We start from the raw sequence: 72,089 nt of genomic DNA on the forward strand, positions 1-72,089 counted from the left end.
CAGGTGGAGAGGGCAGAGAATACACATGGAGAGGCAGAGAGCAGGTGGAGAGGGCAGAGAATACACATGGAGAGGAAGAGAACAGGGGGAGAGGGCAGAGAATACACATGGAGAGGCAGAGAACAGGTGGAGAGGGCAGGGAATACACATGGAGAGGGCAGAGAACAGGTGGAGAGGGCAGAGAATACACATGGAGAGGCAGAAAGCAGGTGGAGAGGGCAGAGAACAGGTGGAGAGGGCAGAGAATACACATGGTGAGGCAGAGAACAGGTGGAGAGGGCAGAGAATACACATGGAGAGGAAGAGAACAGGTGGAGAGGGCAGAGAATACACATGGAGAGGCAGAGAACAGGTGGAGAGGGCAGAGAATACACATGGAGAGGCAGAGAACAGGTGGAGAGGGCAGAGAATACACATGGAGAGGCAGAGAACAGGTGGAGAGGGCAGAGAATACAAATAGAGAGGCAGAGAGCAGGTGGAGAGGGCAGAGAATAAACATGGAGAGGCAGAGAACAGGTGGAGAGGGCAGAGAATACACATGGAGAGGAAGAGAACAGGTGGAGAGGGCAGAGAATACACATGGAGAGGGCAGAGAACAGGTGGAGAGGGCAGAGAATACACATGGAGAGGCAGAGAACAGGGGGAGAGGGCAGAGAATACACATGGAGAGGAAGAGAACAGGTGGAGAGGGCAGAGAATACACATGGAGAGGCAGAGAAGAGGTGGAGAGGGCAGAGAATACACATGGAGAAGCAGAGAACAGGTGGAGAGGGCAGAGAATACACATGGAGAGGAAGAGAACAGGTGGAGAGGGCAGAGAATACACATGGAGAGGCAGAGAACAGGTGGAGAGGGCAGAGAATACACATGGAGAGGAAGAGAACAGGTGGAGAGGGCAGAGAATACACATGGAGAGGGCAGAGAACAGGTGGAGAGGGCAGAGAATACACATGGAGAGGCAGAGAACAGGGGGAGAGGGCAGAGAATACACATGGAGAGGCAGAGAACAGGTGGAGAGGGCAGAGAATACACATGGAGAGGCAGAGAAGAGGTGGAGAGGGCAGAGAATACACATGGAGAAGCAGAGAACAGGTGGAGAGGGCAGAGAATACACATGGAGAGGGCAGAGAACAGGTGGAGAGGGCAGAGAATACACATGGAGAGGCAGAGAACAGGTGGAGAGGGCAGAGAATACACATGGAGAGGCAGAGAACAGGTGGAGAGGGCAGAGAATACACATGGAGAGGCAGAGAACAGGGGGAGAGGGCAGAGAATACACATGGAGAGGCAGAGAACAGGTGGAGAGGGCAGAGAATACACATGGAGAGGGCAGAGAACAGGTGGAGAGGGCAGAGAATACACATGGAGAGGGCAGAGAGCAGGTGGAGAGGGCAGAGAATACACATGGTGAGGCGGAGAACAGGTGGAGAGGGCAGAGAATACACATGGTGAGGCAGAGAACAGGTGGAGAGGGCAGAGAATACACATGGAGAGGGCAGAGAACAGGTGGAGAGGGCAGAGAATACACATGGAGAGGGCAGAGAACAGGTGGAGAGGGCAGAGAATACACATGGAGAGGGCAGAGAACAGGTGGAGAGGGCAGAGAATACACATGGAGAGGCAGAGAAGAGGTGGAGAGGGCAGAGAATACACATGGAGAAGCAGAGAACAGGTGGAGAGGGCAGAGAATACACATGGAGAGGGCAGAGAAGAGGTGGAGAGGGCAGAGAATACACATGGAGAGGCAGAGAACAGGTGGAGAGGGCAGAGAATACACATGGAGAGGCAGAGAACAGGTGGAGAGGGCAGAGAATACACATGGAGAGGGCAGAGAACAGGTGGAGAGGGCAGAGAATACACATGGAGAGGGCAGAGAACAGGTGGAGAGGGCAGAGAATACACATGGAGAGGGCAGAGAACAGGTGGAGAGGGCAGAGAATACACATGGAGAGGCAGAGAACAGGTGGAGAGGGCAGAGAATACACATGGAGAGGGCAGAGAACAGGTGGAGAGGGCAGAGAATACACATGGAGAGGGCAGAGAGCAGGTGGAGAGGGCAGAGAATACACATGGAGAGGGCAGAGAACAGGTGGAGAGGGCAGAGAATACACATGGTGAGGCGGAGAACAGGTGGAGAGGGCAGAGAATACACATGGTGAGGCAGAGAACAGGTGGAGAGGGCAGAGAATACACATGGAGAGGGCAGAGAACAGGTGGAGAGGGCAGAGAATACACATGGAGAGGGCAGAGAACAGGTGGAGAGGGCAGAGAATACACATGGAGAGGGCAGAGAACAGGTGGAGAGGGCAGAGAATACACATGGAGAGGCAGAGAACAGGTGGAGAGGGCAGAGAATACACATGGAGAGGGCAGAGAACAGGTGGAGAGGGCAGAGAATACACATGGAGAGGGCAGAGAGCAGGTGGAGAGGGCAGAGAATACACATGGAGAGGGCAGAGAACAGGTGGAGAGGGCAGAGAATACGCATGGTGAGGCGGAGAACAGGTGGAGAGGGCAGAGAATACACATGGAGAGGCAGCGAACAGGTGGAGAGGGCAGAGAATACACATGGAGAGGCAGAGAACAGGTGGAGAGGGCAGAGAATACACATGGAGAGGGCAGAGAACAGGTGGAGAGGGCAGAGAATACACATGGAGAGGCAGAGAACAGGTGGAGAGGGCAGAGAACAGGTGGAGAGGGCAGAGAATAAACATGGAGAGGCAGAGAACAGGGGGAGAGGGCAGAGAATACACATGGAGAGGGCAGAGAACAGGTGGAGAGGGCAGAGAATACACATGGAGAGGCAGAGAACAGGTGGAGAGGGCAGAGAATACACATGGAGAGGCAGAGAACAGGTGGAGAGGGCAGAGAATACACATGGAGAGGGCAGAGAACAGGTGGAGAGGGCAGAGAATACACATGGAGAGGCAGAGAACAGGTGGAGAGGGCAGAGAATACACATGGAGAGGGCAGAGAACAGGTGGAGAGGGCAGAGAATACACATGAAGAGGCAGAGAACAGGTGGAGAGGGCAGAGAATACACATGGAGAGGCGGAGAACAGGTGGAGAGGGCAGAGAATACACATGGAGAGGCAGAAAACAGGTGGAGAGGGCAGAGAATACACATGGAGAGGTAGAGAACAGGTGGAGAGGGCAGAGAATACACATGGAGAGGCAGAGAACAGGTGGAGAGGGCAGAGAATACACATGGAGAGGCAGAGAACAGGTGGAGAGGGCAGAGAATACACATGAAGAGGCAGAGAACAGGTGGAGAGGGCAGAGAATACACATGGAGAGGCGGAGAACAGGTGGAGAGGGCAGAGAATACACATGGAGAGGCGGAGAACAGGTGGAGAGGGCAGAGAATACACATGGAGAGGCGGAGAACAGGTGGAGAGGGCAGAGAATACACATGGAGAGGCGGAGAACAGGTGGAGAGGGCAGAGAATACACATGGAGAGGCAGAGAACAGGTGGAGAGGGCAGAGAATACACATGGAGAGGCAGAGAACAGGGGGAGAGGGCAGAGAATACACATGGAGAGGCAGAGAACAGGTGGAGAGGGCAGAGAATACACATGGAGAGGGCAGAGAACAGGTGGAGAGGGCAGAGAATACACATGGAGAGGCGGAGAACAGGTGGAGAGGGCAGAGAATACACATGGAGAGGCGGAGAACAGGTGGAGAGGGCAGAGAATACACATGGAGAGGCAGAGAACAGGTGGAGAGGGCAGAGAATACACATGGAGAGGCAGAGAACAGGTGGAGAGGGCAGAGAATACACATGGAGAGGCAGAGAACAGGTGGAGAGGGCAGAGAATACACATGGAGAGGCAGAGAACAGGTGGAGAGGGCAGAGAATACACATGGAGAGGCAGAGAACAGGTGGAGAGGGCAGAGAATACACATGGAGAGGCAGAGAACAGGTGGAGAGGGCAGAGAATACACATGGAGAGGCGGAGAACAGGTGGAGAGGGCAGAGAATACACATGGAGAGGCGGAGAACAGGTGGAGAGGGCAGAGAATACACATGGAGAGGCAGAGAACAGGTGGAGAGGGCAGAGAATACACATGGAGAGGCAGAGAACAGGTGGAGAGGGCAGAGAATACACATGGAGAGGCAGAGAACAGGTGGAGAGGGCAGAGAATACACATGGAGAGGCAGAGAACAGGGGGAGAGGGCAGAGAATACACATGGAGAGGCAGAGAACAGGTGGAGAGGGCAGAGAATACACATGGAGAGGCAGAGAACAGGTGGAGAGGGCAGAGAATACACATGGAGAGGCGGAGAACAGGTGGAGAGGGCAGAGAATACACATGGAGAGGCGGAGAACAGGTGGAGAGGGCAGAGAATACACATGGAGAGGCAGAGAACAGGTGGAGAGGGCAGAGAATACACATGGAGAGGCAGAGAACAGGGGGAGAGGGCAGAGAATACACATGGAGAGGAAGAGAACAGGTGGAGAGGGCAGAGAATACACATGGAGAGGCAGAGAACAGGGGGAGAGGGCAGAGAATACACATGGTGAGGCGGAGAACAGGTGGAGAGGGCAGAGAATACAAATAGAGAGGCAGAGAGCAGGTGGAGAGGGCAGAGAATAAACATGGAGAGGCAGAGAACAGGTGGAGAGGGCAGAGAATACACATGGAGAGGCAGAGAACAGGTGGAGAGGGCAGAGAATACACATGGAGAGGCAGAGAACAGGTGGAGAGGGCAGAGAATACACATGGAGGGGCAGAGAACAGGTGGAGAGGGCAGAGAACAGGTGGAGAGGGCAGAGAATAAACATGGAGAGGCAGAGAACAGGTGGAGAGGGCAGAGAATACACATGGAGAGGGCAGAGAACAGGTGGAGAGGGCAGAGAATACAAATGGAGAGGAAGAGAACAGGTGGAGAGGGCAGAGAATACACATGAAGAGGCAGAGAACAGGTGGAGAGGGCAGAGAATACACATGGAGGGGCTGAGAACAGGTGGAGAGGGCAGAGAATACACATGGAGGGGCAGAGAACAGGTGGAGAGGGCAGAGAATACACATGGAGAGGGCAGAGAACAGGTGGAGAGGGCAGAGAATACACATGGAGAGGGCGGAGAACAGGTGGAGAGGGCAGAGAATACACATGGTGAGGCAGAGAACAGGTGGAGAGGGCAGAGAATACACATGGAGAGGCAGAGAACAGGTGGAGAGGGCAGAGAATACACATGGAGAGGCAGAGAACAGGTGGAGAGGGCAGAGAATACACATGGAGAGGCAGAGAACAGGTGGAGAGGGCAGAGAATACAAATAGAGAGGCAGAGAGCAGGTGGAGAGGGCAGAGAATACACATGGAGAGGCAGAGAACAGGTGGAGAGGGCAGAGAATACAAATAGAGAGGCAGAGAGCAGGTGGAGAGGGCAGAGAATACACATGGAGAGGCAGAGAGCAGGTGGAGAGGGCAGAGAATACACATGGAGAGGCAGAGAGCAGGTGGAGAGGGCAGAGAATACACATGGAGAGGCAGAGAACAGGTGGAGAGGGCAGAGAATACACATGGAGAGGGCAGAGAACAGGTGGAGAGGGCAGAGAATACACATGGAGAGGGCAGAGAACAGGTGGAGAGGGCAGAGAATACACATGGAGAGGGCAGAGAACAGGTGGAGAGGGCAGAGAATACACATGGAGGGGCAGAGAACAGGTGGAGAGGGCAGAGAATACAAATAGAGAGGCAGAGAGCAGGTGGAGAGGGCAGAGAATACACATGGAGAGGCAGAGAACAGGTGGAGAGGCAGAGAATACACATGGAGAGGCAGAGAACAGGTGGAGAGGGCAGAGAATACAAATAGAGAGGCAGAGAACAGGTGGAGAGGGCAGAGAATACACATGGAGAGGCGGAGAACAGGTGGAGAGGGCAGAGAATACACATGGAGAGGCGGAGAACAGGTGGAGAGGGCAGAGAATACACATGGAGAGGCAGAGAACAGGTGGAGAGGGCAGAGAATACACATGGAGAGGCGGAGAACAGGTGGAGAGGGCAGAGAATACACATGGAGAGGTCAGAGAACAGGTGGAGAGGGCAGAGAATACACATGGAGAGGAAGAGAACAGGTGGAGAGGGCAGAGAATACACATGGAGAGGCAGAGAGCAGGTGGAGAGGGCAGAGAATACACATGGAGAGGGCAGAGAACAGGTGGAGAGGGCAGAGAATACACATGGAGAGGCAGAGAACAGGTGGAGAGGCAGAGAACAGGTGGAGAGGGCAGAGAATACACATGGAGAGGGCAGAGAACAGGTGGAGAGGGCAGAGAATACACATGGAGAGGTAGAGAACAGGTGGAGAGGGCAGAGAATACACATGGAGAGGCAGAGAACAGGTGAAGAGGGCAGAGAATACACATGGAGAGGGCAGAGAACAGGTGGAGAGGGCAGAGAATACACATGGAGAGGCAGAGAACAGGTGGAGAGGGCAGAGAATACAAATAGAGAGGCAGAGAGCAGGTGGAGAGGGCAGAGAATACACATGGAGAGGCAGAGAACAGGTGGAGAGGGCAGAGAATACAAATAGAGAGGCAGAGAGCAGGTGGAGAGGGCAGAGAATACACATGGAGAGGCAGAGAGCAGGTGGAGAGGGCAGAGAATACACATGGAGAGGCAGAGAGCAGGTGGAGAGGGCAGAGAATACACATGGAGAGGGCAGAGAACAGGTGGAGAGGGCAGAGAATACACATGGAGAGGGCAGAGAACAGGTGGAGAGGGCAGAGAATACACATGGAGAGGGCAGAGAACAGGTGGAGAGGGCAGAGAATACACATGGAGGGGCAGAGAACAGGTGGAGAGGGCAGAGAATACAAATAGAGAGGCAGAGAGCAGGTGGAGAGGGCATAGAATACACATGGAGAGGCAGAGAACAGGTGGAGAGGCAGAGAATACACATGGAGAGGCAGAGAACAGGTGGAGAGGGCAGAGAATACAAATAGAGAGGCAGAGAGCAGGTGGAGAGGGCAGAGAATACACATGGAGAGGCAGAGAGCAGGTGGAGAGGGCAGAGAATACACATGGAGAGGCAGAGAGCAGGTGGAGAGGGCAGAGAATACACATGGAGAGGCAGAGAACAGGTGGAGAGGGCAGAGAATACACATGGAGAGGGCAGAGAACAGGTGGAGAGGGCAGAGAATACACATGGAGAGGGCAGAGAACAGGTGGAGAGGGCAGAGAATACACATGGAGAGGGCAGAGAACAGGTGGAGAGGGCAGAGAATACACATGGAGGGGCAGAGAACAGGTGGAGAGGGCAGAGAATACAAATAGAGAGGCAGAGAGCAGGTGGAGAGGGCAGAGAATACACATGGAGAGGCAGAGAACAGGTGGAGAGGCAGAGAATACACATGGAGAGGAAGAGAACAGGTGGAGAGGGCAGAGAATACACATGGAGAGGCAGAGAACAGGTGGAGAGGGCAGAGAATACAAATAGAGAGGCAGAGAACAGGTGGAGAGGGCAGAGAATACACATGGAGAGGCGGAGAACAGGTGGAGAGGGCAGAGAATACACATGGAGAGGCAGAGAGCAGGTGGAGAGGGCAGAGAATACACATGGAGAGGCAGAGAACAGGTGGAGAGGGCAGAGAATACACATGGAGAGGCAGAGAACAGGTGGAGAGGGCAGAGAATACACATGGAGAGGCAGAGAGCAGGTGGAGAGGGCAGAGAACAGGTGGAGAGGGCAGAGAATACACATGGAGAGGTAGAGAACAGGTGAAGAGGGCAGAGAATACACATGGAGAGGGCAGAGAACAGGTGGAGAGGGCAGAGAATACACATGGAGAGGCAGAGAACAGGTGGAGAGGGCAGAGAATACACATGGAGAGGCAGAGAACAGGTGAAGAGGGCAGAGAATACACATGGAGAGGGCAGAGAACAGGTGGAGAGGGCAGAGAATACACATGGAGAGGGCAGAGAATACACATGGAGAGGGCAGAGAATACACATGGAGAGGCAGAGAACAGGTGGAGAGGGCAGAGAATACACATGGAGAGGCAGAGAACAGGTGGAGAGGGCAGAGAATACACATGGAGAGGCAGAGAACAGGTGGAGAGGGCAGAGAATACACATGGAGAGGCAGAGAACAGGTGGAGAGGGCAGAGAATACACATGGAGAGGAAGAGAACAGGTGGAGAGGGCAGAGAATACACATGGAGAGGAAGAGAACAGGTGGAGAGGGCAGAGAATACACATGGAGAGGCAGAGAACAGGGGGAGAGGGCAGAGAATACACATGGAGAGGCAGAGAACAGGTGGAGAGGGCAGAGAATACACATGGAGAGGCAGAGAACAGGTGGAGAGGGCAGAGAATACACATGGAGAGGCAGAGAACAGGGGGAGAGGGCAGAGAATACACATGGAGAGGAAGAGAATAGGTGGAGAGGGCAGAGAATACACATGGAGAGGCAGAGAACAGGGGGAGAGGGCAGAGAATACACATGGAGAGGGCAGAGAACAGGTGGAGAGGGCAGAGAATACACATGGAGAGGCAGAGAACAGGTGGAGAGGGCAGAGAATACACATGGAGAGGCAGAGAACAGGGGGAGAGGGCAGAGAATACACATGGAGAGGCAGAGAACAGGTGGAGAGGGCAGAGAATACACATGGAGAGGCAGAGAACAGGTGGAGAGGGCAGAGAATACAAATAGAGAGGCAGAGAGCAGGTGGAGAGGGCAGAGAATAAACATGGAGAGGCAGAGAACAGGTGGAGAGGGCAGAGAATACACATGGAGAGGCAGAGAACAGGTGGAGAGGGCAGAGAATACACATGGAGAGGCAGAGAGCAGGTGGAGAGGGCAGAGAATACACATGGAGAGGCAGAGAACAGGGGGAGAGGGCAGAGAATACACATGGAGAGGCAGAGAACAGGTGGAGAGGGCAGAGAATACACATGGAGAGGCAGAGAACAGGTGGAGAGGGCAGAGAATACAAATAGAGAGGCAGAGAGCAGGTGGAGAGGGCAGAGAATAAACATGGAGAGGCAGAGAACAGGTGGAGAGGGCAGAGAATACACATGGAGAGGCAGAGAACAGGTGGAGAGGGCAGAGAATACACATGGAGAGGCAGAGAACAGGTGGAGAGGGCAGAGAATACACATGGAGAGGCAGAGAACAGGTGGAGAGGGCAGAGAATACACATGGAGAGGAAGAGAACAGGTGGAGAGGGCAGAGAATACACATGGAGAGGGCAGAGAACAGGTGGAGAGGGCAGGGAATACACATGGTGAGGCGGAGAACAGGTGGAGAGGGCAGAGAATACACATGGAGAGGCAGAGAACAGGTGGAGAGGGCAGAGAATACACATGGAGAGGGCAGAGAACAGGTGGAGAGGGCAGAAAATACACATGGAGAGGGCAGAGAACAGGTGGAGAGGGCAGAGAATAAACATGGAGAGGGCAGAGAACAGGTGGAGAGGGCAGAGAATACACATGGAGAGGCAGAGAACAGGTGGAGGGGGCAGAGAATACACATGGAGAGGCGGAGAACAGGTGGAGAGGGCAGAGAATACACATGGAGAGGGCAGAGAATACACATGGAGAGGCAGAGAACAGGTGGAGAGGGCAGAGAATACACATGGAGAGGAAGAGAACAGGTGGAGAGGGCAGAGAACAGGTGGAGAGGGCAGAGAATAAACATGGAGAGGCAGAGAACAGGTGGAGAGGGCAGAGAATACACATGGAGAGGGCAGAGAACAGGTGGAGAGGGCAGAGAATACACATGAAGAGGCAGAGAACAGGTGGAGAGGGCAGAGAATACACATGGAGGGGCTGAGAACAGGTGGAGAGGGCAGAGAATACACATGGAGAGGGCAGAGAACAGGTGGAGAGGGCAGAGAATACAAATGGAGAGGAAGAGAACAGGTGGAGAGGGCAGAGAATACACATGAAGAGGCAGAGAACAGGTGGAGAGGGCAGAGAATACACATGGAGGGGCTGAGAACAGGTGGAGAGGGCAGAGAATACACATGGAGAGGGCAGAGAACAGGTGGAGAGGGCAGAGAATACACATGGAGAGGGCGGAGAACAGGTGGAGAGGGCAGAGAATACACATGGTGAGGCAGAGAACAGGTGGAGAGGGCAGAGAATACACATGGAGAGGAAGGGAACAGGTGGAGAGGGCAGAGAATACACATGGAGAGGCAGAGAACAGGTGGAGAGGGCAGAGAATAAACATGGAGAGGCAGAGAACAGGTGGAGAGGGCAGAGAACAGGTGGAGAGGGCAGAGAATACACATGGAGAGGCAGAGAACAGGTGGAGAGGGCAGAGAATACACATGGAGAGGCAGAGAACAGGTGGAGAGGGCAGAGAATACACATGGAGAGGCAGAGAACAGGTGGAGAGGGCAGAGAATACAAATAGAGAGGCAGAGAGCAGGTGGAGAGGGCAGAGAATAAACATGGAGAGGCAGAGAACAGGTGGAGAGGGCAGAGAATACAAATAGAGAGGCAGAGAACAGGTGGAGAGGGCAGAGAATACACATGGAGAGGGCAGAGAACAGGTGGAGAGGGCAGAGAACAGGTGGAGAGGCAGAGAACAGGTGGAGAGGGCAGAGAATACAAATAGAGAGGCAGAGAACAGGTGGAGAGGGCAGAGAATACACATGGAGAGGCAGAGAACAGGTGGAGAGGGCAGAGAATACAAATAGAGAGGCAGAGAACAGGTGGAGAGGGCAGAGAATACACATGGAGAGGGCAGAGAACAGGTGGAGAGGGCAGAGAATACACATGGAGAGGGCAGAGAACAGGTGGAGAGGGCAGAGAATAAACATGGAGAGGCAGAGAACAGGTGGAGAGGGCAGAGAATACACATGGAGAGGCAGAGAACAGGTGGAGAGGGCAGAGAATACACATGGAGAGGGCAGAGAACAGGTGGAGAGGGCAGAGAATACACATGGAGAGGGCAGAGAACAGGTGGAGAGGGCAGAGAATACAAATAGAGAGGCAGAGAACAGGTGGAGAGGGCAGAGAATACACATGGAGAGGGCAGAGAACAGGTGGAGAGGGCAGAGAATACACATGGAGAGGAAGAGAACAGGTGGAGAGGGCAGAGAATACACATGGAGAGGGCAGAGAACAGGTGGAGAGGGCAGAGAATACACATGGAGAGGGCAGAGAACAGGTGGAGAGGGCAGAGAATACACATGGGGAGGCAGAGAACAGGTGGAGAGGGCAGAGAATACACATGGAGAGGGCAGAGAACAGGTGGAGAGGGCAGAGAATACACATGGAGAGGGCAGAGAACAGGTGGAGAGGGCAGAGAATACACATGGAGAGGCAGAGAACAGGTGGAGAGGGCAGAAAATACACATGGAGAGGCAGAGAACAGGTGGAGAGGGCAGAGAATAAACATGGAGAGGCAGAGAACAGGTGGAGAGGGCAGAGAATAAACATGGAGAGGAAGAGAACAGGTGGAGAGGGCAGAGAATACACATGGAGAGGCAGAGAACAGGTGGAGAGGGCAGAGAATACACATGGAGAGGGCAGAGAACAGGTGGAGAGGGCAGAGAATACACATGGAGAGGGCAGAGAACAGGTGGAGAGGGCAGAGAATAAACATGGAGAGGAAGAGAACAGGGGGAGAGGGCAGAGAATACACATGGAGAGGAAGAGAACAGGTGGAGAGGGCAGAGAATACACATGGAGAGGGCAGAGAACAGGTGGAGAGGGCAGAGAATACACATGGAGAGGGCAGAGAACAGGTGGAGAGGGCAGAGAATACACATGGAGAGGCAGAGAACAGGTGGAGAGGGCAGAGAATACACATGGAGAGGGCAGAGAACAGGTGGAGAGGGCAGAGAATAAACATGGAGAGGCAGAGAACAGGTGGAGAGGGCAGAGAATACACATGGAGAGGAAGAGAACAGGTGGAGAGGGCAGAGAATACACATGGAGAGGGCAGAGAACAGGTGGAGAGGGCAGAGAATACACATGGAGAGGCAGAGAACAGGTGGAGAGGGCAGAGAATACACATGGAGAGGCAGAGAACAGGTGGAGAGGGCAGAGAATAAACATGGAGAGGCAGAGAACAGGTGGAGAGGGCAGAGAATACACATGGAGAGGCAGAGAACAGGTGGAGAGGGCAGAGAATAAACATGGAGAGGCAGAGAACAGGTGGAGAGGGCAGAGAATAAACATGGAGAGGCAGAGAACAGGTGGAGAGGGCAGAGAATACACATGGAGAGGGCAGAGAACAGGTGGAGAGGGCAGAGAATACACATGGAGAGGGCAGAGGACAGGTGGAGAGGGCAGAGAATACACATGGAGAGGGCAGAGAACAGGTGGAGAGGGCAGAGAATACACATGGAGAGGGCAGAGAACAGGTGGAGAGGGCAGAGAATACACATGGAGAGGAAGAGAACAGGGGGAGAGGGCAGAGAATACACATGGAGAGGCAGAGAACAGGTGGAGAGGGCAGAGAATACACATGGAGAGGCAGAGAACAGGTGGAGAGGGCAGAGAATACACATGGAGAGGCAGAGAACAGGTGGAGAGGGCAGAGAATACACATGGAGAGGGCAGAGAACAGGTGGAGAGGGCAGAGAATACACATGGAGAGGGCAGAGAACAGGTGGAGAGGGCAGAGAATACACATGGAGAGGGCAGAGAACAGGTGGAGAGGGCAGAGAATACACATGGAGAGGGCAGAGAACAGGTGGAGAGGGCAGAGAATACACATGGAGAGGGCAGAGAACAGGTGGAGAGGGCAGAGAATACACATGGAGAGGGCAGAGAACAGGTGGAGAGGGCAGAGAACAGGTGGAGAGGGCAGAGAATACACATGGAGAGGGCAGAAAACAGGTGGAGAGGGCAGAGAATACACATGGAGAGGGCAGAGAACAGGTGGAGAGGGCAGAGAATACACATGGAGAGGGCAGAGAACAGGTGGAGAGGGCAGAGAATACACATGGAGAGGGCAGAGAACAGGTGGAGAGGGCAGAGAATACACATGGAGAGGAAGAGAACAGGGGGAGAGGGCAGAGAATACACATGGAGAGGCAGAGAACAGGTGGAGAGGGCAGAGAATACACATGGAGAGGCAGAGAACAGGTGGAGAGGGCAGAGAATACACATGGAGAGGGCAGAGAACAGGTGGAGAGGGCAGAGAATACACATGGAGAGGGCAGAGAACAGGTGGAGAGGGCAGAGAATACACATGGAGAGGGCAGAGAACAGGTGGAGAGGGCAGAGAATACACATGGAGAGGGCAGAGAACAGGTGGAGAGGGCAGAGAATACACATGGAGAGGAAGAGAACAGGTGGAGAGGGCAGAGAACAGGTGGAGAGGGCAGAGAATACACATGGAGAGGCAGAGAACAGGTGGAGAGGGCAGAGAATACACATGGAGAGGAAGAGAACAGGGGGAGAGGGCAGAGAATACACATGGAGAGGGCAGAGAACAGGTGGAGAGGGCAGAGAATACACATGGAGAGGCAGAGAACAGGTGGAGAGGGCAGAGAATACACATGGAGAGGAAGAGAACAGGTGGAGAGGGCAGAGAATACACATGGAGAGGGCAGAGAACAGGTGGAGAGGGCAGAGAATACACATGGAGAGGGCAGAGAACAGGTGGAGAGGGCAGAGAATACACATGGAGAGGGCAGAGAACAGGTGGAGAGGGCAGAGAATACACATGGAGAGGAAGAGAACAGGTGGAGAGGGCAGAGAACAGGTGGAGAGGGCAGAGAATACACATGGAGAGGCAGAGAACAGGTGGAGAGGGCAGAGAATACACATGGAGAGGAAGAGAACAGGTGGAGAGGGCAGAGAATACACATGGAGAGGGCAGAGAACAGGTGGAGAGGCAGAGAACAGGTGGAGAGGGCAGAGAATAAACATGGAGAGGCAGAGAACAGGTGGAGAGGGCAGAGAATACACATGGAGAGGGCAGAGAACAGGTGGAGAGGGCAGAGAATACACATGGAGAGGGCAGAGAACAGGTGGAGAGGGCAGAGAATACACATGGAGAGGCAGAGAACAGGTGGAGAGGGCAGAGAATACACATGGAGAGGGCAGAGGACAGGTGGAGAGGGCAGAGAATACACATGGAGAGGGCATAGAACAGGTGTAGAGGCAGAGAACAGGTGGAGAGGGCAGAGAATACACATGGAGAGGGCAGAGAACAGGTGGAGAGGGCAGAGAATACACATGGAGAGGCAGAGAACAGGTGGAGAGGGCAGAGAATAAACATGGAGAGGCAGAGAACAGGTGGAGAGGGCAGAGAATACACATGGAGAGGCAGAGAACAGGTGGAGAGGGCAGAGAATAAACATGGAGAGGCAGAGAACAGGTGGAGAGGGCAGAGAATAAACATGGAGAGGCAGAGAACAGGTGGAGAGGGCAGAGAATACACATGGAGAGGCAGAGAACAGGTGGAGAGGGCAGAGAATACACATGGAGAGGCGGAGAACAGGTGGAGAGGGCATAGAACAGGTGGAGAGGGCAGAGAATACACATGGAGAGGGCAGAGGACAGGTGGGGAGGGCAGAGAATAAACATGGAGAGGCAGAGAACAGGTGGAGAGGGCAGAGAATACACATGGAGAGGGCAGAGGACAGGTGGAGAGGGCAGAGAATACACATGGAGAGGGCATAGAACAGGTGGAGAGGGCAGAGAATACACATGGAGAGGGCAGAGGACAGGTGGAGAGGGCAGAGAATACACATGGAGAGGCAGAGAACAGGTGGAGAGGGCAGAGAATACACATGGAGAGGGCAGAGGACAGGTGGAGAGGGCAGAGAATACACATGGAGAGGGCATAGAACAGGTGGAGAGGGCAGAGAATACACATGGAGAGGGCAGAGGACAGGTGGAGAGGGCAGAGAACAGGTGGAGAGGGCAGAGAATACACATGGAGAGGCAGAGAACAGGTGGAGAGGGCAGAGAATACACATGGAGAGGGCATAGAACAGGTGGAGAGGGCAGAGAATACACATGGAGAGGGCAGAGAACAGGTGGAGAGGGCAGAGAATAAACATGGAGAGGCAGAGAACAGGTGGAGAGGGCAGAGAATACACATGGAGAGGCAGAGAACAGGTGGAGAGGGCAGAGAATACACATGGAGAGGGCAGAGAACAGGTGGAGAGGGCAGAGAATACACATGGAGAGGGCAGAGAACAGGTGGAGAGGGCAGAGAATACACATGGAGAGGCAGAGAACAGGTGGAGAGGGCAGAGAATACACATGGAGAGGGCAGAGAACAGGTGGAGAGGGCAGAGAATACACATGGAGAGGCAGAGAACAGGTGGAGAGGGCAGAGAATAAACATGGAGAGGCAGAGAACAGGTGGAGAGGGCAGAGAATAAACATGGAGAGGCAGAGAACAGGTGGAGAGGGCAGAGAATAAACATGGAGAGGCAGAGAACAGGTGGAGAGGGCAGAGAATAAACATGGAGAGGCAGAGAACAGGTGGAGAGGGCAGAGAATACACATGGAGAGGCAGAGAACAGGTGGAGAGGGCAGAGAATACACATGGAGAGGGCAGAGAACAGGTGGAGAGGGAAGAGAATACAAATAGAGAGGCAGAGAACAGGTGGAGAGGGCAGAGAATAAACATGGAGAGGGCAGGGAATACACATGGAGAGGGCAGAGAATACAAATAGAGAGGCAGAGAACAGGTGGAGAGGGCAGAGAATAAACATGGAGAGGGCAGAGAACAGGTGGAGAGGGCAGAGAATACACATGGAGAGGAAGAGAACAGGGGGAGAGGGCAGAGAATACACATGGAGAGGCAGAGAACAGGTGGAGAGGGCAGAGAACAGGTGGAGAGGGCAGAGAACAGGTGGAGAGGGCAGAGAATACACATGGAGAGGCAGAGAACAGGTGGAGAGGGCAGAGAATACACATGGAGAGGCAGAGAACAGGTGGAGAGGGCAGAGAATACACATGGAGAGGCAGAGAACAGGTGGAGAGGGCAGAAAATACACATGGAGAGGCAGAGAACAGGTGGAGAGGGCAGAGAACAGGTGGAGAGGGCAGAGAATACACATGGAGAGGGCAGAGAGCAGGTGGAGAGGGCAGAGAATACACATGGAGAGGCGGAGAACAGGTGGAGAGGGCAGAGAATACACATGGAGAGGCAGAGAACAGGTGGAGAGGGCAGAGAATACACATGGAGAGGCGGAGAACAGGTGGAGAGGGCAGAGAATACACATGGAGAGGCAGAGAACAGGTGGAGAGGGCAGAGAATACACATGGAGAGGCAGAGAACAGGTGGAGAGGGCAGAGAATACACATGAAGAGGCAGAGAACAGGTGGAGAGGGCAGAGAATACACATGGAGAGGCGGAGAACAGGTGGAGAGGGCAGAGAATACACATGAAGAGGCAGAGAACAGGTGGAGAGGGCAGAGAATACACATGGAGAGGCAGAGAACAGGTGGAGAGGGCAGAGAATACACATGGAGAGGGCAGAGAACAGGTGGAGAGGGCAGAGAATACACATGGAGAGGCGGAGAACAGGTGGAGAGGGCAGAGAATACACATGAAGAGGCAGAGAACAGGTGGAGAGGGCAGAGAACAGGTGGAGAGGGCAGAGAATACACATGGAGAGGGCAGAGAACAGGTGGAGAGGGCAGAGAATACACATGGAGAGGAAGAGAACAGGTGGAGAGGGCAGAGAATACACATGGAGAGGGCAGAGAACAGGTGGAGAGGGCAGAGAATACACATGGAGAGGGCAGAGAACAGGTGGAGAGGGCAGAGAATACACATGGAGAGGCAGAGAACAGGTGGAGAGGGCAGAGAATACACATGGAGAGACAGAGAATAGGTGGAGAGGGCAGAGAATACACATGGAGAGGCAGAGAACAGGTGGAGAGGGCAGAGAATACACATGGAGAGGGCAGAGAACAGGTGGAGAGGGCAGAGAATACACATGGAGAGGGCAGAGAACAGGTGGAGAGGGCAGAGAATACACATGGAGAGGGCAGAGAACAGGTGGAGAGGGCAGAGAATACACATGGAGAGGGCAGAGAACAGGTGGAGAGGGCAGAGAATAAACATGGAGAGGAAGAGAACAGGGGGAGAGGGCAGAGAATACACATGGAGAGGGCAGAGAACAGGTGGAGAGGGCAGAGAATACACATGGAGAGGAAGAGAACAGGTGGAGAGGGCAGAGAATACACATGGAGAGGCAGAGAACAGGTGGAGAGGGCAGAGAATACACATGGAGAGGCAGAGAACAGGTGGAGAGGGCAGAGAATACACATGGAGAGGCAGAGAACAGGTGGAGAGGGCAGAGAATACACATGGAGAGGCAGAGAACAGGTGGAGAGGGCAGAGAATACACATGGAGAGGCAGAGAGCAGGTGGAGAGGGCAGAGAATACACATGGAGAGGGCAGAGAACAGGTGGAGAGGGCAGAGAATACACATGGAGAGGGCAGAAAACAGGTGGAGAGGGCAGAGAATACACATGGAGAGGGCAGAGAACAGGTGGAGAGGGCAGAGAATACACATGGAGAGGCAGAGAACAGGTGGAGAGGGCAGAGAACAGGTGGAGAGGGCAGAGAATACACATGGAGAGGGCAGAGAACAGGTGGAGAGGGCAGAGAATACACATGGAGAGGCAGAGAACAGGTGGAGAGGGCAGAGAATACACATGGAGAGGAAGAGAACAGGTGGAGAGGGCAGAGAATACACATGGAGAGGGCAGAGAACAGGTGGAGAGGGCAGAGAATACACATGGAGAGGAAGAGAACAGGGGGAGAGGCAGAGAACAGGTGGAGAGGGCAGAGAATAAACATGGAGAGGCAGAGAACAGGTGGAGAGGGCAGAGAATACACATGGAGAGGGCAGAGAACAGGTGGAGAGGGCAGAGAATACACATGGAGAGGGCAGAGAACAGGTGGAGAGGGCAGAGAATACACATGGGGAGGCAGAGAACAGGTGGAGAGGGCAGAGAATACACATGGAGAGGGCAGAGGACAGGTGGAGAGGGCAGAGAATACACATGGAGAGGGCATAGAACAGGTGTAGAGGCAGAGAACAGGTGGAGAGGGCAGAGAATACACATGGAGAGGGCAGAGAACAGGTGGAGAGGGCAGAGAATACACATGGAGAGGCAGAGAACAGGTGGAGAGGGCAGAGAATACACATGGAGAGGCAGAGAACAGGTGGAGAGGGCAGAGAATAAACATGGAGAGGCAGAGAACAGGTGGAGAGGGCAGAGAATAAACATGGAGAGGAAGAGAACAGGTGGAGAGGGCAGAGAATACACATGGAGAGGCAGAGAACAGGTGGAGAGGGCAGAGAATACACATGGAGAGGGCAGAGGACAGGTGGAGAGGGCAGAGAATACACATGGAGAGGGCATAGAACAGGTGGAGAGGGCAGAGAATACACATGGAGAGGCAGAGAACAGGTGGAGAGGGCAGAGAATACACATGGAGAGGGCAGAGGACAGGTGGAGAGGGCAGAGAATACACATGGAGAGGGCATAGAACAGGTGTAGAGGCAGAGAACAGGTGGAGAGGGCAGAGAATACACATGGAGAGGGCAGAGAACAGGTGGAGAGGGCAGAGAATACACATGGAGAGGCAGAGAACAGGTGGAGAGGGCAGAGAATACACATGGAGAGGCAGAGAACAGGTGGAGAGGGCAGAGAATAAACATGGAGAGGCAGAGAACAGGTGGAGAGGGCAGAGAATAAACATGGAGAGGCAGAGAACAGGTGGAGAGGGCAGAGAATACACATGGAGAGGCAGAGAACAGGTGGAGAGGGCAGAGAATACACATGGAGAGGGCAGAGGACAGGTGGAGAGGGCAGAGAATACACATGGAGAGGGCATAGAACAGGTGGAGAGGGCAGAGAATACACATGGAGAGGGCAGAGGACAGGTGGAGAGGGCAGAGAATACACATGGAGAGGGCAGAGAACAGGTGGATAGGGCAGAGAATACACATGGAGAGGCAGAGAACAGGTGGAGAGGGCAGAGAATACACATGGAGAGGGCAGAGAACAGGTGGAGAGGGCAGAGAATACACATGGAGAGGGCAGAGAACAGGTGGAGAGGGCAGAGAATACACATGGAGAGGGCAGAGAACAGGTGGAGAGGGCAGAGAATACACATGGAGAGGGCAGAGAACAGGTGGAGAGGGCAGAGAATACACATGGAGAGGCAGAGAACAGGTGGAGAGGGCAGAGAATACACATGGAGGGGCTGAGAACAGGTGGAGAGGGCAGAGAATACACATGGAGAGGGCAGAGAACAGGTGGAGAGGGCAGAGAATACACATGGAGAGGGCAGAGGACAGGTGGAGAGGGCAGAGAATAAACATGGAGAGGCAGAGAACAGGTGGAGAGGGCAGAGAATAAACATGGAGAGGCAGAGAACAGGTGGAGAGGGCAGAGAATACACATGGAGAGGCAGAGAACAGGTGGAGAGGGCAGAGAATACACATGGAGAGGGCAGAGAACAGGTGGAGAGGGCAGAGAATACACATGGAGAGGGCAGAGAACAGGTGGAGAGGGCAGAGAATACACATGGAGAGGCAGAGAACAGGTGGAGAGGGCAGAGAATACACATGGAGGGGCTGAGAACAGGTGGAGAGGGCAGAGAATACACATGGAGAGGCAGAGAACAGGTGGAGAGGGCAGAGAATAAACATGGAGAGGCAGAGAACAGGTGGAGAGGGCAGAGAATAAACATGGAGAGGCAGAGAACAGGTGGAGAGGGCAGAGAATAAACATGGAGAGGCAGAGAACAGGTGGAGAGGGCAGAGAATAAACATGGAGAGGCAGAGAACAGGTGGAGAGGGCAGAGAATACACATGGAGAGGCAGAGAACAGGTGGAGAGGGCAGAGAATACACATGGAGAGGCAGAGAACAGGTGGAGAGGGCAGAGAATACACATGGAGAGGGCAGAGAACAGGTGGAGAGGGCAGAGAATACACATGGAGAGGAAGAGAACAGGGGGAGAGGGCAGAGAATACACATGGAGAGGGCAGAGAACAGGTGGAGAGGGCAGAGAATACACATGGAGAGGGCAGAGAACAGGTGGAGAGGGCAGAGAATTCACATGGAGAGGCAGAGAACAGGTGAAGAGGGCAGAGAATAAACATGGAGAGGGCAGAGAACAGGTGGAGAGGGCAGAGAATACACATGGAGAGGCAGAGAACAGTTGAAGAGGGCAGAGAATACACATGGAGAGGGCAGAGAACAGGTGGAGAGGGCAGAGAATACACATGGAGAGGCAGAGAACAGGTGGAGAGGGCAGAGAATACACATGGAGAGGCAGAGAACAGGTGGAGAGGGCAGAGAACAGGTGGAGAGGGCAGAGAACAGGTGGAGAGGGCAGAGAATACACATGGAGAGGCAGAGAACAGGTGGAGAGGGCAGAGAATACACATGGAGAGGCAGAGAACAGGTGGAGAGGGCAGAGAATACACATGGAGAGGCAGAGAACAGGTGGAGAGGGCAGAGAATACACATGGAGAGGGCAGAGAACAGGTGGAGAGGGCAGAGAATACACATGGAGAGGAAGAGAACAGGTGGAGAGGGCAGAGAATACACATGGAGAGGCAGAGAACAGGTGGAGAGGGCAGAGAATACACATGGAGAGACAGAGAACAGGTGGAGAGGGCAGAAAATACACATGGAGAGGCAGAGAACAGGTGGAGAGGGCAGAGAACAGGTGGAGAGGGCAGAGAACAGGTGGAGAGGGCAGAGAATACACATGGAGAGGCAGAGAACAGGTGGAGAGGGCAGAGAATACACATGGAGAGGGCAGAGAGCAGGTGGAGAGGGCAGAGAATACACATGGAGAGGCAGAGAACAGGTGGAGAGGGCAGAGAATACACATGGAGAGGCGGAGAACAGGTGGAGAGGGCAGAGAATACACATGGAGAGGCAGAGAACAGGTGGAGAGGGCAGAGAATACACATGGAGAGGCAGAGAACAGGTGGAGAGGGCAGAGAACAGGTGGAGAGGGCAGAGAATACACATGGAGAGGCGGAGAACAGGTGGAGAGGGCAGAAAATACACATGGAGAGGGCAGAGAGCAGGTGGAGAGGGCAGAGAATACACATGAAGAGGCAGAGAACAGGTGGAGAGGGCAGAGAATACACATGGAGAGGCAGAGAACAGGTGGAGAGGGCAGAGAATACACATGGAGAGGCAGAGAACAGGTGGAGAGGGCAGAGAACAGGTGGAGAGGGCAGAGAATACACATGGAGAGGCAGAGAACAGGTGGAGAGGGCAGAGAATACACATGGAGAGGCAGAGAACAGGTGGAGAGGGCAGAGAACAGGTGGAGAGGGCAGAGAATACACATGGAGAGGCGGAGAACAGGTGGAGAGGGCAGAAAATACACATGGAGAGGGCAGAGAGCAGGTGGAGAGGGCAGAGAATACACATGGAGAGGCGGAGAACAGGTGGAGAGGGCAGAGAATACACATGAAGAGGCAGAGAACAGGTGGAGAGGGCAGAGAATACACATGGAGAGGGCAGAGAACAGGTGGAGAGGGCAGAGAATACACATGAAGAGGCAGAGAACAGGTGGAGAGGGCAGAGAATACACATGGGGAGGCAGAGAACAGGTGGAGAGGGCAGAGAATACACATGGAGAGGGCAGAGAACAGGTGGAGAGGGCAGAGAATACACATGGAGAGGAAGAGAACAGGTGGAGAGGGCAGAGAATACACATGGAGAGGCGGAGAACAGGTGGAGAGGGCAGAGAACAGGTGGAGAGGGCAGAGAATACACATGGAGAGGGCAGAGAACAGGTGGAGAGGGCAGAGAATACACATGGAGAGGCAGAGAACAGGTGGAGAGGGCAGAGAATACAAATAGAGAGGCAGAGAACAGGTGGAGAGGGCAGAGAATACACATGGAGGGGCTGAGAACAGGTGGAGAGGGCAGAGAATACACATGGAGAGGCAGAGAACAGGTGGAGTGGGCAGAGAATACACATGGAGAGGAAGAGAACAGGTGGAGAGGGCAGAGAATATACATGGAGAGGGCAGAGAACAGGTGGAGAGGGCAGAGAATACACATGGAGAGGCAGAGAATACACATGGAGAGGAGAGAACAGGTGGAGAGGGCAGAGAATACACATGGAGAGGGCAGAGAACAGGTGGAGAGGGCAGAGAATACACATGGAGAGGCAGAGAACAGGTGGAGAGGGCAGAGAATACACATGGAGAGGAAGAGAACAGGTGGAGAGGGCAGAGAATACACATGGAGAGGCAGAGAACAGGTGGAGAGGGCAGAGAATACACATGGAGAGGCAGAAAACAGGTGGAGAGGGCAGAGAATACACATGGAGAGGGCAGAGAACAGGTGGAGAGGGCAGAGAATACACATGGAGAGGAAGAGAACAGGGGGAGAGGGCAGAGAATACACATGGAGAGGGCAGAGAACAGGTGGAGAGGGCAGAGAATACACATGGAGAGGCAGAGAACAGGGGGAGAGGGCAGAGAATACACATGGAGAGGGCAGAGAACAGGTGGAGAGGGCAGAGAATACACATGGAGAGGCAGAGAACAGGGGGAGAGGGCAGAGAATACACATGGAGAGGGCAGAGAACAGGTGGAGAGGGCAGAGAATACACATGGAGAGGGCAGAGAACAGGTGGAGAGGGCAGAGAATACACATGGAGAGGCAGAGAACAGGGGGAGAGGGCAGAGAATACACATGGAGAGGGCAGAGAACAGGTGGAGAGGGCAGAGAATACACATGGAGAGGAAGAGAACAGGTGGAGAGGGCAGAGAATACACATGGAGAGGGCAGAGAACAGGTGGAGAGGGCAGAGAATACACATGGAGAGGAAGAGAACAGGGGGAAAGGGCAGAGAATACACATGGAGAGGCGGAGAACAGGTGGAGAGGGCAGGGAATACACATGGAGAGGCAGAGAACAGGTGGAGAGGGCAGAGAATACACATGGAGAGGAAGAGAACAGGGGGAAAGGGCAGAGAATACACATGGAGAGACAGAGAACAGGTGGAGAGGGCAGAGAATACACATAGAGAGGGCAGAGAACAGGTGGAGAGGGCAGAAAATACACATGGAGAGGAAGAGAACAGGTGGAGAGGGCAGAGAATACACATGGAGAGGGCAGAGAACAGGTGGAGAGTGCAGAGAATACACATGGAGAGGAAGAGAACAGGGGGAAAGGGCAGAGAATACACATGGAGAGGGCAGAGAACAGGTGGAGAGTGCAGAGAATACACATGGAGAGGCAGAGAACAGGTGGAGAGGGCAGAGAATACACATGGAGAGGGCAGAGAACAGGTGGAGAGGGCAGAGAATACACATGGAGAGGCAGAGAACAGGTGGAGAGGGCAGAGAATACACATGGAGAGGGCAGAGAACAGGTGGAGAGGGCAGAGAATACACATGGAGAGGGCAGAGAACAGGTGGAGAGGGCAGAGAATACACATGGAGAGGCAGAGAACAGGTGGAGAGGGCAGAGAATACACATGGAGAGGGCAGAGAACAGGTGGAGAGGGCAGAGAATACACATGGAGGGGCTGAGAACAGGTGGAGAGGGCAGAGAATACACATGGAGAGGGCAGAAAACAGGTGGAGAGGGCAGAGAATACACATGGAGGGGGCAGAAAACAGGTGGAGAGGGCAGAGAATACACATGGAGAGGCAGAGAACAGGTGGAGAGGGCAGAGAACAGGTGGAGAGGGCAGAGAATACACATGGAGAGGGCAGAAAACAGGTGGAGAGGGCAGAGAATACACATGGAGAGGCAGAGAACAGGTGGAGAGGGCAGAGAACAGGTGGAGAGGGCAGAGAATACACATGGAGAGGCAGAGAACAGGTGGATAGGGCAGAGAATACACATGGAGAGGGCAGAGAACAGGTGGAGAGGGCAGAGAATACACATGGAGGGGCTGAGAACAGGTGGAGAGGGCAGAGAATACACATGGAGAGGCAGAGAACAGGTGGAGAGGGCAGAGAATACACATGGAGAGGGCAGAGAACAGGTGGAGAGGGCAGAGAATACACATGGAGAGGAAGAGAACAGGTGGAGAGGGCAGAGAATACACATGGAGAGGCGGAGAACAGGTGGAGAGGGCAGGGAATACACATGGAGAGGGCAGAGAACAGGTGGAGAGGGCAGGGAATACACATGGTGAGGCGGAGAACAGGTGGAGAGGGCAGAGAATACACATGGAGAGGCAGAGAACAGGTGGAGAGGGCAGAGAATACACATGGAGAGGGCAGAGAACAGGTGGAGAGGGCAGAGAATACACATGGAGAGGCAGAGAACAGGTGGAGAGGGCAGAGAATACACATGGAGAGGGCAGAGAACAGGTGGAGAGGGCAGAGAATACACATGGAGAGGGCAGAGAATAAGTGGAGAGGGCAGAGAATACACATGGAGAGGCAGAGAACAGGTGGAGAGGGCAGAGAACAGGTGGAGAGGGCAGAGAACAGGTGGAGAGGGCAGAGAACAGGTGGAGAGGGCAGAGAATACACATGGAGAGGAAGAGAACAGGTGGAGAGGGCAGAGAACAGGTGGAGAGGGCAGAGAATACACATGGAGAGGCAGAGAACAGGTGGAGAGGGCAGAGAATACACATGGAGAGGCAGAGAATACACATGGAGAGGGCAGAGAATACACATGGAGAGGGCAGAGAACAGGTGGAGAGGGCAGAGAATACACATGGAGAGGGCAGAGAACAGGTGGAGAGGGCAGAGAATACACATGGAGAGGCAGAGAACAGGTGGAGAGGGCAGAGAATACACATGGAGAGGGCAGAGAACAGGTGGAGAGGGCAGAGAATACACATGAAGAGGCAGAGAACAGGTGGAGAGGGCAGAGAATACACATGGAGAGGGCAGAGAACAGGTGGAGAGGGCAGAGAATACACATGGAGAGGCAGAGAACAGGTGGAGAGGGCAGAGAATACACATGGAGAGGGCAGAGAACAGGTGGAGAGGGCAGAGAATACACATGGAGAGGCAGAGAACAGGTGGAGACGGCAGAGAATACACATGGAGAGGGCAGAGAACAGGTGGAGAGGGCAGAGAATACACATGGAGAGGGCAGAGAACAGGTGGAGAGGGCAGAGAATAAACATGGAGAGGCAGAGAACAGGTGGAGAGGGCAGAGAATACACATGGAGAGGCAGAGAACAGGGGGAGAGGGCAGAGAATACACATGGAGAGGCAGAGAACAGGTGGAGAGGGCAGAGAATACACATGGTGAGGCAGAGAACAGGTGGAGAGGGCAGAGAACAGGTGGAGAGGGCAGAGAATACACATGGAGAGGCAGAGAACAGGTGGAGAGGGCTGAGAACAGGTGGAGAGGGCAGAGAATACACATGGAGAGGCAGAGAACAGGTGGAGAGGGCAGAGAACAGGTGGAGAGGGCAGAGAATACACATGGAGAGGCAGAGAACAGGTGGATAGGGCAGAGAATACACATGGAGAGGCAGAGAACAGGTGGAGAGGGCAGAGAATACACATGGAGAGGGCAGAGAACAGGTGGGGAGGGCAGAGAATACACATGGAGAGGGCAGAGAACAGGTGGAGAGGGCAGAGAATACACATGGAGGGGCTGAGAACAGGTGGAGAGGGCAGAGAATACACATGGAGAGGCAGAGAACAGGTGGAGAGGGCAGAGAACAGGTGGAGAGGGCAGAGAATACACATGGAGAGGGCAGAGAACAGGTGGAGAGGGCAGAGAATACACATGGAGGGGCTGAGAACAGGTGGAGAGGGCAGAGAATACACATGGAGAGGAAGAGAACAGGTGGAGAGGGCAGAGAATACACATGAAGAGGCAGAGAATACACATGGAGAGGGCAGAGAACAGGTGGAGAGGGCAGAGAATACACATGGAGAGGGCAGAGAACAGGTGGAGAGGGCAGAGAATACACATGGAGAGGCAGAGAACAGGTGGAGAGGGCAGAGAATACACATGGAGAGGCAGAGACCAGGTGGAGAGGGCAGAGAATACACATGGAGAGGGCAGAGAACAGGTGGAGAGTGCAGAGAATACACATGGAGAGGGCAGAGAACAGGTGGAGAGGGCAGAGAATACACATGGAGAGGGCAGAGAACAGGTGGAGAGGGCAGAGAATACACATGGAGAGGCAGAGAACAGGTGGAGAGGGCAGAGAATACACATGGAGAGGCAGAGAGCAGGTGGAGAGGGCAGAGAATACACATGGAGAGGCAGAGAACAGGAGGAGAGGGCAGAGAATACACATGGAGAGGGCAGAGAATACACATGGAGAGGCAGAGAATACACATGGAGAGGGCAGAGAACAGGTGGAGAGGGCAGAGAATACAAATAGAGAGGCAGAGAGCAGGTGGAGAGGGCAGAGAATACACATGGAGAGGCAGAGAACAGGAGGAGAGGGCAGAGAATACACATGGAGAGGGCAGAGAATACACATGGAGAGGGCAGAGAACAGGTGGAGAGGGCAGAGAATACAAATAGAGAGGCAGAGAGCAGGTGGAGAGGGCAGAGAATACACATGGAGAGGCAGAGAACAGGTGGAGAGGCAGAGAATACACATGGAGAGGGCAGAGAACAGGTGGAGAGGGCAGAGAATACACATGGAGAGGCAGAGAACAGGTGGAGAGGGCAGAGAATACACATGGAGAGGCAGAGAACAGGTGGAGAGGGCAGAGAATACACATGGAGAGGGCAGAGAACAGGTGGAGAGTGCAGAGAATACACATGGAGAGGGCAGAGAACAGGTGGAGAGGGCAGAGAATACACATGGAGAGGGCAGAGAACAGGTGGAGAGGGCAGAGAATACACATGGAGAGGCAGAGAACAGGTGGAGAGGGCAGAGAATACAAATAGAGAGGCAGAGAGCAGGTGGAGAGGGCAGAGAATACACATGGAGAGGCAGAGAACAGGTGGAGAGGGCAGAGAATACACATGGATAGGCAGAGAGCAGGTGGAGAGGGCAGAGAATACACATGGAGAGGAAGAGAACAGGTGGAGAGGGCAGAGAATACACATGGAGAGGCAGAGAACAGGTGGAGAGGGCAGAGAATACACATGGAGAGGCAGAGAACAGGTGGAGAGGGCAGAGAACAGGTGGAGAGGGCAGAGAACAGGTGGAGAGGGCAGAGAATACACATGGAGAGGGCAGAGAACAGGTGGAGAGGGCAGAGAATACACATGGAGAGGCAGAGAACAGGTGGAGAGGGCAGAGAATACACATGGAGGGGCAGAGAACAGGTGGAGAGGGCAGAGAATACACATGGAGAGGCAGAGAACAGGTGGAGAGGGCAGAGAATACACATGGAGAGGCAGAGAACAGGTGGAGAGGGCAGAGAATACACATGGAGAGGGCAGAGAACAGGTGGAGAGGGCAGAGAATACACATGGAGAGGCAGAGAGCAGGTGGAGAGGGCAGAAAATACACATGGAGAGGGCAGAGAACAGGTGGAGAGGGCAGAGAATACACATGGAGAGGGCAGAGAACAGGTGGAGAGGGCAGAGAATACACATGGAGAGGGCAGAGAACAGGTGGAGAGGGCAGAGAATACACATGGAGAGGCAGAGAGCAGGTGGAGAGGGCAGAAAATACACATGGAGAGGGCAGAGAGCAGGTGTAGAGGGCAGAGAATACACATGGAGAGACAGAGAACAGGTGGAGAGGGCAGAAAATACACATGGAGAGGAAGAGAACAGGTGGAGAGGGCAGAGAATACACATGGAGAGGCGGAGAACAGGTGGAGAGGGCAGAGAATACACATGGAGAGGCAGAGAACAGGTGGAGAGGGCAGAGAATACACATGGAGAGGCAGAGAACAGGTGGAGAGGGCAGAGAATACACATGGGGAGGCAGAGAACAGGTGGAGAGGGCAGAGAATACACATGGGGAGGCGGAGAACAGGTGGAGAGGGCAGAGAATACACATGGAGAGACAGAGAACAGGTGGAGAGGGCAGAGAATACACATGGAGAGGCAGAGAACAGGTGGAGAGGGCAGAGAATACACATGGAGAGGCGGAGAACAGGTGGAGAGGGCAGAGAATACACATGGAGAGGCGGAGAACAGGTGGAGAGGGCAGAGAATACACATGGAGAGGCAGAGAACAGGTGGAGAGGGCAGAGAATACACAGGAAGAGGCAGAGAACAGGTGGAGAGGGCAAAGAATACACATGGGGAGGCAGAGAACAGGTGGAGAGGGCAGAGAATACACATGGAGAGGCAGAGAACAGGTGGAGAGGGCAGAGAATACACATGGGGAGGCAGAGAACAGGTGGAGAGGGCAGAGAATACACAGGAAGAGGCAGAGAACAGGTGGAGAGGGCAGAGAATACACATGGAGAGGGCAGAGAACAGGTGGAGAGGGCAGAGAATACACATGGAGAGGGCAGAGAACAGGTGGAGAGGGCAGAGAATACACATGGAGAGGGCAGAGAACAGGTGGAGAGGGCAGAGAATACACATGGAGAGGCAGAGAACAGGTGGAGAGGGCAAAGAATACACATGGAGAGGCAGAGAACAGGTGGAGAGGGCAGAGAATACACATGAAGAGGCAGAGAACAGGTGGAGAGGGCAGAGAATACACATGGAGAGGCAGAGAACAGGTGGAGAGGGCAGAGAATACACATGGAGAGGGCAGAGAACAGGTGGAGAGGGCAGAGAATACACATGGAGAGGCAGAGAACAGGTGGAGAGGGCAAAGAATACACATGGAGAGGCAGAGAACAGGTGGAGAGGGCAGAGAATACACATGGAGAGGGCAGAGAACAGGTGGAGAGGGCAGAGAATACACATGGAGAGGCAGAGAACAGGTGGAGAGGGCAGAGAATACACATGGAGAGGCAGAGAACAGGTGGAGAGGGCAGAGAATACACATGAAGAGGCAGAGAACAGGTGGAGAGGGCAGAGAATACACATGGAGAGGCAGAGAACAGGTGGAGAGGGCAGAGAATACACATGGAGAGGGCAGAGAACAGGTGGAGAGGGCAGAGAATACACATGGAGAGGCAGAGAACAGGTGGAGAGGGCAAAGAATACACATGGAGAGGCAGAGAACAGGTGGAGAGGGCAGAGAATACACATGGAGAGGCAGAGAACAGGTGGAGAGGGCAGAGAATACACATGGAGAGGGCAGAGAACAGGTGGAGAGGGCAGAGAATACACATGGAGAGGCAGAGAACAGGTGGAGAGGGCAGAGAATACACATGGAGAGGCAGAGAACAGGTGGAGAGGGCAGAGAATACACATGGAGAGGGCAGAGAACAGGTGGAGAGGGCAGAGAATACACATGGAGAGGGCAGAGAACAGGTGGAGAGGGCAGAGAATACACATGGAGAGGAAGAGAACAGGGGGAGAGGGCAGAGAATACACATGGAGAGGCAGAGAGCAGGTGGAGAGGGCAGAGAATACACATGGAGAGGAAGAGAACAGGTGGAGAGGGCAGAGAATACACATGGAGAGGCAGAGAACAGGTGGAGAGGGCAGAGAATACACATGGAGAGGGCAGAGAACAGGTGGAGAGGGCAGAGAATACACATGGAGAGGGCAGAGAACAGGTGGAGAGGGCAGAGAATACACATGGAGAGGGCAGAGAACAGGTGGAGAGGGCAGAGAATACACATGGAGAGGCAGAGAGCAGGTGGAGAGGGCAGAGAATACAAATAGAGAGGCAGAGAGCAGGTGGAGAGGGCAGAGAATAAACATGGAGAGGCAGAGAACAGGTGGAGTGGGCAGAGAATACACATGGAGAGGAAGAGAACAGGTGGAGAGGGCAGAGAATACACATGGAGAGGGCAGAGAACAGGTGGAGAGGCAGAGAATACACATGGAGAGGAAGAGAACAGGTGGAGAGGGCAGAGAATACACATGGAGAGGGCAGAGAACAGGTGGAGTGGGCAGAGAATACACATGGAGAGGGCAGAGAACAGGTGGAGAGGGCAGAGAATACACATGGAGAGGCAGAGAACAGGTGGAGAGGGCAGAGAATACACATGGAGAGGCAGAGAACAGGTGGAGAGGGCAGAGAATACACATGGAGAGGCAGAGAACAGGTGGAGAGGGCAGAGAATACACATGGAGAGGCAGAGAACAGGTGGAGAGGGCAGAGAATACACATGGAGAGGCAGAGAACAGGTGGAGAGGGCAGAGAATACACATGGAGAGGCAGAGAGCAGGTGGAGAGGGCAGAGAATACACATGGAGAGGAAGAGAACAGGTGGAGAGGGCAGAGAATACACATGGAGAGGGCAGAGAACAGGTGGAGAGGGCAGAGAATACACATGGTGAGGCAGAGAACAGGTGGAGAGGGCAGAAAACAGGTGGAGAGGGCAGAGAATACACATGGAGAGGGCAGAGAACAGGTGGAGAGGGCAGAGAATACACATGGAGAGGGCAGAGAACAGGTGGAGAGGGCAGAGAATACACATGGAGAGGCAGAGAACAGGTGGAGAGGGCAGAGAATACACATGGAGAGGCAGAGAACAGGTGGAGAGGGCAGAGAATACACATGGAGAGGCAGAGAACAGGTGGAGAGGGCAGAGAATACACATGGAGAGGGCAGAGAGCAGGTGGACAGGGCAGAGAATACACATGGAGAGGCAGAGAACAGGTGGAGAGGGCAGAGAATACAAATAGAGAGGCAGAGAGCAGGTGGAGAGGGCAGAGAATACACATGGAGAGGCAGAAAACAGGTGGAGAGGGCAGAGAATACACATGGAGAGGGCAGAGAACAGGTGGAGAGGGCAGAGAATACACATGGAGAGGCAGAGAACAGGTGGAGAGGGCAGAGAATACACATGGTGAGGCAGAGAACAGGTGGAGAGGGCAGAGAATACACATGGAGAGGAAGAGAACAGGGGGAGAGGGCAGAGAATACACATGGAGGGGGCAGAGAACAGGTGGAGAGGGCAGAGAATACACATGGAGAGGCAGAGAACAGGTGGAGAGGGCAGAGAATACACATGGAGAGGCAGAGAACAGGTGGAGAGGGCAGAGAATACACATGGAGAGGGCAGAGAGCAGGTGGACGGCAGAGAATACACATGGAGAGGCAGAGAACAGGTGGAGAGGGCAGAGAATACTACACATGGAGAGGCAGAGAACAGGTGGAGAGGGCAGAGAATAAACATGGAGAGGCAGAGAACAGGTGGAGAGGGCAGAGAATACACATGGAGAGGCAGAGAACAGGTGGAGAGGGCAGAGAATACACATGGAGAGGGCAGAGAACAGGTGGAGAGGGCAGAGAATACACATGGAGAGGCAGAGAACAGGTGGAGAGGGCAGAGAATACACATGGAGAGGCAGAGAACAGGTGGAGAGGGCAGAGAACAGGTGGAGAGGGCAGAGAATAAACATGGAGAGGCAGAGAACAGGTGGAGAGGGCAGAGAATACACATGGAGAGGGCAGAGAACAGGTGGAGAGGGCAGAGAATACACATGGAGAGGCGGAGAACAGGTGGAGAGGGCAGAGAATACACATGGAGAGGGCAGAGAACAGGTGGAGAGGGCAGAGAATACACATGGAGAGGCAGAGAACAGGTGGAGAGGGCAGAGAATACACATGGAGAGGCAGAGAACAGGTGGAGAGGGCAGAGAATACACATGGAGAGGGCAGAGAACAGGTGGAGAGGGCAGAGAATACACATGGAGAGGGCAGAGAACAGGTGGAGAGGGCAGAGAATAAACATGGAGAGGCAGAGAACAGGTGGAGAGGGCAGAGAATACACATGGAGAGGCGGAGAACAGGTGGAGAGGGCAGAGAATACACATGGAGAGGCAGAGAACAGGTGGAGAGGGCAGAGAATACACATGGAGAGGGCAGAGAACAGGTGGAGAGGGCAGAGAATACACATGGAGAGGGCAGAGAACAGGTGGAGAGGGCAGAGAATACACATGGAGGGGCTGAGAACAGGGGGAGAGGGCAGAGAACAGGTGGAGAGGGCAGAGAATACACATGAAGAGGCAGAGAACAGGTGGAGAGGGCAGAGAATACACATGGAGAGGGCAGAGAACAGGTGGAGAGGGCAGAGAATACACATGGAGGGGCAGAGAACAGGTGGAGAGGGCAGAGAATACACATGGAGAGGCGGAGAACAGGTGGAGAGGGCAGAGAATACACATGGAGAGGCAGAGAACAGGTGGAGAGGGCAGAGAATACACATGGAGAGGGCAGAGAACAGGTGGAGAGGGCAGAGAATACACATGGAGGGGCTGAAAACAGGGGGAGAGGGCAGAGAACAGGTGGAGAGGGCAGAGAACAGGTGGAGAGGGCAGAGAATACACATGGAGAGGCAGAAAACAGGTGGAGAGGGCAGAGAATACACATGGAGAGGGCAGAGAACAGGTGGAGAGGGCAGAGAATACACATGGAGAGGGCAGAGAACAGGTGGAGAGGGCAGAGAATACACATGGAGAGGGCAGAGAACAGGTGGAGAGGGCAGAGAATACACAAGGAGAGGCAGAGAACAGGTGGAGAGGGCAGAGAATACACATGGAGAGGGCAGAGAACAGGTGGAGAGGGCAGAGAATACACATGGAGAGGCGGAGAACAGGTGGAGAGGGCAGGGAATACACATGGTGAGGCGGAGAACAGGTGGAGAGGGCAGAGAATACACATGGAGAGGCAGAGACTAGGTGGAGAGGGCAGAGAATACACATGGAGAGGCAGAGAGCAGGTGGAGAGGGCAGAGAATACACATGGAGGGGCAGAGAGCAGGTGGAGAGGGCAGAGAATACACATGGAGAGGGCAGAGAACAGGTGGAGAGGGCAGAGAATACACATGGAGAGGCAGAGAACAGGTGGAGAGGGCAGGGAATACACATGGAGAGGCAGAGAACAGGTGGAGAGGGCAGAGAATACACATGGAGAGGGCAGAGAACAGGTGGAGAGGGCAGAGAATACACATGGAGAGGGCAGAGAACAGGTGGAGATGGCAGAGAATACACATGGAGAGGGCAGAGAACAGGTGGAGAGGGCAGAGAATACACATGGAGAGGCAGAGAACAGGTGGAGAGGGCAGAGAATACACATGGAGAGGGCAGAGAACAGGTGGAGAGGGCAGAGAATACACATGGAGAGGGCAGAGAACAGGTGGAGAGGGCAGAGAATACACATGGAGAGGCAGAGAACAGGTGGAGAGGGCAGAGAATACACATGGAGAGGGCAGAGAACAGGTGGAGAGGGCAGAGAATACACATGGAGAGGCAGAGAACAGGTGGAGAGGGCAGAGAATACACATGGAGAGGGCAGAGAACAGGTGGAGAGGGCAGAGAATACACATGGAGAGGCGGAGAACAGGTGGAGAGGGCAGAGAATACACATGGAGAGGGCAGAGAACAGGTGGAGAGGGCAGAGAATACACATGGAGAGGCAGAGAACAGGTGGAGAGGGCAGAAAATACACATGGAGAGGGCAGAGAACAGGTGGAGAGGGCAGAGAATACACATGGAGAGGAAGAGAACAGGTGGAGAGGGCAGAGAACAGGTGGAGAGGGCAGAGAATAAACATGGAGAGGCAGAGAACAGGTGGAGAGGGCAGAGAATACACATGGAGAGGCAGAGAACAGGTGGAGGGGGCAGAGAATACACATGGAGAGGCAGAGAACAGGAGGAGAGGGCAGAGAATACACATGGAAAGGGCAGAGAACAGGTGGAGAGGGCAGAGAATACACATGGAGAGGCAGAGAACAGGTGGAGAGGGCAGAAAATACACATGGAGAGGAAGAGAACAGGTGGAGAGGGCAGAGAACAGGTGGAGAGGGCAGAGAATAAACATGGAGAGGCAGAGAACAGGTGGAGAGGGCAGAGAATACACATGGAGAGGCAGAGAACAGGTGGAGAGGGCAGAGAATACACATGGAGAGGAAGAGAACAGGTGGAGAGGGCAGAGAACAGGTGGAGAGGGCAGAGAATAAACATGGAGAGGCAGAGAACAGGTGGAGAGGGCAGAGAATACACATGGAGAGGAAGAGAACAGGTGGAGAGGGCAGAGAACAGGTGGAGAGGCAGAGAACAGGTGGAGAGGGCAGAGAACAGGTGGAGAGGGCAGAAAATACACATGGAGAGGAAGAGAACAGGTGGAGAGGGCAGAGAATACACATGGAGAGGCAGAGAACAGGTGGAGAGGGCAGAGAATACACATGGAGAGGTAGAGAACAGGTGGAGAGGGCAGAGAACAGGTGGAGAGGGCAGAGAATACACATGGAGAGGCAGAGAACAGGTGGAGAGGGCAGAGAATACACATGGAGAGGCAGAGAACAGGTGGAGAGGGCAGAGAATAAACATGGAGAGGCGGAGAACAGGTGGAGAGGGCAGAGAATACACATGGAGAGGTAGAGAACAGGTGGAGAGGGCAGAGAATACACATGGAGAGGCAGAGAACAGGTGGAGAGGGCAGAGAATACACATGGAGAGGAAGAGAACAGGTGGAGAGGACAGAGAACAGGTGGAGAGGGCAGAGAATACACATGGAGGGGCAGAGAACAGGTGGAGAGGGCAGAGAACAGGTGGAGAGGGCAGAGAATACACATGGGGAGGCGGAGAACAGGTGGAGAGGGCAGAGAATACACATGGAGAGGGCAGAGAACAGGTGGAGAGGGCAGAGAATACACATGGAGAGGCAGAGAACAGGTGGAGAGGGCAGAGAATACACAGGAAGAGGCAGAGAACAGGTGGAGAGGGCAAAGAATACACATGGGGAGGCAGAGAACAGGTGGAGAGGGCAGAGAATACACATGGAGAGGCAGAGAACAGGTGGAGAGGGCAGAGAATACACATGGGGAGGCAGAGAACAGGTGGAGAGGGCAGAGAATACACAGGAAGAGGCAGAGAACAGGTGGAGAGGGCAGAGAATACACATGGAGAGGCAGAGAACAGGTGGAGAGGGCAGAGAATACACATGAAGAGGCAGAGAACAGGTGGAGAGGGCAGAGAATACACATGGGGAGGCAGAGAACAGGTGGAGAGGGCAGAGAATACACATGGAGAGGCAGAGAACAGGTGGAGAGGGCAGAGAATACACATGGGGAGGCAGAGAACAGGTGGAGAGGGCAGAGAATACACATGGAGAGGGCAGAGAACAGGTGGAGAGGGCAGAGAATACACATGGAGAGGCAGAGAACAGGTGGAGAGGGCAGAGAATACACATGGAGAGGGCAGAGAACAGGTGGAGAGGGCAGAGAATACACATGGGGAGGCAGAGAACAGGTGGAGAGGGCAGAGAATACACATGGAGAGGGCAGAGAACAGGTGGAGAGGGCAGAGAATACACATGGGGAGGCAGAGAACAGGTGGAGAGGGCAGAGAATACACATGGAGAGGCAGAGAACAGGGGGAGAGGGCAGAGAATACACATGGAGAGGCAGAGAACAGGTGGAGAGGGCAGAGAATACACATGGAGAGGGCAGAGAACAGGTGGAGAGGGCAGAGAATACACATGGAGAGGCAGAGAGCAGGTGGAGAGGGCAGAGAATACACATGGGGAGGCAGAGAGCAGGTGGAGAGGGCAGAGAATACACATGGGGAGGCAGAGAACAGGTGGAGAGGGCAGAGAATACACATGGAGAGGGCAGAGAACAGGTGGAGAGGGCAGAGAATACACATGGAGAGGGCAGAGAACAGGTGGAGAGGGCAGAGAATACACATGGAGAGGGCAGAGAACAGGTGGAGAGGGCAGAGAATACACATGGAGAGGCAGAGAACAGGTGGAGAGGGCAAAGAATACACATGGAGAGGCAGAGAACAGGTGGAGAGGGCAGAGAATACACATGAAGAGGCAGAGAACAGGTGGAGAGGGCAGAGAATACACATGGAGAGGCAGAGAACAGGTGGAGAGGGCAGAGAATACACATGGAGAGGGCAGAGAACAGGTGGAGAGGGCAGAGAATACACATGGAGAGGCAGAGAACAGGTGGAGAGGGCAAAGAATACACATGGAGAGGCAGAGAACAGGTGGAGAGGGCAGAGAATACACATGGAGAGGGCAGAGAACAGGTGGAGAGGGCAGAGAATACACATGGAGAGGCAGAGAACAGGTGGAGAGGGCAGAGAATACACATGGAGAGGCAGAGAACAGGTGGAGAGGGCAGAGAATACACATGAAGAGGCAGAGAACAGGTGGAGAGGGCAGAGAATACACATGGAGAGGGCAGAGAACAGGTGGAGAGGGCAGAGAATACACATGGAGAGGCAGAGAACAGGTGGAGAGGGCAAAGAATACACATGGAGAGGCAGAGAACAGGTGGAGAGGGCAGAGAATACACATGGAGAGGCAGAGAATACAAATGGAGAGGAAGAGAACAGGTGGAGAGGGCAGAGAACAGGTGGAGAGGCAGAGAACAGGTGGAGAGGGCAGAGAACAGGTGGAGAGGGCAGAAAATACACATGGAGAGGAAGAGAACAGGTGGAGAGGGCAGAGAATACACATGGAGAGGTAGAGAACAGGTGGAGAGGGCAGAGAACAGGTGGAGAGGGCAGAGAATACACATGGAGAGGCAGAGAACAGGTGGAGAGGGCAGAGAATACACATGGAGAGGCAGAGAACAGGTGGAGAGGGCAGAGAATAAACATGGAGAGGCGGAGAACAGGTGGAGAGGGCAGAGAATACACATGGAGAGGTAGAGAACAGGTGGAGAGGGCAGAGAACAGGTGGAGAGGGCAGAAAATACACATGGAGAGGAAGAGAACAGGTGGAGAGGGCAGAGAATACACATGGGGAGGCAGAGAACAGGTGGAGAGGGCAGAGAATAAACATGGAGAGGCGGAGAACAGGTGGAGAGGGCAGAGAATACACATGGAGAGGTAGAGAACAGGTGGAGAGGGCAGAGAACAGGTGGAGAGGGCAGAGAATACACATGGAGAGGCAGAGAACAGGTGGAGAGGGCAGAGAATACACATGGAGAGGCAGAGAACAGGTGGAGAGGGCAGAGAATACACATGGGGAGGCGGAGAACAGGTGGAGAGGGCAGAGAACAGGTGGAGAGGGCAGAGAATACACATGGAGAGGCAGAGAACAGGTGGAGAGGGCAGAGAATACACATGGAGAGGAAGAGAACAGGTGGAGAGGACAGAGAACAGGTGGAGAGGGCAGAGAATACACATGGAGAGGCAGAGAACAGGTGGAGAGGGCAGAGAATACACATGGAGAGGCGGAGAACAGGTGGAGAGGGCAGAGAATACACATGGAGAGGCGGAGAACAGGTGGAGAGGGCAGAGAATACACATGGAGAGGGCAGAGAACAGGTGGAGAGGGCAGAGAATACACATGGAGAGGCAGAGAACAGGTGGAGAGGGCAGAGAATACACAGGAAGAGGCAGAGAACAGGTGGAGAGGGCAGAGAATACACATGGAGAGGCAGAGAACAGGTGGAGAGGGCAGAGAATACACATGGGGAGGCAGAGAACAGGTGGAGAGGGCAGAGAATACACATGGAGAGGGCAGAGAACAGGTGGAGAGGGCAGAGAATACACATGGGGAGGCAGAGAACAGGTGGAGAGGGCAGAGAATACACATGGGGAGGCAGAGAACAGGTGGAGAGGGCAGAGAATACACATGGGGAGGCAGAGAACAGGTGGAGAGGGCAGAGAATACACAGGAAGAGGCAGAGAACAGGTGGAGAGGGCAGAGAATACACATGGAGAGGCAGAGAACAGGTGGAGAGGGCAGAGAATACACATGAAGAGGCAGAGAACAGGTGGAGAGGGCAGAGAATACACATGGGGAGGCAGAGAACAGGTGGAGAGGGCAGAGAATACACATGGAGAGGCAGAGAACAGGTGGAGAGGGCAGAGAATACACATGGGGAGGCAGAGAACAGGTGGAGAGGGCAGAGAATACACATGGAGAGGGCAGAGAACAGGTGGAGAGGGCAGAGAATACACATGGAGAGGCAGAGAACAGGTGGAGAGGGCAGAGAATACACATGGAGAGGGCAGAGAACAGGTGGAGAGGGCAGAGAATACACATGGGGAGGCAGAGAACAGGTGGAGAGGGCAGAGAATACACATGGAGAGGGCAGAGAACAGGTGGAGAGGGCAGAGAATACACATGGGGAGGCAGAGAACAGGTGGAGAGGGCAGAGAATACACATGGAGAGGCAGAGAACAGGGGGAGAGGGCAGAGAATACACATGGAGAGGCAGAGAACAGGTGGAGAGGGCAGAGAATACACATGGAGAGGGCAGAGAACAGGTGGAGAGGGCAGAGAATACACATGGAGAGGCAGAGAGCAGGTGGAGAGGGCAGAGAATACACATGGGGAGGCAGAGAGCAGGTGGAGAGGGCAGAGAATACACATGGGGAGGCAGAGAACAGGTGGAGAGGGCAGAGAATACACATGGAGAGGGCAGAGAACAGGTGGAGAGGGCAGAGAATACACATGGAGAGGGCAGAGAACAGGTGGAGAGGGCAGAGAATACACATGGAGAGGGCAGAGAACAGGTGGAGAGGGCAGAGAATACACATGGAGAGGCAGAGAACAGGTGGAGAGGGCAAAGAATACACATGGAGAGGCAGAGAACAGGTGGAGAGGGCAGAGAATACACATGAAGAGGCAGAGAACAGGTGGAGAGGGCAGAGAATACACATGGAGAGGCAGAGAACAGGTGGAGAGGGCAGAGAATACACATGGAGAGGGCAGAGAACAGGTGGAGAGGGCAGAGAATACACATGGAGAGGCAGAGAACAGGTGGAGAGGGCAAAGAATACACATGGAGAGGCAGAGAACAGGTGGAGAGGGCAGAGAATACACATGGAGAGGGCAGAGAACAGGTGGAGAGGGCAGAGAATACACATGGAGAGGCAGAGAACAGGTGGAGAGGGCAGAGAATACACATGGAGAGGCAGAGAACAGGTGGAGAGGGCAGAGAATACACATGAAGAGGCAGAGAACAGGTGGAGAGGGCAGAGAATACACATGGAGAGGGCAGAGAACAGGTGGAGAGGGCAGAGAATACACATGGAGAGGCAGAGAACAGGTGGAGAGGGCAAAGAATACACATGGAGAGGCAGAGAACAGGTGGAGAGGGCAGAGAATACACATGGAGAGGCAGAGAACAGGTGGAGAGGGCAGAGAATACACATGGAGAGGGCAGAGAACAGGTGGAGAGGGCAGAGAATACACATGGAGAGGCAGAGAACAGGTGGAGAGGGCAGAGAATACACATGGAGAGGCAGAGAACAGGTGGAGAGGGCAGAGAATACACATGGAGAGGGCAGAGAACAGGTGGAGAGGGCAGAGAATACACATGGAGAGGGCAGAGAACAGGTGGAGAGGGCAGAGAATACACATGGAGAGGGCAGAGAACAGGTGGAGAGGCAGAGAATACACATGGAGAGGCAGAGAACAGGTGGAGAGGGCAGAGAATACACATGGAGAGGAAGAGAACAGGTGGAGAGGGCAGAGAATACACATGGAGAGGCAGAGAGCAGGTGGAGAGGGCAGAGAATACACATGGAGAGGAAGAGAACAGGTGGAGAGGGCAGAGAATACACATGGAGAGGCAGAGAACAGGTGGAGAGGGCAGAGAATACACATGGAGAGGGCAGAGAACAGGTGGAGAGGGCAGAGAATACACATGGAGAGGCAGAGAACAGGTGGAGAGGGCAGAGAATACACATGGAGAGGCAGAGAGCAGGTGGAGAGGGCAGAGAATACACATGGAGAGGAAGAGAACAGGTGGAGAGGGCAGAGAATACACATGGAGAGGGCAGAGAACAGGTGGAGAGGGCAGAGAATACACATGGAGAGGCAGAGAACAGGTGGAGAGGGCAGAGAATACACATGGAGAGGGCAGAGAACAGGTGGAGAGGGCAGAAAATACACATGGAGAGGCAGAGAACAGGTGGAGAGGGCAGAGAATACACATGGAGAGGCAGAGAACAGGTGGAGAGGGCAGAGAATACACATGGAGAGGAAGAGAACAGGTGGAGAGGGCAGAGAATACACATGGAGAGGCAGAGAGCAGGTGGAGAGGGCAGAGAATACACATGGAGAGGAAGAGAACAGGTGGAGAGGGCAGAGAATACACATGGAGAGGCAGAGAACAGGTGGAGAGGGCAGAGAATACACATGGAGAGGGCAGAGAACAGGTGGAGAGGGCAGAGAATACACATGGAGAGGCAGAGAACAGGTGGAGAGGGCAGAGAATACACATGGAGAGGCAGAGAGCAGGTGGAGAGGGCAGAGAATAAACATGGAGAGGAAGAGAACAGGTGGAGAGGGCAGAGAATACACATGGAGAGGGCAGAGAACAGGTGGAGAGGCAGAGAATACACATGGAGAGGAAGAGAACAGGTGGAGAGGGCAGAGAATACACATGGAGAGGGCAGAGAACAGGTGGAGAGGGCAGAGAATACACATGGAGAGGGCAGAGAACAGGTGGAGAGGGCAGAGAATACACATGGAGAGGCAGAGAACAGGTGGAGAGGGCAGAGAATACACATGGAGAGGCAGAGAACAGGTGGAGAGGGCAGAGAATACACATGGAGAGGCAGAGAACAGGTGGAGAGGGCAGAGAATACACATGGAGAGGCAGAGAGCAGGTGGAGAGGGCAGAGAATACACATGGAGAGGAAGAGAACAGGTGGAGAGGGCAGAGAATACACATGGAGAGGCAGAGAACAGGTGGAGAGGGCAGAGAATACACATGGAGAGGGCAGAGAACAGGTGGAGAGGGCAGAGAATACAAATAGAGAGGCAGAGAGCAGGTGGAGAGGGCAGAGAATAAACATGGAGAGGCAGAGAACAGGTGGAGAGGGCAGAGAATACACATGGAGAGGCAGAGAACAGGTGGAGAGGGCAGAGAATACACATGGAGAGGCAGAGAACAGGTGGAGAGGGCAGAGAATACACATGGAGAGGAAGAGAACAGGTGGAGAGGGCAGAGAATACACATGGAGAGGGCAGAGAGCAGGTGGAGAGGGCAGAGAATACACATGGAGAGGGCAGAGAGCAGGTGGACAGGGCAGAGAATACACATGGAGAGGGCAGAGAACAGGTGGAGAGGGCAGAGAATACAAATAGAGAGGCAGAGAGCAGGTGGAGAGGGCAGAGAATAAACATGGAGAGGCAGAGAACAGGTGGAGAGGGCAGAGAATACACATGGAGAGGCAGAGAACAGGTGGAGAGGGCAGAGAATACACATGGAGAGGCAGAGAACAGGTGGAGAGGGCAGAGAATACACATGGAGAGGGCAGAGAACAGGTGGAGAGGGCAGAGAATACACATGGAGAGGCAGAGAACAGGTGGAGAGGGCAGAGAATACACATGGAGAGGGCAGAGAGCAGGTGGACAGGGCAGAGAATACACATGGAGAGGGCAGAGAACAGGTGGAGAGGGCAGAGAATACACATGGAGAGGGCAGAGAACAGGTGGACAGGGCAGAGAATACACATGGAGAGGGCAGAGAACAGGTGGAGAGGGCAGAGAATACAAATAGAGAGGCAGAGAGCAGGTGGAGAGGGCAGAGAATAAACATGGAGAGGCAGAGAACAGGTGGAGAGGGCAGAGAATACACATGGAGAGGCAGAGAACAGGTGGAGAGGGCAGAGAATACACATGGAGAGGGCAGAGAGCAGGTGGACAGGGCAGAGAATACACATGGAGAGGGCAGAGAACAGGTGGAGAGGGCAGAGAATACAAATAGAGAGGCAGAGAGCAGGTGGAGAGGGCAGAGAATAAACATGGAGAGGCAGAGAACAGGTGGAGAGGGCAGAGAATACACATGGAGAGGCAGAGAACAGGTGGAGAGGGCAGAGAATACACATGGAGAGGCAGAGAACAGGTGGAGAGGGCAGAGAATACACATGGAGAGGGCAGAGAGCAGGTGGACAGGGCAGAGAATACACATGGAGAGGCAGAGAACAGGTGGAGAGGGCAGAGAATACAAATAGAGAGGCAGAGAACAGGTGGAGAGGGCAGAGAATACACATGGAGAGGCAGAAAACAGGTGGAGAGGGCAGAGAATACACATGGAGAGGGCAGAGAACAGGTGGAGAGGGCAGAGAATACACATGGAGAGGCAGAGAACAGGTGGAGAGGGCAGAGAATACACATGGTGAGGCAGAGAACAGGTGGAGAGGGCAGAGAATACACATGGAGAGGAAGAGAACAGGGGGAGAGGGCAGAGAATACACATGGAGGGGGCAGAGAACAGGTGGAGAGGGCAGAGAATACACATGGAGAGGCAGAGAACAGGTGGAGAGGGCAGAGAATACACATGGAGAGGCAGAGAACAGGTGGAGAGGGCAGAGAATACACATGGAGAGGGCAGAGAGCAGGTGGACAGGGCAGAGAATACACATGGAGAGGCAGAGAACAGGTGGAGAGGGCAGAGAATACAAATAGAGAGGCAGAGAGCAGGTGGAGAGGGCAGAGAATAAACATGGAGAGGCAGAGAACAGGTGGAGAGGGCAGAGAATACACATGGAGAGGCAGAGAACAGGTGGAGAGGGCAGAGAATACACATGGAGAGGGCAGAGAACAGGTGGAGAGGGCAGAGAATACACATGGAGAGGCAGAGAACAGGTGGAGAGGGCAGAGAATACACATGGAGAGGCAGAGAACAGGTGGAGAGGGCAGAGAACAGGTGGAGAGGGCAGAGAATACACATGGAGAGGCAGAGAACAGGTGGAGAGGGCAGAGAACAGGTGGAGAGGGCAGAGAATAAACATGGAGAGGCAGAGAACAGGTGGAGAGGGCAGAGAATACACATGGAGAGGCGGAGAACAGGTGGAGAGGGCAGAGAATACACATGGAGAGGGCAGAGAACAGGTGGAGAGGGCAGAGAATACACATGGAGAGGGCAGAGAACAGGTGGAGAGGGCAGAGAATAAACATGGAGAGGCAGAGAACAGGTGGAGAGGGCAGAGAATACACATGGAGAGGCGGAGAACAGGTGGAGAGGGCAGAGAATACACATGGAGAGGCAGAGAACAGGTGGAGAGGGCAGAGAATACACATGGAGAGGGCAGAGAACAGGTGGAGAGGGCAGAGAATACACATGGAGAGGGCAGAGAACAGGTGGAGAGGGCAGAGAATACACATGGAGGGGCTGAGAACAGGGGGAGAGGGCAGAGAACAGGTGGAGAGGGCAGAGAATACACATGAAGAGGCAGAGAACAGGTGGAGAGGGCAGAGAATACACATGGAGAGGGCAGAGAACAGGTGGAGAGGGCAGAGAATACACATGGAGGGGCAGAGAACAGGTGGAGAGGGCAGAGAATACACATGGAGAGGCGGAGAACAGGTGGAGAGGGCAGAGAATACACATGGAGAGGGCAGAGAACAGGTGGAGAGGGCAGAGAATACACATGGAGAGGGCAGAGAACAGGTGGAGAGGGCAGAGAATACACATGGAGGGGCTGAGAACAGGGGGAGAGGGCAGAGAACAGGTGGAGAGGGCAGAGAATACACATGAAGAGGCAGAGAACAGGTGGAGAGGGCAGAGAATACACATGGAGAGGGCAGAGAACAGGTGGAGAGGGCAGAGAATACACATGGAGAGGGCAGAGAACAGGTGGAGAGGGCAGAGAATAAACATGGAGAGGCAGAGAACAGGTGGAGAGGGCAGAGAATACACATGGAGAGGCGGAGAACAGGTGGAGAGGGCAGAGAATACACATGGAGAGGCAGAGAACAGGTGGAGAGGGCAGAGAATACACATGGAGAGGGCAGAGAACAGGTGGAGAGGGCAGAGAATACACATGGAGGGGCTGAGAACAGGGGGAGAGGGCAGAGAACAGGTGGAGAGGGCAGAGAACAGGTGGAGAGGGCAGAGAATACACATGGAGAGGCAGAAAACAGGTGGAGAGGGCAGAGAATACACATGGAGAGGGCAGAGAACAGGTGGAGAGGGCAGAGAATACACATGGAGAGGGCAGAGAACAGGTGGAGAGGGCAGAGAATACACATGGAGAGGGCAGAGAACAGGTGGAGAGGGCAGAGAATACACATGGAGAGGGCAGAGAACAGGTGGAGAGGGCAGAGAATACACATGGAGAGGCAGAGAACAGGTGGAGAGGGCAGAGAATACACATGGAGAGGCGGAGAACAGGTGGAGAGGGCAGAGAATACACATGGAGAGGCAGAGACTAGGTGGAGAGGGCAGAGAATACACATGGAGAGGCAGAGAGCAGGTGGAGAGGGCAGAGAATACACATGGAGAGGGCAGAGAACAGGTGGAGAGGGCAGAGAATACACATGGAGAGGCAGAGAACAGGTGGAGAGGGCAGGGAATACACATGGAGAGGCAGAGAACAGGTGGAGAGGGCAGAGAATACACATGGAGAGGGCAGAGAACAGGTGGAGAGGGCAGAGAATACACATGGAGAGGGCAGAGAACAGGTGGAGAGGGCAGAGAATACACATGGAGAGGCAGAGAACAGGTGGAGAGGGCAGAGAATACACATGGAGAGGCAGAGAACAGGTGGAGAGGGCAGAGAATACACATGGAGAGGCAGAGAACAGGTGGAGAGGGCAGAGAATACACATGGAGAGGCAGAGAACAGGTGGAGAGGGCAGAGAATACACATGGAGGGGCAGAGAGCAGGTGGAGAGGGCAGAGAATACACATGGAGAGGCAGAGAACAGGTGGAGAGGGCAGAGAATACACATGGTGAGGCGGAGAACAGGTGGAGAGGGCAGAGAATACACATGGAGAGGGCAGAGAACAGGTGGAGAGGGCAGAGAATACACATGGAGAGGCAGAGAACAGGTGGAGAGGGCAGAAAATACACATGGAGAGGGCAGAGAACAGGTGGAGAGGGCAGAGAATACACATGGAGAGGAAGAGAACAGGTGGAGAGGGCAGAGAACAGGTGGAGAGGGCAGAGAATAAACATGGAGAGGCAGAGAACAGGTGGAGAGGGCAGAGAATACACATGGAGAGGCAGAGAACAGGTGGAGGGGGCAGAGAATACACATGGAGAGGCAGAGAACAGGAGGAGAGGGCAGAGAATACACATGGAGAGGGCAGAGAACAGGTGGAGAGGGCAGAGAATACACATGGAGAGGCAGAGAACAGGTGGAGAGGGCAGAAAATACACATGGAGAGGGCAGAGAACAGGTGGAGAGGGCAGAGAATACACATGGAGAGGAAGAGAACAGGTGGAGAGGGCAGAGAACAGGTGGAGAGGGCAGAGAATAAACATGGAGAGGCAGAGAACAGGTGGAGAGGGCAGAGAATACACATGGAGAGGCAGAGAACAGGTGGAGGGGGCAGAGAATACACATGGAGAGGCAGAGAACAGGTGGAGAGGGCAGAGAATACACATGGAGAGGGCAGAGAACAGGTGGAGAGGGCAGAGAATACACATGGAGAGGAAGAGAACAGGTGGAGAGGGCAGAGAACAGGTGGAGAGGGCAGAGAATAAACATGGAGAGGCAGAGAACAGGTGGAGAGGGCAGAGAATACACATGGAGAGGGCAGAGAATACAAATGGAGAGGAAGAGAACAGGTGGAGAGGGCAGAGAACAGGTGGAGAGGCAGAGAACAGGTGGAGAGGGCAGAGAACAGGTGGAGAGGGCAGAAAATACACATGGAGAGGGCAGAGAACAGGTGGAGAGGGCAGAGAATACACATGGAGAGGAAGAGAACAGGTGGAGAGGGCAGAGAATACACATGGAGAGGCAGAGAACAGGTGGAGAGGGCAGAGAATAAACATGGAGAGGCGGAGAACAGGTGGAGAGGGCAGAGAATACACATGGAGAGGCAGAGAACAGGGGGAGAGGGCAGAGAATACACATGGAGAGGGCGGAGAACAGGTGGAGAGGGCAGAGAATACACATGGAGAGGGCAGAGAACAGGTGGAGAGGGCAGAGAATACACATGGAGAGGAAGAGAACAGGTGGAGAGGGCAGAGAATACACATGGAGAGGCAGAGAACAGGTGGAGAGGGCAGAGAATACAAATAGAGAGGCAGAGAGCAGGTGGAGAGGGCAGAGAATAAACATGGAGAGGCAGAGAACAGGTGGAGAGGGCAGAGAATACACATGGAGAGGGCAGAGAACAGGTGGAGAGGGCAGAGAATACAAATAGAGAGGCAGAGAGCAGGTGGAGAGGGCTGAGAATAAACATGGAGAGGCAGAGAACAGGTGGAGAGGGCAGAGAATACACATGGAGAGGAAGAGAACAGGGGGAGAGGGCAGAGAATACACATGGAGAGGCAGAGAACAGGTGGAGAGGGCAGAGAATACACATGGAGAGGGCAGAGAACAGGTGGAGAGGGCAGAGAATACACATGGAGAGGCAGAGAACAGGTGGAGAGGGCAGAGAATACACATGGAGAGGGCAGAGAACAGGTGGAGAGGGCAGAGAATACACATGGAGAGGCAGAGAACAGGTGGAGAGGGCAGAGAATACACATGGAGAGGCAGAGAACAGGTGGAGAGGGCAGAGAATACACATGGAGAGGGCAGAGAACAGGTGGAGAGGGCAGAGAATACACATGGAGAGGGCAGAAAACAGGTGGAGAGGGCAGAGAATACACATGGAGAGGCAGAGAACAGGTGGAGAGGGCAGAGAACAGGTGGAGAGGGCAGAGAATACACATGGAGAGGCAGAGAACAGGTGGATAGGGCAGAGAATACACATGGAGAGGGCAGAGAACAGGTGGAGAGGGCAGAGAATACACATGGAGAGGCAGAGAACAGGTGGAGAGGGCAGAGAATACACATGGAGAGGCGGAGAACAGGTGGAGAGGGCAGGGAATACACATGGTGAGGCAGAGAACAGGTGGAGAGGGCAGAGAATACACATGGAGAGGCAGAGACCAGGTGGAGAGGGCAGAGAATACACATGGAGAGGGCAGAGAACAGGTGGAGAGGGCAGAGAATACACATGGAGAGGGCAGAGAACAGGTGGAGAGGGCAGAGAATACACATGGAGAGGGCAGAGAACAGGTGGAGAGGGCAGAGAATACACATGGAGAGGCAGAGAACAGGTGGAGAGGGCAGAGAATACACATGGTGAGGCAGAGAACAGGTGGAGAGGGCAGAGAATACACATGGAGAGGGCAGAGAACAGGTGGAGAGGGCAGAGAATACACATGGAGAGGGCAGAGAACAGGTGGAGAGGGCAGAGAATACACATGGAGAGGCAGAGAACAGGTGGAGAGGGCAGAGAATACACATGGTGAGGGCAGAGAATAAGTGGAGAGGGCAGAGAATACACATGGAGAGGCAGAGAACAGGTGGAGAGGGCAGAGAACAGGTGGAGAGGGCAGAGAATACACATGGAGAGGAAGAGAACAGGTGGAGAGGGCAGAGAATACACATGGAGAGGGCAGAGAACAGGTGGAGAGGGCAGAGAATAAACATGGAGAGGCAGAGAACAGGTGGAGAGGGCAGAGAACAGGGGGAGAGGGCAGAGAATACACATGGAGAGGCAGAGAACAGGTGGAGAGGGCAGAGAATACACATGAAGAGGCAGAGAACAGGTGGAGAGGGCAGAGAATACACATGGAGAGGGCAGAGAACAGGTGGAGAGGGCAGAGAATACACATGGAGAGGGCAGAGAACAGGTGGAGAGGGCAGAGAATACACATGGAGAGGGCAGAGAACAGGTGGAGAGGGCAGAGAATACACATGGAGAGGCGGAGAACAGGTGGAGAGGGCAGAGAATACACATGAAGAGGCAGAGAACAGGTGGAGACGGCAGAGAATACACATGGAGAGGGCAGAGAACAGGTGGAGAGGGCAGAGAATACACATGGAGAGGGCAGAGAACAGGTGGAGAGGGCAGAGAATAAACATGGAGAGGCAGAGAACAGGTGGAGAGGGCAGAGAATACACATGGAGAGGCGGAGAACAGGTGGAGAGGGCAGAGAATACACATGGAGAGGCAGAGAACAGGTGGAGAGGGCAGAGAATACACATGGAGAGGGCAGAGAACAGGTGGAGAGGGCAGAGAATACACATGGAGAGGGCAGAGAACAGGTGGAGAGGGCAGAGAATAAACATGGAGAGGCAGAGAACAGGTGGAGAGGGCAGAGAATACACATGGAGAGGCGGAGAACAGGTGGAGAGGGCAGAGAATAAACATGGAGAGGCAGAGAACAGGTGGAGAGGGCAGAGAATACACATGGAGAGGCAGAGAACAGGTGGAGAGGGCAGAGAACAGGGGGAGAGGGCAGAGAATACACATGGAGAGGCAGAGAACAGGTGGAGAGGGCAGAGAATACACATGAAGAGGCAGAGAACAGGTGGAGAGGGCAGAGAATACACATGGAGAGGGCAGAGAACAGGTGGAGAGGGCAGAGAATACACATGGAGAGGGCAGAGAACAGGTGGAGAGGGCAGAGAATACACATGGAGAGGGCAGAGAACAGGTGGAGAGGGCAGAGAATACACATGGAGAGGCGGAGAACAGGTGGAGAGGGCAGAGAATACACATGAAGAGGCAGAGAACAGGTGGAGACGGCAGAGAATACACATGGAGAGGGCAGAGAACAGGTGGAGAGGGCAGAGAATACACATGGAGAGGGCAGAGAACAGGTGGAGAGGGCAGAGAATAAACATGGAGAGGCAGAGAACAGGTGGAGAGGGCAGAGAATACACATGGAGAGGCGGAGAACAGGTGGAGAGGGCAGAGAATACACATGGAGAGGCAGAGAACAGGTGGAGAGGGCAGAGAATACACATGGAGAGGGCAGAGAACAGGTGGAGAGGGCAGAGAATACACATGGAGAGGCAGAGAACAGGTGGAGAGGGCAGAAAATACACATGGAGAGGGCAGAGAACAGGTGGAGAGGGCAGAGAATACACATGGAGAGGAAGAGAACAGGGGGAGAGGGCAGAGAATACACATGGAGAGGGCAGAGAACAGGTGGAGAGGGCAGAGAATACACATGGAGAGGGCAGAGAACAGGTGGAGAGGGCAGAGAATACACATGGAGAGGCAGAGAACAGGGGGAGAGGGCAGAGAATACACATGGAGAGGCAGAGAACAGGTGGAGAGGGCAGAGAATACACATGGAGAGGCAGAGAACAGGTGGAGAGGGCAGAGAATACACATGGAGAGGGCAGAGAACAGGTGGAGAGGGCAGAGAATACACATGGAGAGGGCAGAGAACAGGTGGAGAGGGCAGAGAATACACATGGAGGGGCTGAGAACAGGTGGAGAGGGCAGAGAATACACATGGAGAGGCAGAGAACAGGTGGAGAGGGCAGAGAATACACATGGAGAGGAAGAGAACAGGTGGAGAGGGCAGAGAATACACATGGAGAGGGCAGAGAACAGGTGGAGAGGGCAGAAAATACACATGGAGGGGCAGAGAACAGGTGGAGAGGGCAGAGAATACACATGGAGAGGCAGAGAACAGGTGGAGAGGGCAGAGAATACACATGGAGAGGCGGAGAACAGGTGGAGAGGGCAGGGAATACACATAGAGAGGGCAGAGAACAGGTGGAGAGGGCAGAAAATACACATGGAGGGGCAGAGAACAGGTGGAGAGGGCAGAGAATACACATGGAGAGTAAGAGAACAGGTGGAGAGGGCAGAGAATACACATGGAGAGGAAGAGAACAGGGGGAGAGGGCAGAGAATACACATGGAGGGGCAGAGAACAGGTGGAGAGGGCAGAGAATACAAATAGAGAGGCAGAGAGCAGGTGGAGAGGGCAGAGAATACACATGGAGAGGCAGAGAACAGGTGGAGAGGGCAGAGAATACACATGGAGAGGCAGAGAACAGGTGGAGAGGGCAGGGAATACACATGGAGAGGCAGAGAACAGGTGGAGAGGGCAGAGAATACACATGGAGAGGGCAGAGAACAGGTGGAGAGGGCAGAGAATACACATGGAGAGGGCAGAGAACAGGTGGAGAGGGCAGAGAATACACATGGAGAGGGCAGAGAACAGGTGGAGAGGGCAGAGAATACACATGGAGAGGCAGAGAACAGGTGGAGAGGGCAGAGAATACACATGGAGAGGCAGAGAACAGGTGGAGAGGGCAGAGAATACACATGGTGAGGCAGAGAACAGGTGGAGAGGGCAGAGAATACACATGGAGAGGGCAGAGAACAGGTGGAGAGGCAGAGAATACACATGGAGAGGGCAGAGAACAGGTGGAGAGGGCAGAGAATACACATGGAGAGGCAGAGAACAGGTGGAGAGGGCAGAGAATACACATGGTGAGGCGGAGAACAGGTGGAGAGGGCAGAGAATACACATGGAGAGGGCAGAGAACAGGTGGAGAGGGCAGAGAATACACATGGAGAGGCAGAGAACAGGTGGAGAGGGCAGAAAATACACATGGAGAGGGCAGAGAACAGGTGGAGAGGGCAGAGAACAGGTGGAGAGGGCAGAGAACAGGTGGAGAGGGCAGAAAATACACATGGAGAGGGCAGAGAACAGGTGGAGAGGGCAGAGAATACACATGGAGAGGAAGAGAACAGGTGGAGAGGGCAGAGAACAGGTGGAGAGGGCAGAGAATACACATGGAGAGGCGGAGAACAGGTGGAGAGGGCAGAGAATACACATGAAGAGGCAGAGAACAGGTGGAGAGGGCAGAGAATACACATGGAGAGGTAGAGAACAGGTGGAGAGGGCAGAGAATACACATGGAGAGGCAGAGAACAGGTGGAGAGGGCAGAGAATACACATGGAGAGGCAGAGAACAGGTGGAGAGGGCAGAGAATACACATGGAGAGGGCGGAGAACAGGTGGAGAGGGCAGAGAATACACATGGAGAGGGCAGAGAACAGGTGGAGAGGGCAGAGAATACACATGGAGAGGAAGAGAACAGGTGGAGAGGGCAGAGAATACACATGGAGAGGCAGAGAACAGGTGGAGAGGGCAGAGAATACAAATAGAGAGGCAGAGAGCAGGTGGAGAGGGCAGAGAATAAACATGGAGAGGCAGAGAACAGGTGGAGAGGGCAGAGAATACACATGGAGAGGCAGAGAGCAGGTGGAGAGGGCAGAGAATACACATGGAGAGGCAGAGAACAGGTGGAGAGGGCAGAGAATACACATGGAGAGGGCAGAGAACAGGTGGAGAGGGCAGAGAATACACATGGAGAGGGCAGAGAACAGGTGGAGAGGGCAGAGAATACACATGGAGAGGAAGAGAACAGGTGGAGAGGGCAGAGAACAGGTGGAGAGGGCAGAGAATACACATGGAGAGGCAGAGAACAGGTGGAGAGGGCAGAGAATACACATGGAGGGGCAGAGAACAGGTGGAGAGGGCAGAGAATACACATGGAGAGGCAGAGAACAGGTGGAGAGGGCAGAGAATACACATGGAGAGGGCAGAGAACAGGTGGAGAGGGCAGAGAATACACATGGAGAGGCAGAGAACAGGTGGAGAGGGCAGAGAATACACATGGAGAGGCGGAGAACAGGTGGAGAGGGCAGAGAATACACATGGAGGGGCAGAGAACAGGTGGAGAGGGCAGAGAATACACATGGAGAGGCAGAGAACAGGTGGAGAGGGCAGAGAATACACATGGAGAGGAAGAGAACAGGTGGAGAGGGCAGAGAACAGGTGGAGAGGGCAGAGAATACACATGGAGAGGCAGAGAACAGGTGGAGAGGGCAGAGAATACACATGGAGAGGCAGAGAACAGGTGGAGAGGGCAGAGAATACACATGGAGGGGCAGAGAACAGGTGGAGAGGGCAGAGAATACACATGGAGAGGGCAGAGAACAGGTGGAGAGGGCAGAGAATACACATGGAGAGGCAGAGAACAGGTGGAGAGGGCAGAGAATACACATGGAGAGGGCAGAGAACAGGTGGAGAGGGCAGAGAATACACATGGAGAGGGCAGAGAACAGGTGGAGAGGGCAGAGAATACACATGAAGAGGAAGAGAACAGGTGGAGAGGGCAGAGAATACACATGGAGAGGCAGAGAACAGGTGGAGAGGGCAGAGAATACACATGGAGAGGGCAGAGAACAGGTGGAGAGGGCAGAGAATACACATGGAGAGGGCAGAGAACAGGTGGAGAGGGCAGAGAATACACATGGAGAGGGCAGAGAACAGGTGGAGAGGGCAGAGAATACACATGGAGAGGGCAGAGAACAGGTGGAGAGGGCAGAGAATACACATGGAGAGGAAGAGAACAGGGGGAGAGGCAGAGAATACACATGGAGAGGGCAGAGAACAGGTGGAAAGGGCAGAGAATACACATGGAGAGGGCAGAGAACAGGTGGAGAGGGCAGAGAATACACATGGAGAGGCAGAGAACAGGTGGAGAGGGCAGAGAATACACATGGAGAGGGCAGAGAACAGGTGGAGAGGGCAGAGAATACACATGAAGAGGCAGAGAACAGGTGGAGAGGGCAGAGAATACACATGGGGAGGCAGAGAACAGGTGGAGAGGGCAGAGAATACACATGGAGAGGGCAGAGAACAGGTGGAGAGGGCAGAGAATACACATGGAGAGGCAGAGAACAGGTGGAGAGGGCAGAGAATACACATGGAGAGGGCAGAGGACAGGTGGAGAGGGCAGAGAATACACATGGAGAGGGCAGAGAACAGGTGGAGAGGGCAGAGAATACACATGGAGAGGGCAGAGAACAGGTGGAGAGGGCAGAGAATACACATGGAGAGGGCAGAGGACAGGTGGAGAGGGCAGAGAATACACATGGAGAGGGCATAGAACAGGTGTAGAGGCAGAGAACAGGTGGAGAGGGCAGAGAATACACATGGAGAGGGCAGAGAACAGGTGGAGAGGGCAGAGAATACACATGGAGAGGCAGAGAACAGGTGGAGAGGGCAGAGAATACACATGGAGAGGCAGAGAACAGGTGGAGAGGGCAGAGAATAAACATGGAGAGGCAGAGAACAGGTGGAGAGGGCAGAGAATACACATGGAGAGGCAGAGAACAGGTGGAGAGGGCAGAGAATACACATGGAGAGGCAGAGAACAGGTGGAGAGGGCAGAGAATAAACATGGAGAGGCAGAGAACAGGTGGAGAGGGCAGAGAATACACATGGAGAGGGCAGAGAATACACATGGAGAGGCAGAGAATACACATGGAGAGGCAGAGAACAGGTGGAGAGGGCAGAGAATACACATGGAGAGGCAGAGAACAGGTGGAGAGGACAGAGAATACACATGGAGAGGGCAGAGAATACACATGGAGAGGCAGAGAATACACATGGAGAGGCAGAGAACAGGTGGAGAGGGCAGAGAATACACATGGAGAGGCAGAGAACAGGTGGAGAGGGCAGAGAATACACATGGAGAGGCAGAGAACAGGTGGAGAGGGCAGAGAATAAACATGGAGAGGCAGAGAACAGGTGGAGAGGGCAGAGAATACACATGGAGGGGCAGAGAACAGGTGGAGAGGGCAGAGAATACACATGGAGAGGCAGAGAACAGGTGGAGAGGGCAGAGAATACACATGGAGGGGCAGAGAACAGGTGGAGAGGGCAGAGAATACACATGGAGAGGGCAGAGAACAGGTGGAGAGGGCAGAGAATACACATGGAGAGGCAGAGAACAGGTGGAGAGGGCAGAGAATAAACATGGAGAGGCAGAGAACAGGTGGAGAGGGCAGAGAATACACATGGAGGGGCAGAGAACAGGTGGAGAGGGCAGAGAATACACATGGAGAGGCAGAGAACAGGTGGAGAGGGCAGAGAATACACATGGAGGGGCAGAGAACAGGTGGAGAGGGCAGAGAATACACATGGAGAGGGCAGAGAACAGGTGGAGAGGGCAGAGAATACACATGGAGAGGGCAGAGAACAGGTGGAGAGGGCAGAGAATACACATGGAGAGGGCAGAGAACAGGTGGAGAGGGCAGAGAATACACATGGAGAGGGCAGAGAACAGGTGGAGAGGGCAGAGAATACACATGGAGAGGGCAGAGAACAGGTGGAGAGGGCAGAGAATACACATGGAGAGGGCAGAGAACAGGTGGAGAGGGCAGAGAATACACATGGAGGGGCAGAGAACAGGTGGAGAGGGCAGAGAATACACATGGAGAGGGCAGAGAACAGGTGGAGAGGGCAGAGAATACACATGGAGAGGAAGAGAACAGGTGGAGAGGGCAGAGAATACACATGGAGAGGCAGAGAACAGGTGGAGAGGGCAGAGAATACAAATAGAGAGGCAGAGAGCAGGTGGAGAGGGCAGAGAATAAACATGGAGAGGCAGAGAACAGGTGGAGAGGGCAGAGAATACACATGGAGAGGCAGAGAACAGGGGGAGAGGGCAGAGAATACACATGGAGAGGCAGAGAACAGGTGGAGAGGGCAGAGAATACACATGGAGAGGCAGAGAACAGGTGGAGAGGGCAGAGAATACACATGGAGAGGCAGAGAACAGGTGGAGAGGGCAGAGAATACACATGGAGAGGGCAGAGAACAGGTGGAGAGGGCAGAGAATACAAATAGAGAGGCAGAGAGCAGGTGGAGAGGGCAGAGAATAAACATGGAGAGGCAGAGAACAGGTGGAGAGGGCAGAGAATACACATGGAGAGGAAGAGAACAGGTGGAGAGGGCAGAGAATACACATGGAGAGGGCAGAGAACAGGTGGAGAGGGCAGAGAATACACATGGAGAGGCAGAGAACAGGTGGAGAGGGCAGAGAATACACATGGAGAGGGCAGAGAACAGGTGGAGAGGGCAGAAAATACACATGGAGAGGGCAGAGAACAGGTGGAGAGGGCAGAGAATACACATGGAGAGGAAGAGAACAGGGGGAAAGGGCAGAGAATACACATGGAGAGACAGAGAACAGGTGGAGAGGGCAGAGAATACACATGGAGAGGCAGAGAACAGGTGGAGAGGGCAGAGAATACACATGAAGAGGCAGAGAACAGGTGGAGAGGGCAGAGAATACACATGGAGAGGGCAGAGAACAGGTGGAGAGGGCAGAGAATACACATGGAGAGGGCAGAGAACAGGTGGAGAGGGCAGAGAATACACATGGAGAGGGCAGAAAACAGGTGGAGAGGGCAGAGAATACACATGGAGAGGCAGAGAACAGGTGGAGAGGGCAGAGAACAGGTGGAGAGGGCAGAGAATACACATGGAGAGGCAGAGAACAGGTGGATAGGGCAGAGAATACACATGGAGAGGGCAGAGAACAGGTGGAGAGGGCAGAGAATACACATGGAGAGGCAGAGAACAGGTGGAGAGGGCAGAGAATACACATGGAGAGGCGGAGAACAGGTGGAGAGGGCAGAGAATACACATGGAGAGGCAGAGACCAGGTGGAGAGGGCAGAGAATACACATGGAGAGGGCAGAGAACAGGTGGAGAGGGCAGAGAATACACATGGAGAGGCAGAGAACAGGTGGAGAGGGCAGAGAATACACATGGTGAGGCAGAGAACAGGTGGAGAGGGCAGAGAATACACATGGAGAGGGCAGAGAACAGGTGGAGAGGGCAGAGAATACACATGGAGAGGGCAGAGAACAGGTGGAGAGGGCAGAGAATACACATGGAGAGGCAGAGAACAGGTGGAGAGGGCAGAGAATACACATGGTGAGGGCAGAGAATAAGTGGAGAGGGCAGAGAATACACATGGAGAGGCAGAGAACAGGTGGAGAGGGCAGAGAATAAACATGGAGAGGGCAGAGAATACACATGGAGAGGGCAGAGAACAGGTGGAGAGGGCAGAGAATAAACATGGAGAGGCAGAGAACAGGTGGAGAGGGCAGAGAACAGGGGGAGAGGGCAGAGAATACACATGGAGAGGGCAGAGAATACACATGGAGAGGGCAGAGAACAGGTGGAGAGGGCAGAGAATACACATGGAGAGGGCAGAGAACAGGTGGAGAGGGCAGAGAATACACATGGAGAGGGCAGAGAACAGGTGGAGAGGGCAGAGAATACACATGAAGAGGCAGAGAACAGGTGGAGACGGCAGAGAATACACATGGAGAGGGCAGAGAACAGGTGGAGAGGGCAGAGAATACACATGGAGAGGGCAGAGAACAGGTGGAGAGGGCAGAGAATACACATGGAGAGGCGGAGAACAGGTGGAGAGGGCAGAGAATACACATGAAGAGGCAGAGAACAGGTGGAGACGGCAGAGAATACACATGGAGAGGGCAGAGAACAGGTGGAGAGGGCAGAGAATACACATGGAGAGGGCAGAGAACAGGTGGAGAGGGCAGAGAATAAACATGGAGAGGCAGAGAACAGGTGGAGAGGGCAGAGAATACACATGGAGAGGCGGAGAACAGGTGGAGAGGGCAGAGAATACACATGGAGAGGCAGAGAACAGGTGGAGAGGGCAGAGAATACACATGGAGAGGCAGAGAACAGGTGGAGAGGGCAGAGAATACACATGGAGAGGCAGAGAACAGGTGGAGAGGGCAGAGAATACACATGGAGAGGCAGAGAACAGGTGGAGACGGCAGAGAATACACATGGAGAGGGCAGAGAACAGGTGGAGAGGGCAGAGAATACACATGGAGAGGGCAGAGAACAGGAGGAGAGGGCAGAGAATACACATGGAGAGGCAGAGAACAGGGGGAGAGGGCAGAGAATACACATGGAGAGGCAGAGAACAGGTGGAGAGGGCAGAGAATACACATGGAGAGGCAGAGAACAGGTGGAGAGGGCAGAGAATACACATGGAGAGGGCAGAGAACAGGTGGAGAGGGCAGAGAATACACATGGAGAGGCACAGAACAGGTGGAGAGGGCAGAAAATACACATGGAGAGGCAGAGAACAGGTGGAGAGGGCAGAGAATACACATGGAGAGGCAGAGAACAGGTGGAGAGGGCAGAGAATAAACATGGAGAGGCAGAGAACAGGTGGAGAGGGCAGAGAATACACATGGAGAGGCGGAGAACAGGTGGAGAGGGCAGAGAATACACATGGAGAGGCAGAGAACAGGTGGAGAGGGCAGAAAATACACATGGAGAGGGCAGAGAACAGGTGGAGAGGGCAGAGAATACACATGGAGAGGAAGAGAACAGGGGGAGAGGGCAGAGAATACACATGGAGAGACAGAGAACAGGTGGAGAGGGCAGAGAATACACATGGAGAGGGCAGAGAACAGGTGGAGAGGGCAGAGAATACACATGGAGAGGGCAGAGAACAGGTGGAGAGGGCAGAGAATACACATGGAGAGGCAGAGAACAGGGGGAGAGGGCAGAGAATACACATGGAGAGGCAGAGAACAGGTGGAGAGGGCAGAGAATACACATGGAGAGGCAGAGAACAGGTGGAGAGGGCAGAGAATACACATGGAGAGGCAGAGAACAGGTGGAGAGGGCAGAGAATACACATGGAGAGGGCAGAGAACAGGTGGAGAGGGCAGAGAATACACATGGAGGGGCTGAGAACAGGTGGAGAGGGCAGAGAATACACATGGAGAGGCAGAGAACAGGTGGAGAGGGCAGAGAATACACATGGAGAGGCAGAGAACAGGTGGAGAGGGCAGAGAATACACATGGAGAGGAAGAGAACAGGGGGAGAGGGCAGAGAATACACATGGAGAGGGCAGAGAGCAGGTGGAGAGGGCAGAGAATACACATGGAGAGGAAGAGAACAGGTGGAGAGGGCAGAGAATACACATGGAGAGGCAGAGAACAGGTGGAGAGGGCAGAGAATACACATGGAGAGGGCAGAGAACAGGTGGAGAGGGCAGAGAATACACATGGAGGGGCTGAGAACAGGTGGAGAGGGCAGAGAATACACATGGAGAGGCAGAGAACAGGTGGAGAGGGCAGAGAACAGGTGGAGAGGGCAGAGAATACACATGGAGAGGCAGAGAACAGGTGGATAGGGCAGAGAATACACATGGAGAGGCAGAGAACAGGTGGAGAGGGCAGAGAATACACATGGAGAGGGCAGAGAACAGGTGGAGAGGGCAGAGAATACACATGGAGGGGCTGAGAACAGGTGGAGAGGGCAGAGAATACACATGGAGAGGCAGAGAACAGGTGGAGAGGGCAGAGAATACACATGGAGAGGAAGAGAACAGGTGGAGAGGGCAGAGAATACACATGGAGAGGCAGAGAACAGGTGGAGAGGGCAGAGAATACACATGGAGAGGCAGAGAACAGGGGGAGAGGGCAGAGAATACACATGGAGAGGCGGAGAACAGGTGGAGAGGGCAGAGAATACACATGAAGAGGCAGAGAACAGGTGGAGAGGGCAGAGAATACACATGGAGAGGAAGAGAACAGGGGGAGAGGGCAGAGAATACACATGGAGAGGGCAGAGAGCAGGTGGAGAGGGCAGAGAATACACATGGAGAGGAAGAGAACAGGTGGAGAGGGCAGAGAATACACATGGAGAGGCAGAGAACAGGTGGAGAGGGCAGAGAATACAAATAGAGAGGCAGAGAGCAGGTGGAGAGGGCAGAGAATACACATGGAGAGGAAGAGAACAGGTGGAGAGGGCAGAGAATACACATGGAGAGGCAGAGAACAGGTGGAGAGGGCAGAGAATACACATGTTGAGTAAGAGAACAGGTGGAGAGGGCAGAGAATACACATGGAGAGTAAGAGAACAGGTGGAGAGGGCAGAGAATACACATGGAGAGGGCAGAGAACAGGTGGAGAGGGCAGAGAATACACATGGAGAGGCAGAGAACAGGTGGAGAGGGCAGGGAATACACATGGAGAGTAAGAGAACAGGTGGAGAGGGCAGAGAATACACATGGAGAGGCAGAGAACAGGTGGAGAGGGCAGAGAATACACATGGAGAGGCAGAGAACAGGTGGAGAGGGCAGAGAATACACATGGAGAGGCAGAGAACAGGTGGAGAGGGCAGAGAATACAAATAGAGAGGCAGAGAGCAGGTGGAGAGGGCAGAGAATACACATGGAGAGGCAGAGAACAGGTGGAGAGGGCAGAGAATACATATGGAGAGGGCAGAGAATACAAATAGAGAGGCAGAGAGCAGGTGGAGAGGGCAGAAAATACACATGGAGAGGGCAGAGAACAGGTGGAGAGGGCAGAGAATACAAATAGAGAGGCAGAGAGCAGGTGGAGAGGGCAGAGAATACACATGGAGAGGGCAGAGAACAGGTGGAGAGGGCAGAGAATACAAATAGAGAGGCAGAGAGCAGGTGGAGAGGGCAGAGAATACAAATAGAGAGGCAGAGAACAGGTGGAGAGGGCAGAGAATACACATGGAGAGGGCAGAGAACAGGTGGAGAGGGCAGAGAATACACATGGAGCGGGCAGAGAACAGGTGGAGAGGGCAGAGAATACACATGGAGAGGCAGAGAACAGGTGGAGAGGGCAGAGAATACAAATAGAGAGGCAGAGAACAGGTGGAGAGGGCAGAGAATACAAATAGAGAGGCAGAGAACAGGTTGAGAGGGCAGAGAATACACATGGAGAGGCAGAGAACAGGTGGAGAGGGCAGAGAATACATATGGAGAGGGCAGAGAATACAAATAGAGAGGCAGAGAGCAGGTGGAGAGGGCAGAAAATACACATGGAGAGGGCAGAGAACAGGTGGAGAGGGCAGAGAATACACATGGAGAGGAAGAGAACAGGTGGAGAGGGCAGAGAATACACATGGAGAGGGCAGAGAACAGGTGGAGAGGGCAGAGAATAAACATGGAGAGGCAGAGAACAGGTGGAGAGGGCAGAGAATACACATGGAGAGGCGGAGAACAGGTGGAGAGGGCAGAGAATACACATGGAGAGGCAGAGAACAGGTGGAGAGGGCAGAGAATACACATGGAGAGGGCAGAGAACAGGTGGAGAGGGCAGAGAATACACATGGAGAGGGCAGAGAACAGGTGGAGAGGGCAGAGAATAAACATGGAGAGGAAGAGAACAGGGGGAGAGGGCAGAGAATACACATGGAGAGGGCAGAGAACAGGTGGAGAGGGCAGAGAATACACATGGAGAGGGCAGAGAACAGGTGGAGAGGGCAGAGAATACACATGGAGAGGCAGAGAACAGGTGGAGAGGGCAGAGAATACACATGGAGAGGGCAGAGAACAGGTGGAGAGGTCAGAGAATACACATGGAGAGGGCAGAGAACAGGTGGAGAGGGCAGAGAATACACATGGAGAGGGCAGAGAACAGGTGGAGAGGGCAGAGAATACACATGGAGAGGCAGAGAACAGGTGGAGAGGGCAGAGAATACACATGGAGAGGCAGAGAACAGGTGGAGAGGGCAGAGAATACACATGGAGAGGGCAGAGAACAGGTGGAGAGGGCAGAGAATACACATGGAGAGGGCAGAGAACAGGTGGAGAGGGCAGAGAATACACATGAAGAGGCAGAGAACAGGTGGAGAGGGCAGAGAATACACATGGAGAGGGCAGAAAACAGGTGGAGAGGGCAGAGAATACACATGGAGAGGGCAGAGAACAGGTGGAGAGGGCAGAGAATACACATGGAGAGGGCAGAGAACAGGTGGAGAGGGCAGAGAATACACATGGAGAGGGCAGAGAACAGGTGGAGAGGGCAGAGAATACACATGGAGAGGAAGAGAACAGGGGGAGAGGCAGAGAATACACATGGAGAGGGCAGAGAACAGGTGGAGAGGGCAGAGAATACACATGGAGAGGCAGAGAACAGGTGGAGAGGGCAGAGAATACACATGGAGAGGCAGAGAACAGGTGGAGAGGGCAGAGAATACACATGAAGAGGCAGAGAACAGGTGGAGAGGGCAGAGAATACACATGGAGAGGCAGAGAACAGGTGGAGAGGGCAGAGAATACACATGGAGAGGCAGAGAACAGGTGGAGAGGGCAGAGAATACACATGAAGAGGCAGAGAACAGGTGGAGAGGGCAGAGAATACACATGGAGGGGCAGAGAACAGGTGGAGAGGGCAGAGAATACACATGGAGAGGCAGAGAACAGGTGGAGAGGGCAGAGAATACAAATAGAGAGGCAGAGAGCAGGTGGAGAGGGCAGAGAATACAAATAGAGAGGCAGAGAACAGGTGGAGAGGGCAGAGAATACACATGGAGAGGGCAGAGAACAGGTGGAGAGGGCAGAGAATACACATGAAGAGGCAGAGAACAGGTGGAGAGGGCAGAGAATACACATGGAGAGGGCAGAAAACAGGTGGAGAGGGCAGAGAATACACATGGAGAGGGCAGAGAACAGGTGGAGAGGGCAGAGAATACACATGGAGAGGGCAGAGAACAGGTGGAGAGGGCAGAGAATAAACATGGAGAGGAAGAGAACAGGGGGAGAGGGCAGAGAATACACATGGAGAGGGCAGAGAACAGGTGGAGAGGGCAGAGAATACACATGGAGAGGGCAGAGAACAGGTGGAGAGGGCAGAGAATAAACATGGAGAGGAAGAGAACAGGGGGAGAGGGCAGAGAATACACATGGAGAGGGCAGAGAACAGGTGGAGAGGGCAGAGAATACACATGGAGAGGGCAGAGAACAGGTGGAGAGGGCAGAGAATACACATGGAGAGGCAGAGAACAGGTGGAGAGGGCAGAGAATACATATGGAGAGGGCAGAGAATACAAATAGAGAGGCAGAGAGCAGGTGGAGAGGGCAGAAAATACACATGGAGAGGGCAGAGAACAGGTGGAGAGGGCAGAGAACAGGTGGAGAGGGCAGAGAATACACATGGAGAGGAAGAGAACAGGTGGAGAGGGCAGAGAACAGGTGGAGAGGGCAGAGAATACACATGGAGAGGTAGAGAACAGGTGGAGAGGGCAGAGAATACACATGGAGAGGGCAGAGAACAGGTGGAGAGGGCAGAGAATAAACATGGAGAGGAAGAGAACAGGGGGAGAGGGCAGAGAATACACATGGAGAGGGCAGAGAACAGGTGGAGAGGGCAGAGAATACACATGGAGAGGGCAGAGAACAGGTGGAGAGGGCAGAGAATACACATGGAGAGGCAGAGAACAGGTGGAGAGGGCAGAGAATACACATGGAGAGGGCAGAGAACAGGTGGAGAGGTCAGAGAATACACATGGAGAGGGCAGAGAACAGGTGGAGAGGGCAGAGAATACACATGGAGAGGGCAGAGAACAGGTGGAGAGGGCAGAGAATACACAAGGAGAGGCAGAGAACAGGTGGAGAGGGCAGAGAATACACATGGAGAGGCAGAGAACAGGTGGAGAGGGCAGAGAATACACATGGAGAGGCAGAGAACAGGTGGAGAGGGCAGAGAATACACATGGAGAGGGCAGAGAATACACATGGAGAGGGCAGAGAACAGGTGGAGAGGGCAGAGAATACACATGGAGAGGGCAGAGAACAGGTGGAGAGGGCAGAGAACAGGTGGAGAGGGCAGAGAATACACATGGAGAGGAAGAGAACAGGTGGAGAGGGCAGAGAACAGGTGGAGAGGGCAGAGAATACACATGGAGAGGTAGAGAACAGGTGGAGAGGGCAGAGAATACACATGGAGAGGGCAGAGAACAGGTGGAGAGGGCAGAGAATAAACATGGAGAGGCAGAGAACAGGTGGAGAGGGCAGAGAATACACATGGAGAGGCGGAGAACAGGTGGAGAGGGCAGAGAATACACATGGAGAGGCAGAGAACAGGTGGAGAGGGCAGAGAATACACATGGAGAGGCAGAGAACAGGTGGAGAGGGCAGAGAATACACATGGAGAGGCAGAGAACAGGTGGAGAGGGCAGAGAATACACATGGAGAGGGCAGAGAACAGGTGGAGAGGGCAGAGAATACACATGGAGAGGCAGAGAACAGGTGGAGAGGGCAGAGAATACACATGAAGAGGCAGAGAACAGGTGGAGAGGGCAGAGAATACACATGGAGAGGGCAGAAAACAGGTGGAGAGGGCAGAGAATACACATGGAGAGGGCAGAGAACAGGTGGAGAGGGCAGAGAATACACATGGAGAGGGCAGAGAACAGGTGGAGAGGGCAGAGAATACACATGGAGAGGGCAGAGAACAGGTGGAGAGGGCAGAGAATACACATGGAGAGGAAGAGAACAGGGGGAGAGGCAGAGAATACACATGGAGAGGGCAGAGAACAGGTGGAGAGGGCAGAGAATACACATGGAGAGGCAGAGAACAGGTGGAGAGGGCAGAGAATACAAATAGAGAGGCAGAGAACAGGTGGAGAGGGCAGAGAATAGAAATAGAGAGGCAGAGAACAGGTTGAGAGGGCAGAGAATACACATGGAGAGGCAGAGAACAGGTGGAGAGGGCAGAGAATACACATGGAGAGGCAGAGAACAGGTGGAGAGGGCAGAGAATACAAATAGAGAGGCAGAGAGCAGGTGGAGAGGGCAGAAAATACACATGGAGAGGGCAGAGAACAGGTGGAGAGGGCAGAGAATACACATGGAGAGGCAGAGAACAGGTGGAGAGGGCAGAGAATACAAATAGAGAGGCAGAGAGCAGGTGGAGAGGGCAGAGAATACACATGGAGAGGGCAGAGAACAGGTGGAGAGGGCAGAGAATACACATGGAGAGGTAGAGAACAGGTGGAGAGGGCAGAGAATACACATGGAGAGGGCAGAGAATAAACATGGAGAGGCAGAGAACAGGTGGAGAGGGCAGAGAATACACATGGAGAGGCGGAGAACAGGTGGAGAGGGCAGAGAATACACATGGAGAGGCAGAGAACAGGTGGAGAGGGCAGAGAATACACATGGAGAGGCAGAGAACAGGTGGAGAGGGCAGAGAATACACATGGAGAGGGCAGAGAACAGGTGGAGAGGGCAGAGAATAAACATGGAGAGGAAGAGAACAGGGGGAGAGGGCAGAGAATACACATGGAGAGGGCAGAGAACAGGTGGAGAGGGCAGAGAATACACATGGAGAGGGCAGAGAACAGGTGGAGAGGGCAGAGAATACACATGGAGAGGCAGAGAACAGGTGGAGAGGGCAGAGAATACACATGGAGAGGGCAGAGAACAGGTGGAGAGGTCAGAGAATACACATGGAGAGGGCAGAGAACAGGTGGAGAGGGCAGAGAATACACATGGAGAGGGCAGAGAACAGGTGGAGAGGGCAGAGAATACACAAGGAGAGGCAGAGAACAGGTGGAGAGGGCAGAGAATACACATGGAGAGGCAGAGAACAGGTGGAGAGGGCAGAGAATACACATGGAGAGGCAGAGAACAGGTGGAGAGGGCAGAGAATACACATGGAGAGGGCAGAGAATACACATGGAGAGGGCAGAGAACAGGTGGAGAGGGCAGAGAATACACATGGAGAGGGCAGAGAACAGGTGGAGAGGGCAGAGAACAGGTGGAGAGGGCAGAGAATACACATGGAGAGGAAGAGAACAGGTGGAGAGGGCAGAGAACAGGTGGAGAGGGCAGAGAATACACATGGAGAGGTAGAGAACAGGTGGAGAGGGCAGAGAATACACATGGAGAGGGCAGAGAACAGGTGGAGAGGGCAGAGAATAAACATGGAGAGGCAGAGAACAGGTGGAGAGGGCAGAGAATACACATGGAGAGGCGGAGAACAGGTGGAGAGGGCAGAGAATACACATGGAGAGGCAGAGAACAGGTGGAGAGGGCAGAGAATACACATGGAGAGGCAGAGAACAGGTGGAGAGGGCAGAGAATACACATGGAGAGGCAGAGAACAGGTGGAGAGGGCAGAGAATACACATGGAGAGGGCAGAGAACAGGTGGAGAGGGCAGAGAATACACATGGAGAGGGCAGAGAACAGGTGGAGAGGGCAGAGAATACACATGAAGAGGCAGAGAACAGGTGGAGAGGGCAGAGAATACACATGGAGAGGGCAGAAAACAGGTGGAGAGGGCAGAGAATACACATGGAGAGGGCAGAGAACAGGTGGAGAGGGCAGAGAATACACATGGAGAGGGCAGAGAACAGGTGGAGAGGGCAGAGAATACACATGGAGAGGGCAGAGAACAGGTGGAGAGGGCAGAGAATACACATGGAGAGGAAGAGAACAGGGGGAGAGGCAGAGAATACACATGGAGAGGGCAGAGAACAGGTGGAGAGGGCAGAGAATACACATGGAGAGGCAGAGAACAGGTGGAGAGGGCAGAGAATACAAATAGAGAGGCAGAGAACAGGTGGAGAGGGCAGAGAATAGAAATAGAGAGGCAGAGAACAGGTTGAGAGGGCAGAGAATACACATGGAGAGGCAGAGAACAGGTGGAGAGGGCAGAGAATACACATGGAGAGGCAGAGAACAGGTGGAGAGGGCAGAGAATACAAATAGAGAGGCAGAGAGCAGGTGGAGAGGGCAGAAAATACACATGGAGAGGGCAGAGAACAGGTGGAGAGGGCAGAGAATACACATGGAGAGGCAGAGAACAGGTGGAGAGGGCAGAGAATACAAATAGAGAGGCAGAGAGCAGGTGGAGAGGGCAGAGAATACACATGGAGAGGTAGAGAACAGGTGGAGAGGGCAGAGAATACACATGGAGAGGGCAGAGAATAAACATGGAGAGGCAGAGAACAGGTGGAGAGGGCAGAGAATACACATGGAGAGGCGGAGAACAGGTGGAGAGGGCAGAGAATACACATGGAGAGGCAGAGAACAGGTGGAGAGGGCAGAGAATACACATGGAGAGGCAGAGAACAGGTGGAGAGGGCAGAGAATACACATGGAGAGGGCAGAGAACAGGTGGAGAGGTCAGAGAATACACATGGAGAGGGCAGAGAACAGGTGGAGAGGGCAGAGAATACACATGGAGAGGGCAGAGAACAGGTGGAGAGGGCAGAGAATACACAAGGAGAGGCAGAGAACAGGTGGAGAGGGCAGAGAATACACATGGAGAGGCAGAGAACAGGTGGAGAGGGCAGAGAATACACATGGAGAGGGCAGAGAACAGGTGGAGAGGGCAGAGAATACACATGGAGAGGGCAGAGAACAGGTGGAGAGGGCAGAGAACAGGTGGAGAGGGCAGAGAATACACATGGAGAGGAAGAGAACAGGTGGAGAGGGCAGAGAACAGGTGGAGAGGGCAGAGAATACACATGGAGAGGTAGAGAACAGGTGGAGAGGGCAGAGAATACACATGGAGAGGGCAGAGAACAGGTGGAGAGGGCAGAGAATAAACATGGAGAGGCAGAGAACAGGTGGAGAGGGCAGAGAATACACATGGAGAGGCGGAGAACAGGTGGAGAGGGCAGAGAATACACATGGTGAGGGCAGAGAACAGGTGGAGAGGGCAGAGAATACACATGGAGAGGTAGAGAACAGGTGGAGAGGGCAGAGAATACACATGGAGAGGGCAGAGAACAGGTGGAGAGGGCAGAGAATAAACATGGAGAGGCAGAGAACAGGTGGAGAGGGCAGAGAATACACATGGAGAGGCAGAGAACAGGTGGAGAGGGCAGAGAATACACATGGTGAGGCAGAGAACAGGTGGAGAGGGCAGAGAATACACATGGAGAGGCAGAGAACAGGTGGAGAGGGCAGAGAATACACATGGAGAGGGCAGAGAACAGGTGGAGAGGGCAGAGAATACACATGGAGAGGGCAGAGAACAGGTGGAGAGGGCAGAGAATAAACATGGAGAGGAAGAGAACAGGGGGAGAGGGCAGAGAATACACATGGAGAGGGCAGAGAACAGGTGGAGAGGGCAGAGAATACACATGGAGAGGGCAGAGAACAGGTGGAGAGGGCAGAGAATAAACATGGAGAGGAAGAGAACAGGGGGAGAGGGCAGAGAATACACATGGAGAGGGCAGAGAACAGGTGGAGAGGGCAGAGAATACACATGGAGAGGGCAGAGAACAGGTGGAGAGGGCAGAGAATACACATGGAGAGGCAGAGAACAGGTGGAGAGGGCAGAGAATACACATGGAGAGGGCAGAGAACAGGTGGAGAGGTCAGAGAATACACATGGAGAGGGCAGAGAACAGGTGGAGAGGGCAGAGAATACACATGGAGAGGGCAGAGAACAGGTGGAGAGGGCAGAGAATACACAAGGAGAGGCAGAGAACAGGTGGAGAGGGCAGAGAATACACATGGAGAGGCAGAGAACAGGTGGAGAGGGCAGAGAATACACATGGAGAGGGCAGAGAACAGGTGGAGAGGGCAGAGAATACACATGGAGAGGGCAGAGAACAGGTGGAGAGGGCAGAGAATACACATGAAGAGGCAGAGAACAGGTGGAGAGGGCAGAGAATACACATGGAGAGGGCAGAAAACAGGTGGAGAGGGCAGAGAATACACATGGAGAGGGCAGAGAACAGGTGGAGAGGGCAGAGAATACACATGGAGAGGGCAGAGAACAGGTGGAGAGGGCAGAGAATACACATGGAGAGGGCAGAGAACAGGTGGAGAGGGCAGAGAATACACATGGAGAGGAAGAGAACAGGGGGAGAGGCAGAGAATACACATGGAGAGGCAGAGAACAGGTGGAGAGGGCAGAGAATACACATGGAGAGGCAGAGAACAGGTGGAGAGGGCAGAGAATACACATGGAGAGGCAGAGAACAGGTGGAGAGGGCAGAGAATACAAATAGAGAGGCAGAGAACAGGTGGAGAGGGCAGAGAATACAAATAGAGAGGCAGAGAACAGGTTGAGAGGGCAGAGAATACACATGGAGAGGCAGAGAACAGGTGGAGAGGGCAGAGAATACATATGGAGAGGGCAGAGAATACAAATAGAGAGGCAGAGAGCAGGTGGAGAGGGCAGAAAATACACATGGAGAGGGCAGAGAACAGGTGGAGAGGGCAGAGAATACACATGGAGAGGGCAGAGAACAGGTGGAGAGGGCAGAGAATAAACATGGAGAGGCAGAGAACAGGTGGAGAGGGCAGAGAATACACATGGAGAGGCGGAGAACAGGTGGAGAGGGCAGAGAATACACATGGAGAGGCAGAGAACAGGTGGAGAGGGCAGAGAATACACATGGAGAGGCAGAGAACAGGTGGAGAGGGCAGAGAATACACATGGAGAGGGCAGAGAACAGGTGGAGAGGGCAGAGAATACACATGGAGAGGGCAGAGAACAGGTGGAGAGGGCAGAGAATAAACATGGAGAGGAAGAGAACAGGGGGAGAGGGCAGAGAATACACATGGAGAGGGCAGAGAACAGGTGGAGAGGGCAGAGAATACACATGGAGAGGGCAGAGAACAGGTGGAGAGGGCAGAGAATACACATGGAGAGGCAGAGAACAGGTGGAGAGGGCAGAGAATACACATGGAGAGGGCAGAGAACAGGTGGAGAGGTCAGAGAATACACATGGAGAGGGCAGAGAACAGGTGGAGAGGGCAGAGAATACACATGGAGAGGGCAGAGAACAGGTGGAGAGGGCAGAGAATACACAAGGAGAGGCAGAGAACAGGTGGAGAGGGCAGAGAATACACATGGAGAGGCAGAGAACAGGTGGAGAGGGCAGAGAATACACATGGAGAGGGCAGAGAACAGGTGGAGAGGGCAGAGAATACACATGGAGAGGGCAGAGAACAGGTGGAGAGGGCAGAGAACAGGTGGAGAGGGCAGAGAATACACATGGAGAGGAAGAGAACAGGTGGAGAGGGCAGAGAACAGGTGGAGAGGGCAGAGAATACACATGGAGAGGGCAGAGAACAGGTGGAGAGGGCAGAGAATAAACATGGAGAGGCAGAGAACAGGTGGAGAGGGCAGAGAATACACATGGAGAGGCGGAGAACAGGTGGAGAGGGCAGAGAATACACATGGAGAGGCAGAGAACAGGTGGAGAGGGCAGAGAATACACATGGAGAAGCAGAGAACAGGTGGAGAGGGCAGAGAATACACATGGAGAGGGCAGAGAACAGGTGGAGAGGGCAGAGAATACACATGGAGAGGGCAGAGAACAGGTGGAGAGGGCAGAGAATAAACATGGAGAGGAAGAGAACAGGGGGAGAGGGCAGAGAATACACATGGAGAGGGCAGAGAACAGGTGGAGAGGGCAGAGAATACACATGGAGAGGGCAGAGAACAGGTGGAGAGGGCAGAGAATACACATGGAGAGGCAGAGAACAGGTGGAGAGGGCAGAGAATACACATGGAGAGGCAGAGAACAGGTGGAGAGGGCAGAGAATACACATGGAGAGGCAGAGAACAGGTGGAGAGGTCAGAGAATACACATGGAGAGGGCAGAGAACAGGTGGAGAGGGCAGAGAATACACATGGAGAGGGCAGAGAACAGGTGGAGAGGGCAGAGAATACACAAGGAGAGGCAGAGAACAGGTGGAGAGGGCAGAGAATACACATGGAGAGGCAGAGAACAGGTGGAGAGGGCAGAGAATACACATGGAGAGGGCAGAGAACAGGTGGAGAGGGCAGAGAATACACATGGAGAGGGCAGAGAACAGGTGGAGAGGGCAGAGAATACACATGAAGAGGCAGAGAACAGGTGGAGAGGGCAGAGAATACACATGGAGAGGGCAGAAAACAGGTGGAGAGGGCAGAGAATACACATGGAGAGGGCAGAGAACAGGTGGAGAGGGCAGAGAATACACATGGAGAGGGCAGAGAACAGGTGGAGAGGGCAGAGAATACACATGGAGAGGGCAGAGAACAGATGGAGAGGGCAGAGAATACACATGGAGAGGAAGAGAACAGGTGGAGAGGGCAGAGAATACACATGGAGAGGGCAGAGAACAGGTGGAGAGGGCAGAGAATACACATGGAGAGGCAGAGAACAGGTGGAGAGGGCAGAGAATACACATGGAGAGGCAGAGAACAGGTGGAGAGGGCAGAGAATACACATGGAGGGGCAGAGAACAGGTGGAGAGGGCAGAGAATACACATGGAGAGGGCAGAGAACAGGTGGAGAGGGCAGAGAATACACATGGAGAGGCAGAGAACAGGTGGAGAGGGCAGAGAATACACGTGGAGAGGGCAGAGAACAGGTGGAGAGGGCAGAGAATACACATGGAGAGGGCAGAGAACAGGTGGAGAGGGCAGAGAATACACATGGAGAGGGCAGAGAACAGGTGGAGAGGGCAGAGAATACACATGGAGAGGGCAGAGAACAGGTGGAGAGGGCAGAGAATACACATGGAGAGGAAGAGAACAGGGGGAGAGGGCAGAGAATACACATGGAGAGGGCAGAGAACAGGTGGAGAGGGCAGAGAATACACATGGAGAGGGCAGAGAACAGGTGGAGAGGGCAGAGAATACACATGGAGAGGGCAGAGAACAGGTGGAGAGGGCAGAGAATACACATGGAGAGGAAGAGAACAGGGGGAGAGGCAGAGAATACACATGGAGAGGGCAGAGAACAGGTGGAGAGGGCAGAGAATACACATGGAGAGGAAGAGAACAGGGGGAGAGGGCAGAGAATACACATGGAGAGGGCAGAGAACAGGTGGAGAGGGCAGAGAATACACATGGAGAGGGCAGAGAACAGGTGGAGAGGGCAGAGAATACACATGGAGAGGGCAGAGAACAGGTGGAGAGGGCAGAGAATACACATGGAGAGGAAGAGAACAGGGGGAGAGGCAGAGAATACACATGGAGAGGGCAGAGAACAGGTGGAGAGGGCAGAGAATACACATGGAGAGGGCAGAGAACAGGTGGAGAGGGCAGAGAATACACATGGAGAGGCAGAGAACAGGTGGAGAGGGCAGAGAATACACATGGAGAGGAAGAGAACAGGTGGAGAGGGCAGAGAATACACATGGAGAGGGCAGAGAACAGGTGGAGAGGGCAGAGAATACACATGGAGAGGCAGAGAACAGGTGGAGAGGGCAGAGAATACACATGGAGAGGGCAGAGAACAGGTGGAGAGGGCAGAGAATACACATGAAGAGGCAGAGAACAGGTGGAGAGGGCAGAGAATACACATGGAGAGGGCAGAGAACAGGTGGAGAGGGCAGAGAATACACATGGAGAGGCAGAGAACAGGTGGAGAGGGCAGAGAATACACATGGAGAGGGCAGAGAACAGGTGGAGAGGGCAGAGAATACACATGGGGAGGCAGAGAACAGGTGGAGAGGGCAGAGAATACACATGGAGGGGCAGAGAACAGGTGGAGAGGGCAGAGAATACACATGGAGAGGGCAGAGAATACACATGGAGAGGGCAGAGGACAGGTGGAGAGGGCAGAGAATACACATGGAGAGGCAGAGAACAGGTGGAGAGGGCAGAGAATACACATGGAGAGGCAGAGAACAGGTGGAGAGGGCAGAGAATACACATGGAGAGGCAGAGAACAGGTGGAGAGGGCAGAGAATAAACATGGAGAGGCAGAGAACAGGTGGAGAGGGCAGAGAATACACATGGAGAGGCAGAGAACAGGTGGAGAGGGCAGAGAATACACATGGAGAGGGCAGAGAGCAGGTGGAGAGGGCAGAGAATACACATGGAGAGGCAGAGAACAGGTGGAGAGGGCAGAGAATACACATGGAGAGGGCAGAGAGCAGGTGGAGAGGGCAGAGAATACACATGGAGAGGGCAGAGAATACACATGGAGAGGGCAGAGAGCAGGTGGAGAGGGCAGAGAATACACATGGAGAGGGCAGAGAACAGGTGGAGAGGGCAGAGAATACACATGGAGAGGCAGAGAACAGGTGGAGAGGGCAGAGAATACACATGGAGAGGCAGAGAACAGGTGGAGAGGGCAGAGAATACACATGGAGAGGCAGAGAACAGGTGGAGAGGGCAGAGAATACACATGAAGAGGCAGAGAACAGGTGGAGAGGGCAGAGAATACACATGGAGAGGCAGAGAACAGGTGGAGAGGGCAGAGAATACACATGGAGAGGGCAGAGAACAGGTGGAGAGGGCAGAGAATACACATGGAGAGGGCAGAGAACAGGTGGAGAGGGCAGAGAATACACATGGAGAGGCAGAGAACAGGTGGAGAGGGCAGAGAATAAACATGGAGAGGCAGAGAACAGGTGGAGAGGCAGAGAATACACATGGAGAGGCAGAGAACAGGTGGAGAGGGCAGAGAATACACATGGAGAGGCAGAGAACAGGTGGAGAGGGCAGAGAATACACATGGAGAGGCAGAGAACAGGTGGAGAGGGCAGAGAATACACATGGAGAGGCAGAGAACAGGTGGAGAGGGCAGAGAATACACATGGAGAGGGCAGAGAACAGGTGGAGAGGGCAGAGAATAAACATGGAGAGGCAGAGAACAGGTGGAGAGGGCAGAGAATACACATGGAGAGGGCAGAGAACAGGTGGAGAGGGCAGAGAATACACATGGTGAGGCAGAGAACAGGTGGAGAGGGCAGAGAATACACATGGAGAGGCAGAGAACAGGTGGAGAGGGCAGAGAATACAAATAGAGAGGCAGAGAACAGGTGGAGAGGGCAGAGAATACACATGGAGAGGGCAGAGAACAGGTGGAGAGGGCAGAGAATACACATGGAGAGGAAGAGAACAGGTGGAGAGGGCAGAGAATACACATG

This window comes from Ranitomeya variabilis, chromosome 5 (genome assembly GCF_051348905.1).
Source record: "Ranitomeya variabilis isolate aRanVar5 chromosome 5, aRanVar5.hap1, whole genome shotgun sequence".
NCBI classification, from domain to species: domain Eukaryota; kingdom Metazoa; phylum Chordata; class Amphibia; order Anura; family Dendrobatidae; genus Ranitomeya; species Ranitomeya variabilis.